The sequence below is a fragment of the Mustela nivalis genome, assembly GCF_964662115.1.
Source record: "Mustela nivalis genome assembly, chromosome: 3".
NCBI classification, from domain to species: Eukaryota; Metazoa; Chordata; class Mammalia; order Carnivora; family Mustelidae; genus Mustela; species Mustela nivalis.
Window position 1 is genome coordinate 24308969 of NC_139022.1, and position 72089 is coordinate 24381057.

Consider the following 72089-nt stretch of genomic DNA (forward strand, 5'->3'; position numbering starts at 1 on the left):
ATCTTCCAGGAAGTAGAGGAGTATCCTGATATCAGACCCAAGAATGGGCATATGACCTATCCTACAGAGCACACATGGAGTTTGGATCTGGAAATGGACTCCCTTAAAATGATCTGCACATAAGGATTCTTTATAGAGATTTTTCAACTACCCTTGGGGACACGGGACCCTACACCCACAGGTGTAGACAAATATTTTACAAGCTATGCTGGGAATGAGGTGGGGAGAGAAATATGGAGGTTGTTATAGGAAGGTCGAAGGTTAAAGGAAGTCTTTGTTTTGGGCTTTTACCTTTTGTTTTTAAGAAAAAGGTCATTTGTATTCTGACTGGAAGGATCCATTGGGACAAGAACTTGATATTGACCCTGGGAGTGGAGTCCTGGAGAGGGTTGGAGGGAACAAATCTCAGGCACAAGGAAGAACAAACCCCAGCTGGGGATGTCTGCTCTTCTCAATAAACCTGCTCTGTCTTCAACTCTTTCTGTGTTTCTTGTACATTTCTCCAATTACCATGTAAATTCCATGATGCCAGGGACTTTTCTGTGTCGTTCACCACAGATTTACAAACACTCAGGGCAGTGTGTAGCACACAGTAGGTACCGACTAAATATTTGTTGAGTAAATGTCTAAAAACAAATTAAAAATGGATACAAATGTAGGTATAGATTTGATTGGGTGGTGGTAAGATAAGGGAATTCCTGCACAAGGGGCTTTTATTTTCTTGAAGTGTGACACTAGTGATGAAGTTTTGGAACACAGGTGAGGTTTGGTGGGGTGAGGTCCAGAGCCGATGACCAAGAAAGGATTCTTGAGACGTCTTAGGTGCAAATGGTGGTTTTATTAAAACACAGGGACAGGACCCAGGGTCAGAAAGAGCTGCTCAGACAGAGGCATGGTTGACTGGGAGCTGAGGAAGGTGAGGACAAAGGGGGTGTCCAGAAGGACTGTCATATGCTAAAGAAGAATTTCAGGATAAGGGAGACCTGGTTATTGTCAAGTCAAGGCTGTTTTTGCCTCTAATGAGGGAAAGCATGAAGACAGCTGGGAGTTTCCTGGAGATATGTTACATTCCTCCTATCACACATCCTTGTCAGTGGGCTTTGGGCTTAGAAGAAATGCAGTTTTATTACACTTCCCTCCCCCTTAGCCTCCCTCAATTTTATGGAGGGGAGGGTGATGTTAGGGCTTCCGGAAACTGAGGTATGGGTGTCTGGAAGTCAGGCTATTGATGAGAAAGCTTCTTCCTTCCTTGTAAGTCGCTAGGACATTTGTAGATGGAGGGAAACTCCTGTCCTGCAAGACTGGGATCTCTATCAGTTAAGAATCGTTTTTCCTTTAGGGCAGCCGGGAGTGCATGAGGAATGTTACACATATGGCATGGGGAGAGGGTGTAGGGCGCCAGCTTCTGCTTTGTCCTCAGCTTGCCTTCTGCTCCCTCATCCTTAGGACAGGAGCTGGGAGTGAGGTGACATAGTTCAGAAGAGGTAGGGGTAGGGATTGTTGAGGCAAGTCTTGAAGGTGTGAAACGGTCATCCATTAGAGGGAAAGCAAACTCACCAGAGAGACAAGGGAGTTTGAAGCCAGAGTTGAGTATCCACTGTAGAATTGTGGTCAAGTGTTTTAAAGTACAGCAGGTTGGCTCAGCTGTATGATTCCTTCCTGGTTTCTGGTGCATGCCGCTGGCATTGGTAGAATCATTTCTAAAGAAACAAAACAAAAGAGGATAAGCCATTCTTTCAGAAATGACGATGAATCAAGTTTTGAACATGCTGGGTTTTGAGGCACAGGTGGGATATCAGTGAAATAGCATGAGTAGGTAGTCAGTTACACGGGCCTGGTGGGTAGGAAAGAAACAGATGGTCATGTATCAGTGGGAGAGATGTTGGCTAGGGAATGGGAGCTGAAACCAAGGGCACAGTTGATAGCACTACAAGAGAGGGTAGCTTGGAAGAGAAAGGTTAACTGAACCCCCGGGGAAACCCTGATGGGAAAGTCACATGCATTTCTCAGGCATGTCAATGTTGACACATATTATTGTAACTTCTGGAGGCCAGAAGCCATGGCTTTGAGACTCATTCATTCTCTGCCTCTGGCACAGCATGGGCCACATTAAAGGTAATTCTAAAATTCATTCCGATTTGATTTCATTGCACTTCTCATTTACTAGAATCTTGTCATGGTTTGCTAGTGTATCATTTTCTCGAAAAGATTAAATAAGGACCATTTTACAAATATGAGATGAATGCGTGAAGGGATTTTGTTTAATTCATTCATTAGCTCGGGAACCACTAAGATGTTACCACCATTTCAAGCAAAAATCTCCAGGCAGACACATATACAATCAGTAATACTTAAACGAATTTGCTTTGATATTTGCAAATAGATATGCAAATAGAATGCAAATGAATGCAAAACTGCCTTCTACCAAAGGAAAAGGGGTCAACTCTACTTCCAGTGGACAAAATTCATTTACATATAGCTAGACAAGATCATCTGCATCCACATCAATTATGTACAATCTATAGAGTTGCAAAATAGCTCAAAGACAAGAAAGGCACAGAATATCCCATAGAATTGGTCATCCCAGAAGGTTACATGAGACAACACGTGTTTTCCCTTGGAAGACACTATAATCTTTTAGGTTCATTTCAATGTCTTTCGTGATTTTGCCTATGCTTTAAAAAAAAAAAAGTTACCCTTATTCTTATTAGTTTGAAAAAAAATTAATAAAATACTAGTCTGTTATAAAATACACATGGAAGAATGTTCTGGCACTATCATACCCAATTTGGGGTACTAACTGATTAGGAAGATGAGGCAGAATTTGGGAGCCCCTAGAATGAGTTTGTTTCCGGTTGGAATGGGAAATATTTAAGAATCAAATTAAATGATCTCAAATCCACTCTGGAATGAAACAGGTTATAAGGAAAATACAGAAGATGTTGAAATGGACCTGTTGGCTCATTGTGAGCTTTCCTGGTCGAATGGAGACCTCTACCATGATGCTTGTCCTCCATGTCCCACCCGTCCCATACCTGCTATCCTGGCACCAAAGGGCCATCAGACTTTAGGCTCAGTCTGCAGTTCCAAATGGAAACCCTCTGTTCCCACAGTAGTGGACAGGATGACTCTGGTTGCTGGTGGAAGCGTCAGCTGCTTTAGTCCAACAGTTCAAGAGAGGATCAGAAGAGCATAAGGACGATATTGGAAAAAAATGCTCGGACGAATTTCCAGAACACAATATTTCTCTTTGCAATTTTTGAGTGTTCTGTAGCCAACCTGCCAAAAAAATGTGAAAACTATAAATAGAGAGGAGTGGGAAGGAGAAATGAGGACCTGTCACAGTGCCAGCGAAAATAGGGAACTGAGAATCTTCCAGAGATTCAGAGTCAAAGGGGGTTAATATTTACTTAGAAAAGAAGTCGTGGGCACAAGTTCTAGGATGAAATGAAGGCAAGAGAGGGAAGTTAGGGAATCGAGAGAGAGAGAGAGACTTGAAGATAAAAAAAAGTCAACTTAAAGTCTCATTCCTCATTAAGGAAAGTACGTATCAGAGAAGAGGGGAGAGACTGGGATATAGTTGATCGCCGATTGTGTCTGGCTCTGATTAGAAGCTTTGTATCCACTTTTTAATTTAATCTTCCAGCCTGTTTCCTGGATTCCAGCTTCTATTTCCTATGAAATAGGTACAATCACCAAAGACAAGAGTCAAACATGTAACAGTAGTCAAATCTTTAACAGCGCGGACAACTAACCAACCAAAAGCTGGCCCGGGGACCCCTGCAGAGTCAAGTGTTACACGCCCAGTGCCTGGATCACGAGGCCATGGTAGGGATCTTGGGAAGGGTTTAGGGTAGGGAGACACACAGCAGGTTCTGGCCAGAGGCTAGTCACCAAACTTTGTGTGGCTGAAGGGGTGTGTACCAGCTGAATGTCAGCTTCCAGATGAAACTGAGGGAAATGTACTTTGGGAAGGTTTCCGCTGACTCTCTGCCTTTCCTTCATCCTCCCCAGGGTGTTCCATTAGCATTTGGGGTCTGGGGTCTTGCCTGTTGCTCCTGGCTTTGGTGGGCCACGCCACTGCCACAGCCAGGGCTCCAAGTGGCAGTGCACTGTATGGGCTCTTGACTGTTCCCTCCTTACTCTTGGAAGGAGAACAGGCAGCAGGGATTTTCATTCTTTGTTGGCACCTACTCTCTTCAGCAACCCCAAGATCAGTACCCCAGGCTGCACAAGCTCAGGTTCATGTCTTTACCAAAGGCCGGCAATAATTTCAGAAAGGAATGACAATGAAGGTAAAAAACAGTTCAACTACTCGCTCATCTGGACTTCTAGGGCAGGTGGGGTTCCCAGACAACTTTATTCCATCGGTCTGGCACCCTTGCCCCCCCGTCTCGGTGCCTTGGTGATGAGTGTGGGCCTTGCTGTTTGCGCTGCCTGAATTTGCACTTGTCGCTTATTAGTACTGTGGCCCTGGGCAAAAAAGTCATGCCTCTCAGAGCCAATCGGAATAGCTTATTACACCTATTGATTCTGGCATAGTGGGCCTGTGCGGAAATCTCTCTTCTTCATCCCTCCTCCTTCTCAGTCTTCCCCTCCTCCACCTCTTCCTCCTCCTTCTTTGATGTGTAAACCAAGGTATTTGGGGAGCAGGGAATGATGTGATGTTTGGGATTTACTTTAAAATATATTCCAGACCTCCCCCCTCCCCAAAAACAAAAATACAGGTACTTCGGGGACAGTAGAAGGAGGAGGGCCTATGAAACAGTTGGGGAAGCAGAGTGATAAGTACTCGGAAGGGGCGGGATCCTTCTGCTCTACACATTTTGGTGTATGCTTGAGAATTTTCATAATAAGAGTAAACAAACAAAGACCAAATAATGAGGCTTTCATTCCCTATATCCAAATGACCACAACAGGGCATAGAATGCAATTTCATAGTTGTTCCCCTGGCAATTTATTCTGATTCTCCAAATAAGATTCCAGCTCTCATTCTACCTGTCATAGTCTCTGGATATTGACTGGGAACGTTTTCCTCAACAAGGCCTTGCCAGGCCCACTGCTAGGGAATGTATTGTTTCAGATTCTGTACTCAGGTTTTAAAGATTTTTTTTTATTTATTTATCAGAGGAGGGGGAGAGCGAGCACAGGCAGATAGAATGGCAGGCAGAGGCAGAGGGAGAAGCAGGCTCCCTGCCGAGCAAGGAGCCCTTGTGGGACTCCATCTGAAGACGCTGGGATCATGACCTGAGCCAAAGGCAGCTGCTTAACCAACTGAGCAACCCAGGCGTCCCTGTACTCACGTTTTTAAAAAAGTGACCAGTTTCCCGTTTGGAGTGACTCGAATGCAAGACTCACTGTAAGCCATTGTCTTGCTGTGTCCCATCCCTTTCTAAGGACTGCTTGTGCTATCTCTGGGAGATCACAGCATTGGGAGGGGCAGCCCAGGCCTGGGCTATTACAGCAAAGCTGCAGCCTGAAGGGCACGCGTGAGATCTGTGGTTTGAGCTGTCAGAGTCTTACGGAGAAAAAAAAGAGAAATGAATCATCATTTGACCATGACATTCCCACTAAAGGGGAGGACAGTGGGAGAAAGAGCAAGGGAAGAGGAAAGAAAAATCTCAAAATAAATGTGGGGTGGACGGCAGGAGGAGGGGGGGCAGGTGTGGCGATTGAACCAACGCTAGCCAAACACACGATTCCACCCATTCTAGAGCGGACTGGACATAAACATGCTCCCACATCTAATTGTCGGCTGCGTTTTGTCAGCCAGTAGCGAGGTGATTCTTTAAGAGCTCTGAGAACCCAGACTTGTGGCCTCCCAGCAGCTGAGCCGAAGTGGAGCTGGGAGCTACCCAGACGACCCGAGGCTGCCAGCTGACCACCTTCCTCCCTACTGATCGCTGGAGCCAAGCTTGGCGGGGGAGAAGCCACGCTCGCGGGTGGGTGCGGGGGCTAAGGGCGGAAGCCGGGTTCCCACAGAGGACTCCGCGCCCAGGCGGCTGCAGCGGCGGCGCAAGGGGACCGGAGGCCTGACACCGGGACGCGCCCCCCACTCTGGACAACCGGCCGCAGAAGTAAAGGGCCAGCATCCCGCCACAGCTATGCTTCCCACGGGACAATCTCGGGAGAAGGTCCTGGAAGAGGCTCGCAGGCCGATTTTCCGAGGGAAACGGCGAGGTGGGGAGGGAGCGCCCCTGACCCTACCCGCCCTCCCCTCTCCCGCTCACCCCGCATCACCAGCGGCGGGGCTGCTCCGCAGAAACTTACTCGAGGTTGTAGTGTCGCCCTCCGCCGCATGGGGGCCGCATCACCTGCTGGCTCGGCGTTAGCGGTCCGCACCCCTCTCTTGGCGGAGGCAGGCGGAGGCGGGCCTGCGGAGTCCTCTTTCATTGGCCGGGGCACAGACGCTGCCATGTTGGAGGAAGCAGTGCCTTCTGTTCGGTGGAAACGCCGTGGCTTCACCGGTAGCGTTGGTAGGAGCGCAGCCTCCTACCTTTCCTCCTCTCTCGAGTGTCGGTGCTGAGAGGCGGCGGCCGGCGGAATGGAGAGAAGTAGGATGAACCTGCCCAAGGGGCTGGACAGGCTCTGCTTCAACAAGGACGTGTTCATGAAGGTGCGCACCTGGGCTCTGCTCCCCGGAGCTGGGCTGTGGGTGGCCTGCCCTCCTTGGCCCTCCGGGGCCTCTCCTCGGGCTTCTCCTGCGGGCTTCCTGGGCCGTCCCCGCCCCGGACGGGTCCTCGGCAGGGACCTCACTGCACTTCGCAGTGAGTCTCTTGGCCTCGGGTGGGCTAGGTGCAACCTGGAGAAAGCACTCCTGTGAAATCATGCACATTGAATGAAAAAGCCTGAAAGTTCAGGGCAAGTGGTTTTGAGCTAAACATAAAAGCCCCGGACCCCTAGGACCCGCCTCTGGTACCGTGCGGCACAGTAAGACCGCCGCTCCCCCAGCCTGACAGAAGCCTCCCAGTGCCTTGTGCCTAGAAGCTCAGCGACTGTGAGTTGAACACATCTCTGAACACACGTACTTACCAGGAATCGGGTCAAAAAGGCACTTAAGCTAACGTTTATGCCTGACTTTCGTCTTAAGCTCAGAATGAGAAATCTGAAAGACTGTACTGTCCTTACTGGTTCTGGTCCAGTACTACAAAGCATACCAAGCTCCTTTTCTAATGTTGCCCTACTTCTCTTGGTGAAGTCAGCCTCAAGCTGGCAGCAGATAACTGTAGGACATAAACTTACAGAATAGAAATTTAAACTGAAAAGACTTTACTGACAGGAAAGGTTCATCAGACATAGCCTTGAAAATGTCCCAAGGTTTGAATCAGAGCCAGGAGGAGCTTTATCTGTTTTCTGTATCCCTCTGGGTCTGTACTTAAACTATCAAAACGTATATGTTTAATTTCTAAGGATTGGGATTTAGTAGCTGGTTTCAGTGTTAAAAAGTTTTGGCTCTGTAGGTACCTAAAATTCTGAAGAGTTTGAATTTCTTACTTTTTTATGGCTTCAAGTCATAATATGTTTTTTTCTTTTTTGGGTTAACCAGCTAGTTCCTTTTTGATACTTGCATTCAGATCACATCTCCCAAACTCTGGCTTTAAAAGTGCTTATGTCTGGATCCTCTGCGGTGTGGCCATATCATTTTTAATATGTAGGGATGTCTAGACGAAGGTATATTGTACTCTTGTTCTTGTATGGTGATGTTAAGCCACTGTAATAAAAGGTGTTAAAGTGAATGGAGTGTCTGAAGGAGAGCACAGAGTGAATTCTCTGATCCAGAAACCTTTTGTTAATGAAGGACACGTGATGAGGAGAGAGGTCATTGGAAGAAGAAAAGGCACACACATAGACTTAAAGAATCTCAAAGCACGGAAGTCTCTTTAGCTTGTCTGTCTTTGGACTTCGTCAGGCTTTCTTTGGGCCTAACACTAGCATTTTCTAACACTTCCTAGCCCTGCCGTCTTTCTCACTCTGAGCTGACAGAATGCCTTTGGTCAAAGCAGCTTCGGAAAACAGAAATCTCAAAATAGCAGTTCTAAAGTAGGACTTAGAGGTAGGAAGAGAGCAAACTGGGAAAGTGGCTAGAATGCCAGCAATTCCATATTCTTTCAAAGCTCTGAAATTTCTGAATATAATGTACAATTTGTAGTGTTAATGAACATGACCCCTTCATACATAGAAGGAAAATACATGGAACAGCTGTTCTGTGTAAAGTGGTATTGATCTTCTATGTGGGAGCTGGAGATAAAGGTTATTTGCAATTTCTGTTTCCATCAGAGAGATGTTTTGTTAAGTTACAGTTCCGAGGCAGAAATGAGCGGAGAGCTTGCTGTCGGGGTTGTATTTCTACATAGGTGTCTTGTTTGGCACATTTTGGAATGAGACTGGGATGGTAGAAAGGGAGATGGGGTGGGGCTGCGGGTTGCACCTTGGACACTGCATACATTGAGGGGTCCACGTTGATGCAGTCTTCATGGTAGAGCTGCAGTCAGGTTTACAGCAGGAAGTTGCATGGTCATATCTGTTGAGTTCGAGCTGACTGGTGGCAGGAGACTACTTAAAAAGTCATGTTTATGAGATCTAATAAGAAATAGAAGGGGAAAGGTATGCAAAAGAGGTAGGTGATCAAAGTGCAGGAATGGCAGATGGGGAAGGGTCACCTGGGGCAGAGGCACTGGCAACATCATACTTTGTCGGCTTAGAAATCCGAAAATCCTTTGGGTTGACATCCAACTAATAGATGAGCAGGACATAAGGTATTGGTAGTAGGGGGAGAAAGTGGCATAACAGATAAATTAGACCATTTACATGGGTGTGCTATTGACACCACAAGTAGCCTTCCTCTTTCATCTCCAGTCGTACAGAAAAATTAGCAGCCATCCCACGGGACCTCTTCCATCCTGCTGATCATGATCCCATTCTTGTATTTGTCCCCTTCTCCTCTTCGCCTGGTACGGGGAGGGGCTCTCCTTCCTCCTCGGGTTCAGTCTCCACTCTGGCGAAGTCCATGCCCTCCCGCCCTTCCAGGAGCCTGCAAGGATCCTCTCCCCTGCACTCCTTCCCATCACGCGCTCCTGTTTGATCCTCTCCCACTTGACTGCCCCACCTCTAGGTATTGCCCTGTCACTGTCGCGACTGCCCCACCTCTAGGTATTGCCCTGTCACTGTCGTGCATCACAGCCAGTGCTCAGGGGTTGACTTGACTTTCCCACCTTCCACCCTTCAGGCCCTGTCATTCCACTAAAGAGTTCTTACCAAAACTGTTTCTAAGTCAGCGCACCTGACCTTTCTCTGTCTCCTTACTCGACATCGCAGTAGACCAAATGCTCTGCATTGCTTCCTGTCTTTCTTCTACCTCTCTGATGTGTCTCCTGTGCAAAGTCATGCTCCTGGTAGCCACTGAATGCTGATTATGGGCTCAGCCCCGTGTTCCTTTCTTTCCCTAGATGACCTTTTGTGCAGCTTCATGACCACCTATCAGCAGGTAAGGCAGATTCCTGTCTCTGGTCCACACGCCTCCTGAGCACCATTTCTGTGTATCGGACTTGCTGACCTTTCTTCTCGGATGTGTCTGTGGCCCCTCAGACTCATCAGGTTCAAGACGGAATTCATGAGCACCTCCTCCACGGAAAACCACCTTTCTTATTCTATTGCCTCTCTCGGTAAACACTTCATCCGTTTAGCCTGGAGTCGGGAAACCAGAAGTCAACTCCTACTCTGTCACCTTTCCAAAATCTAGTCTGTTACACCAAGTCCTGTGGATTTTGCTTACTAAACCTTTTGAGTCCATATACTTCTTTCCATCTCTTCTCGTACCTTTGCAGTGCGCCCTTGCCATCACACCGTAGAAGCTTCTCACCCAGTCTCCATGTGCCTTCCTTGTCTTTCTGGCCCCTGGTCTACACTGCAGGCAAGCCACTCTTGTCAGAATGCGGATGTGATCTTGTATGTACCAGGTGACTGGTCAGTCCACCAGCTCTTGAAAAACCATTTTCCCACACACTCGAACGTATTTCAAAGAGAATCAGTCCCCCATGGGGTAGTTTTCCTTGGTAGACAGTTTGTTTCTGCAATTAGCCATCTGCCTCCTTCGAACTTCTCTGTGTCAGTTCCTCTCTGGAACCTGTGGCTTCGTTGGCACCCTGGGTAGGCACATGATGACCTTTTCCATGAGAAGTGAAGGCAGGAGCCCTCTGGACGGTGAATGTATGTACCCTCATGTTCCATAGGTAAAAGAACCGTGTGTGGGGGTGGGGGGGTAAGTCCTTGAGGCTCCTCCCTGTTCTAATTGGGTGAACTGGGAATTTTGAGGCAGGAAGCAGGTCCTGTGTGTCCTTGTTTGCAGGGAGCATGCATTCTGATGGACAAAACGGAAAAGGGGAAGAATGAGCAGCTGCTCAGATCTGTTTGTACTGTGCTGGCTGATTAGCTGTGACCTGCAGATGTGGGTCCCATCCTCGGCTCTGCTCTCTGCCTGCTTATGTCTGACTTGGGGCAAATCACTCGCCTCCGGCCTTCTGTTTGCTTGTTAGTATAATGAGGTGGTGCTTATCTATGTGATCTTTGCCGGCTCCTCTGAAAAGACTCTAGTCCATCCTGGCTTGCAGATAAGGAAACTGAGGCCTGAGGTGTGATGACTTCCTTTAAAGCCACACAGCTAGTTGGGGCCAATCACAGGCCAGATCTCCTGACCCCCACGCATCAGTCCTTGGAAATCCTACTGTAATATGTTCCTTTCCAGAGGCCACAGGTGGGAACTGAGGGAAGTGGGACAATCAGAACATTAAGAATAGCGCAGAAGATGGCACAATGTCCGCATGCCTTGGCACCTGCATTTCACCAATAGGGCCACCTCTTACCTTAGAAGAAGTTCCCACAGAGCTGGTGATCTGGATGCCTGGCCTGGAGCTTAGCTATGGTAAATGGGACCAGAGGGAAGTGATGGCTGTTTGAGGGGGACTTTGTTGACAGCAGCTGGAGATAGCAGCTGACAGAGGAGGAACAAGGAAGAGTGACAGACGGCAGATAGCCGCAGGCCCGCAGGTCAGCCACTGTTGCCCAGGGTTGCCCATCCCCAGGAGCCGACTTCGTATCACAGGATCTGAGTGCTTACCCTGTGGGTTCTTAGTTCGATGTCACGTCTTGATGACAAGATTCCATTCTCTTCCGCATCAGTGTGAGACAGACATCGTAATGAAATTCTAATTAGCCAAATATGGAATGTAAGCCTGGGACTCATTTTATAGAGAAATTTTCTTATGTGAACTACTTTCCCTGATGATAGAGGAGTTGTGACGATGTAACATCAGATAAAGTTTATCTGATTGGCACTTGTAAGAAGGGTTCCCGGCAAAAAAGAACTGTTTTTTTGTTGTTGTTGTCCTCCCTTTTGATCTTTCCTTTCCATTACTTTTTTTTTTTTTTTGTCTTGTGAGTGGTCATCTGATTTATAAAAAGATGCAACAAAAAGTAAAATGGTACAAGATAATCAGTTTCAAAACATAAAAAAGTGAGTGTCTTTAGCCATAGCTCAGAACAGAGGAACTGGGTAAGGAGAATTGCTTGTATGAACTGGCAACAGGAAAAGTTGGTAAAGGAGAGCTGAGGAACTCTATTAAGACATAGGAGTGAGGGGCTCCATCATCATCTGGCATTTGCTCAGTGTCGTCTATATGGTTAGAGATGTCCATGATGGGAACTCCAGCAATCTTCTGGGTCTGGGTCAGCTGATGCCACAGTGTAACACTCTGAAGTACTTCCATACTGAGCAGTCATCTGCATAGTTTGTCTTGTGTGTACGTGGTAATCATTTGAATCTTGGCTCTTTCGCAATCTTTAGAGCCTCTTGATACTTTCACCCCGGTTTCTCAGGTTCAGCCATTACACCGTCAGCTGTACAACTGGTAAACTTGGCACACAGCCCATCCATCATTGACCGGTCAAGTTTGGCTTAAATAGAAAAGTTGATAAAGTCGGTACCAACCAGGATGTGGTAAGTCGGCCCAGCTGTGTGTTTATATTGGAAAAAGCAGGAGGGATGTTGGGGGACTTCTCTTTCCTTGAGTGCATGGGATCCTTCTTTTCTTTCTTTTTAGGTTTTAATCTGTCCTTCTCTCAGAGAAGGATCTCAGAGCTAAGCATTCGCTTCCCGGTCACATACTTTCTTGCTTTCTCTTGCTTCCCCATGTTTACATCATGCCCATTTCTCCTTGCTTTTGATTTTCTAATTCACTCTTTGTAGTACCATAAAACTTATTTAAATAAAATGTTGGCCTACTAAGTCATTGATTATTAGTAAGTTCTTTGTTCAAAATTTGAGAGCAAGAAGTATTATGTAAATATATCTTTTTGTTATTTAACTAGTCTTACAACATTTAGCATCAAATTTCTTGAAACATTTAAACAAATTAATCACAAACTGGGGCTTGGGCTCTTTCTTTCTTTTTTTTTTTTTAAGTAATCTCTATACCCAACATGGGACTTGAACTCACAACCCTGAGATCAAGACCTGCATGCTCCAGTGACTGAACAAGCCAGGTGCCCTTTGGGCTTTTTGTTTTTAAGTTCCTCAGGTGAGGGGGTGCCTTAGTGGCTCAGAGGTTTAAGCTTCTGCCTTCAGCTCAGGTCATGGTCTCAGGGTCCTGGGGTCGAGCCCTGCATGGGACACTCTGCTCAGCATGGAGCATGATTCCCTCCCTCTCTGCCTACTTGTGATCTCTCTCTCTGTGTCAAATAAATAAATAAAATCTTAAAAAAAAAAGTTCCTTAAGTGATTCTAATGTGTGACCAGTGTTGAGAACTCTAGCACTGGATAGTTCCTTTAAATAGCTCAAGAAATTAATTTTGAAAAGCGAACTAAAAGCCTACATAGATTATGATTGGTGTTAAATTGAGGGGAAAAAAGAGATAAAGAGAAGAAATCAGCTGGAACAGAGTGTAATTAGGTACTCAAATATTTGTTAGATGGATAAATACATTACGGAATGTAGGGTTTGTTGTTTTTTTTTTGTCTCTTCATAAATATGTCAAATGGGTCTATAAATTCAAGAAAGGAGTTTGATATAAAATTGATTAAAATGTTAGAACAGAAGTTTTTTAGAATTTTAGTGTTACTATTTCATGATGCTTTTAAGATGATCTCTCTGTAGATGGTGGGAAGATCTTGTTAGCATATGTTTTTAATTTCTCAAGCTTGAATAATTTAGTCACCGAACAAAGATTTAGAATGAGTTTTGGGAGACACAAGTCCTAGATTATGTCCCCACCTAGCTGTGTCAGAGATTTGAGAGCAGGGGAAGGAGGGAAGAGCTTCAAGGACACTTTTGTATACATGCTGATACCTTGGGTGGGAACACTCTTCCCACACTTCCGGTGGCTAGCTCTTTTGTGTCATTTGGATCTCAACTCATTGTTCTATATTTCCTGGTTCATCCAAGTTAAAATACATCCCATTTGTCACTCAACCTTTACTGTGTCCTGTTTTCTTTTTAGCTGTGATCACTATTCATTAATCACTATTTGATCACTGTTCATTAATATAATGTTTGTTTACATATATATTTTCTCATTTCTGCATTAGAATATCTGCTCCTTAAAAGCAGAGACCTTGTCTTTTCTTTTCATGACTGTGTCCCCAGGTCTTAGAGCAGAGCTGGAGTTGCATGATAAATATTTGAGGAATATTTATGGGATATACAGGGACATTTATTCATCTCTGTTGTCCATTGTTTTCAAGAATGGTTGGAAACACACACATACGTGAGCTCACACAAACTTTCTATGTCTTTCAACCCCTATGTAGTGTGCAGATTAGTGCTTAACTATTTTGGTTTTTTGTCTCGATGAAATGGGACATGTTTCATAAATTTCATATGCCCTCTTAGTACTTCTCATCATTACAGAGTGATGGTTCTTGGGGATTCTGCTTCTCGTGGAGATAGTATATAGTGATTTTATAAGTCCATGTATCTGGGAAGGAGTGTTTTACTTCTTGGCAGCTTAGAGAACTTCAATCTTTCCAAATTCTATGTAATTTTCATAGCATTAAAGCTACTAATTTCAGATTATTGGTAAGTTTTAAATGATTAATTCCCAGGTTACTTTGAATTAGTCTTTGTTTGCCATCCCTGATTGCAGCTAGTTAGTAAAGTAGCTAAACTTTTAAACTCTACTTGGTTTTAATTTTGAGTGATGTCACTGCTTCTCTCATGGTTAATGGTTCTTAATTACCTGCAGCTTGTCTGGTTTGCTCATTTATTTTTCTGTGTTCCAACACCTCTTGTGATCTCCCAACTTCTGGCCTTTTGGGGGATTTGTACTTTAACTGGGTTCAGATAGGAAATACCCCTGAGTACAGATATTTTTCTTCTAACTTCACTATCTCCTATTATTAATGTATTACATTGTTGTGGTACATGTGTTACAACTGATGAACCAGCATTGATACAGTATTAATTAAAATCCATGGTTTACATTAGGGTTCACTCCTCTTTCTATAGTTCTGTGGGTCTTGACAAATGTATAATGTTATTTACCTACTGTTGGTATCTTTCAGCCTAGTTTCATTGCCTTGAAAAACCCTGTACCTCATCTATTTGTTTCTTCTCCTCTCTCTGCACCCTCCTTGCTCACCCCTCAGCCCGGGATCTTTTTACTGTCTAGAGTTTTACCTTTTTAGAGGCACCTGGCTGGCTTAGTTGCTAGGGAATCTGACTCTTGATCTCAGGGTTGTGAGTTCTAGCCACCACATTGGGTATAGAGATGACCTAAAAAATAAATAAAAATTAAAATGTTGGTTAATTTTTACCTTTTCCAGAATGCCATAGAGTTGGAATCATATAGTATTTAGCCTTTGAGACTGGTCCTTCACTTAGCAATATGCATTTAAGGTTCTTCGAAGTCTTGTGGCTTAATAATTCATCTTTTAATTGTCGAATAATCCGTTGTGTGGGTGTGGCACAGTGTACCTGTTCACCTACTGAAGGAGATTGGATTGCTTCAAAGTTTTGGCACTTCAGAGAATAAAGCTGCTGTAAATATCCGTGTGCAGGTTTTTGTGTGGACACTAGTTTTAAGCTCTTTTGGGTAAATACAAAGGAGCACAATTACTGATCTTATAGTGAGAATGTGTTTAGTTCTGTGAGAAACTGCCAAGCTGTCTCACACAGTGCCTCCCATTTTGCATTCTGACCAAACAGTGAATGAGAGTTCAGTTGTCCCACATCCTTGCTAGCATTTGGTATTACTAGTGCTTTGGATTTTTTATATTCTACGTGATATGTAATAGTACCTTGTTTAAATTTGCAATTTCTTAATGACATACAAAGTTGAGCATCTTTTCAGATCCTTTTTTTTTTTCGTTTTTAAAGATTCTATTTATTTATTAACAGCACAAGCATACGGAGAGGTAGCAGCAGGCAGCAGGAGAGGGAAAAAAGCAGGCTCCTCGCTGAGCCGGGGGCCCAGTGTGGATTTCAGTCCCAGGACCTGAGCTAAAGGCAGATGCTTAACTGACTGGGTTTCCCAGCCACCGCTCTTTTCACATTTTTAAATTAGGTTTGATTTCTTGTTGCTACTAAGACATCTTTATATTATATTTCTTATTTTAAGTCCTTTACCATGGCTGTGTTTTGCAGATATTTTCTCTACTCTGTGACTGGTCTTTTCATTCTCTCTCTCTCTTTTTTTTTTTAAGATTTTATTTATTTATTTGTCAGAGAAAGAGCGAGCGAGAGTGAGCACAGGCAGACAGAGTGGAAGGCAGAGTCAGAGGGTGAAGCAGGCTCCCTGCGGAGCAAGGATCCCAATGTGGGACTCGATCCCAGGACGCTGGGATCATGACCTGAGCCAAAGGCAGCTGCTTAACCAACTGAGCCACCCAGTTGTCCTGTCTTTTCATTCTCTTAACAGTGTCTTTTACAGAGAAGTTTAATTTTAACAAAATCCCTCTCATCAATTTTTTTCTTTCGTAGATCATGCTTTTGGTTTTATATCTGAAAAGTCATTGCCAAATCCAAGGATCCCTACATTTTTTCTTATGTCATCTTTAAGAAGTTTTGCATTTTACGTTTAGGTTTTGTGAAAGGTGTGAAAAGTTTGTTTTTATTCTTTTCATTTGTTTGTTTTTTCTTATCAATGTCCCATTGTTCGGTTCCATTTGTTGAAGACTGTCCTTGCCATTGAGTTGCCTTTGCCTGTGTGTGTGGATGTTGTTCTGGGCTCTCCACTCTGTTCCAAGCACCTGTCTCTTTTGCCAGGCACCTTCTGTCTTAATCACTATAGCTTTAATAGTAAGTCTTGAGATTGGGTGGTGGCAATCCTCAATTTCCTTTTTTTCCCCGCTCTTTAATATTTTGTTGACTACTCTGGGACTCTTGGTTTTCCAGTTTTCCATCCAAATTTTAGAGTCAACATGTTGGTATCCACAGAATAACTTCCTGGCATTTTGATTGGGATTGCATTGAGTCTGTCGATCAGTTTGGGAAGAACTGACCTCTTAACAGTATTGAGTGTTCTTACCCAAGATTATGGACTTTCTTTCCACTTCACATCTTACCTTGCTTGTTATCTTTCATCAGAATTTTATACTTTTTCTCATATAGATCTTGTGCATATTTCGTTAGATTTGCACCTAAGTATTAATTTTTTTGGTATGCTAATGTAAATGGTCTTGTGTTTTTAACTTCAAATTCCACTTGTACATTGCTGGTATATATGAAAGCAATTGACTTTTTAAATTTTTTAATTAAAATTCAATCTCGTTAACATACAGTGTACTTTTAGTTTCATGGTTAGAATTTCGTGATTCATTGGTTGCATACAACACCCAACAAGTGCCCTCCTTAATACCCCTAACCCAGTTACCCCAACTTTCCCCTCTCCAGTAACCCTCAGTTTGTTTCCTGTAGTTAAGTCTCTTGTGATTTGCCTCCCTGTCTGTTTCTATTTTTCCTTCCCTTCTCCTATATTCATCTGTTGTTTCTTAAGTTCCACATGTGACTGAAACTATATGGTATTTGTCTTCCTCTAGTTCCATCCATGTCCTTGCAAATGGCAAGATTTTGTTCTTTTTGATGGCTGAGTAATGTGTGTGTGTGTGTGTGTGTGTGTGTGTGTGTATGTATACCACATCTTTATCCATTCATCTGTTGATGGACATCTGGGCTCTTTCAATGGTTTGACTATAAACATCGGGGTGCTTTTGCCCCTTCAAATCACTTTGTGTACTTTGGATAAACATCTAATAGGGCAATTGCTAAGTCATTGGGTTGTTACATTTTTAACTTTTTGAGGAGCCTCCATACTGTTTTCCAGAGTTGCATTCCCACCAACAGTGTAGGAGGATTCCCCTTTCTCCACATCTTCGCCAACATCTGTTGTTTCCTGACTTGTTAATTTTAGCCATTTTGACTGATATAAGGTGGTGTCTCATTGTGGTTTTGATTTGTATTTCCCTGATGCTGAGTGATGTGGAGCCCTTTTTCATGTGTCTGTTGGCCATTTGGATATCTTCTTTGGTCTGTTCATGTCTTCTGTCCATTTCTTGACTGGATTTTTTTGTTTTTTGGATGTTGAGTTTGATAAATTCTTTATAAATTTTGAATACTGGCCCTTTGTCTGATACATCATTGGAAAGCAATTGACTTCTGTATTTTAACTGTGTATTGTGCAGACTTGCTATAATCACTTGACTAGTTTCAGGAGGGTGTGGGGTGTGAAGTCTTTGTATTTTCTGTAGACAGTCATGTCATCTGTGAACAAAGTTTTATTCTTTCCCAGGTTGTATACCTTTTGTTTCCTTTTCTTACCTTATTTCATTAGTTTGGCCTTCCAGTATAGTATTGAATAGTAGTAGTAGAAGGGACATCCTTGCCTTGATTCCCTGTCTTCTATTTTCTCAGTATTAATATCATGTTAGCTGTGAATTTTTGGAAACATTCTTTATCAAGTTGAGGAAGTCCTCCTATTCTTAGTTTCCTGAGGGTTAATAATGAAGAGGTGTGGATTTTGTTAAATGTTTTTTTTCCTCCCTTCATTGATATGATCATGTGATTTTCTTTCTGTTGATATGATGAATCACATTGATTTTCTAATGTTGAACATTTTCTAATGTTGCATACCTGGAATAAATCCTACATGACCCTGGTGTATAATTTTTTAATATAGTGTTTGCTTTTATTTGCTAATTTTTGTTGAAGATTTTTGTGTCTGTGTTCATGAGAGATACTAGTTTGTAGTTTCTTTTCTTGTAGTATTGGTTTTGGTGTCAGGGTAATAATGATCTCCTAGAATGATTTAGGAATGATTTAGGAAGTACTCCTTCTAGTTTTACTTTCTGGAAGAGATTTTAGAGAATTGTGTAGTATTCCATAAATGTTTGGTTGAATTTACAGTGATTGGGATTGTTAGCAGTAGCCCTCCCTTCTTTCATCTGATATTAGTAATTTATGTCTTCTACCTTTTTTTCTTTGTTTGACTGGCTAAGGGTCTGTCTGTTTTATTGATGTTTTCAAAGAAACAGACTTGGGGTTTATTGATTTAAAAAAAAAATTCCTGGTTTTAATTACATTGATTTCTGCTCTAATTTTTATTCTTTTCTACTTCCTTTAGGGTTTTTTTTAATGATTTTATTTGACACAGAGAGAGTCAGTGAGAGAGGGAATACAGGCAGGAGGAATGGGAGATGGAGAAGCAGCCTCCCTGAGCAGGAAGGACCCTAGGACCATGTCCTGAGCCAAAGGCAGATGATTAACCAACTGAACCACCCAGGAGCCCCTCCTTACTTTAGATTTGATTTTGTTGTTGTTGCCTAAAATGGAAGCTTAGATTATTGACTTTAATCCTTTTTTTTCTAATATTTGCATTCAGTACTGTATTTTCCCTTTAAGCAGCATTCCACACATTTTGCTACATTGTATTTTGTTGAGACTGGTCTCCTGTCATTTAGAAGTGTGTCATTTAATCTCCATGTATTTTGGACTTCTTCAACTATCTTCTGTTACTGATTTTTAATTCCATTGCGGTCTGAGAACATACTTGGTATAATTTTTATTTTTAAAAATGTGTTGTGTTTTGTGGCCCAGAATTATTCTGTCTTGATGAGTGTTCCATATGAGCTTAAGAAGAATGTGTGTTGCACTATTACTGGGCGAAATAGTCTGTGTACATCTGTTGTACGGTAATTGATGGTGGTGTTAAGTGTGCCATGTCTGGACTGAATCCTTGTTGCCCTGCTGCTGGATCGGCCCATTAATGATGGAGAAGTGTTGAAGTCACCAGCTGTGATAATGGAGTTGTTTATTTCTCCCTGCAGTTCTGCTAGGTTGTGTCTCACCTGTGTTGATCAGGCACACATACCTTAAGGATAATTGTGTCTTCTTGGTCAGTCGATTTCTTTATCATTATGTAATGCTGCTCTTTATGCCTGATAATTTTCCTTCTCTGAAATCTGCTTTGTCTGAAATTCATGTAGCTACGCCATTGTTCCTGTGATTAGTGTTACTTTGGATTGTTTTTAATGTATCCTAGCATTTAGCTACATTAGTTGATATTTAAGTTGTTTCATTTTTCATCAAAATATAATTCACAAAGCATAATAGTTGCCATTTTAAAGTGTACTCTTCTCTGGTTTTTAGTATATTTACTGTGTATATGGTACATACGTCACTTCTGTCTAATTCCAGAATGCTTCAATCACCCGAAAAATAAACCTCTTACTTCCAATTCTCCCCTCCCCTTATTCCCTGGCAATCATGAATCTACTTTTTGTTTTTATGGATTTGCCTTTTCTGGAACATCTCATATCAGTGGAATTGTATAACACGTGACCTTTTGTGTCTGGCTTCCTTTAACCTGAGAGTAGAATGTTTTCAGACTTCACTCGTGTTGTAGCATGTAACAGTTTATTCCTTTTTATGGTTGTGTAAGAGGCTCTTCCACATTTTATGTATCCATTCATCAGTTGATGGACGTTGTGTATATACTCTTTTCGCTGTTACGAGCAGCGCTGCTGTACACATTCATGTACAGGTTGTGGCAGGAACATCTGTTGTCAGTTCTGTCGGTGTCATACCCCTAGACGTAGAACTGCTGGGTAATTGTACGTGTGTAACTTCTTGAGGAGCTACCGAGCTGTTTACTGCCTTAGCCACACTGTTTTACATTCTCACCGACAATACAGGAGGGTTCCAGCTTCTCCGCCTTCTTGCCAGCACTTTTCTTCTTCTTCTTTTTTCTTTTTCTTTTTCTTATTTTACCATAGTTGTCCTAGTGGGTGTGACGTGGCATCTGCATGTGCTTTTGATTTGCATTTCCCCAATGACTAAGGATGTCGAACATCCCGACATGTGCTCTTGACCGTCTGTGTATCATCTTTGGAGAAATGTCTATTCAAAAGTCTTTGGCTTGTTTTTAAATTAGGTTATTTGTCTTTTTGTTGTTGAGTTCTAAGAGTATATTTGCATATACTGGTTATTAGACCCTTGTCAGACAAATGATTTGCAGATACTCTCTCCCATTCTGTGGGTTGTCTTTTCACATTCTCCGTAGTGTCCTTTGACACACGAAAGTTTTTATTTTGATCAAGTTCAGCTTATCTAATATTTCTTATTGCTTTGTGTATCATGTCTAAGAAAGCTTTTCCCGATCCAAAGTCATACAGATTTTCACCTGTTTTCTCTGAGTGTTACAGTTTTGACTCTTACATTTAAATCTTTGATCCATTTTGAGTTATATTTTTGTGTATGTGTGACGTTGCTGTTCCAAGTTCATTCCTTTGCATGTAGATATTCACTTGTCCCAGTAGTAGGCACTCGAAAAGACTGTTCCCCCCCCCATTAAATGGTCTTGGCATCCTTGTGAAAAATCAGTTGACCATAAATGTATGGGTTGTAAATACTTTCTTTTTGAATACTTGGGGAATCTACACTATAAAGTAAAACCATTTCTAAAGTAGTAAAACCATTCTTGGTTAAGTGAAATGGGTCTCTATTATGGCACTGTGAGTTTGGGTTTGCTTTTCACAGCAAACGCTGCCTAACCCAGTATTCACAGATGTTCCGAGTTATTTAGTCATGTGTTATGCAACTTTTGTTTATCTGAGAACAAATGCATAAATGGTAAGTTGAGTACTAATATTACCTAATAGCATTTGTTCACTGAGGCTAAGTTATATGATTTACTTATTTATTTATTTATTTAAGATTTTATTTGAGAGTGAGAGAGTGCAGGAGCAGGAGGAAGGGACAGAGGGAGAAGCAGGCTCCTTGCTCAGCAGAGCGCCTGATGTGGAACTCAAACCCAAGAGACTGGGATCATGACCTGAGCCAAAGGCAGATGCTTAACCACATAGGCACCCCAGTTATACAATTTAGAATGCCATCATGAAGTTCAAGAACTTCAACAATGTGTAACTGAGGCAGGGAAAGTGATCGACCTAAAGGTATACAGTTGATGAGTAGGATGGCAAGGATTATGAACCGAGACCCCCTCCCGTGATGTACTACATAACTATGATGTAAGGTCTGAAATTGTCTCCGGAGAGAAAGGTCCAGGCTAATTTGGTCACCAGTGTAAGGAGCAGGTGGCTTTCTGTAGATGACTGTGAAATTACGGTTTTAAATGAAGTCCTTCTCTCTGACACTAGCAGGGTCAGTCTTTGGTTGATTAACTAAAAAAGTCAGTTTAAACAAGTACTCTTAGGGAATGGTACATACAGTTTTTAGCATTTTATTTGGAAAAAATATGTACATTTATTCTCCATTGAAACAGTGCCAGGTCTTTTCTCTGGAAACTGGCCTGCAGATTAGATTTCTGAGTTATCACAGCACTTGGGTCGCTCAATACCATTCCTACCTTCGGTTCAGGTCATGACCTCGGGGTCCTGGGATGGAGTCCCACATTGGGCTCCCTGTTCAGCAGGGAATCTCCTCCCATTGCCCCTTTCCCTGCTCATACTGTCTGTCTGTGTCTCAAATAAATAAAAAGAATCTTTAAAAAAAGCTTTCTATGTTGTCTTTTTTTGCATTCAGTTTCAGTTTCTTTAACTGAATTGAGTGAGAATCCTGTGATCACTCCCTCCCTGCCAGGTACTTGGTCATCTCACCCATACCTAACTTAACAAAAATTTTCTTATTGATTTCTTTGTATCAAATCTTTCCAAAGTAGCTGTGTTGGTTTTCAAAAGAACAGTGATTTTTTTTGCAGTCATATTTTGTTGGTTTACATATTGTTTAATGAAAAGTAAGTGTAGGTGTCCTTAACTAGTTTGAGAATCATCACATTTGATTCTTGCTGACTAAACAGGTCATGGAGTAGCAGAGTCACAGGGGAATTAGATAGTAATTTATTGCCTCTAAGCATATAAGCCTACCAGGGTATCACAGTATTGTAAAGGGGAAACACAGGATAGCTAATCCTGTGAGACCAATACTTGGAAATAGGTTATGAAAGATTTGGAACATCTGTTCAATGGGACACTCAGCATGCACATAAAATATTAATAGAAATGTATGTGTTTTATGTAAAGACATTCAAGTTATATTTTTAGATGGGAAATTTTTTTTAATAGAATGGGTTTTTAGTTTTTATTTTTTTATTCTTTTTTTAAGATTTTATTTATTTATTTGACAGAGAGAGAGAGAGAGAGGTCACAAGGAGGCAGAGAGACAGGCAGAGAGAGGGGGGAAAGTAGGCTCCCGGCTGAGCAGAGAGCCTGATGTGAGGCTTGATCTCAGGACCCTGAGATATGACCTTAGCCGAAGGCAGAGGCTTAACCCACTGAGCCACCCAGGTGCCCCTAGATGGGAAATAGTTTAGAAGAGCATGAATATTGTGTGTGTGTGTGTGTGTGTGTGTGTGTGTGTGTGTGTGTGTACACATATGTGTGTGTACACACATACATAGAGAAGGTCTGGGGTTTCCATTCAAGATGGTGGCATAGGAGGATCTTGAACTCATCTCTTCTATGAAATACACACTGAATCTATAGCTCCATATGGAAAAATTTCCTGTGGAAAAAACCCTACAACTAGCTGAGTGACTCCTACACATTAGGTGAGTAAGGAAAAAAAACCTATGTTGAAGTAAGAATCAGTCTTGCCATAAACCCCACCCCTGGTACAGCGACCTGGGATTGGGAGGGTACTCAAAACCCCAGGCTTCTCCCTGAGGAGCAAAGGGTTTGAGCCCCACTTCTGGCACCCCAACTTCCAAGACGTACATCTAAGAGACAAGACCCCAAAACATCCAGCTTTGAAAGCCATCAGAGCTTGCACCTATGAGACCCACAAGGCTATAGCAAACTGAGAAACAGTTCTTAAAGCAGTCCTGCGAGTAGACTGACCCACCCTGGAACTCAGCACAGAAGCAGCAGACTGAAATGGGATCAGATTTCTGTGAAAGAGGCTCATTTGCTTATCTTAAAGCCCTGAGGGGCAGGCATCTAATTTAACGTGGATCTGGGAGCCTAGTAAGGTATTCTCCAAAGATGGAGCTGATGGGTACCATCTTTGCGCTGTCCCTCTACCTCACTTCTGCTTTCTGGTATCTCCTGGAAAGGAGCTTGAATGCTCGTATGATGCCCCGAGGTTTGCAGTTGCTACCCAGGTATACCTCTAGATCACCTGGCTCTAGCGGCTAGCAAGACTCACACTCACGGTAGTGAGTATCACAGTATTTACAACAACCAAGACTTGGAAATAACTAAAGTGTCCACCAATGGGGTGAATGGATAAAGACAATGTGTGTGTATACGATGGAATATTAACCATAAAAAGAAGGAAGTCTTGCCATTTGCAACAACATGGATGGACCTTGAGGATATTGTGCTGAGTGAAATAAGTCAGACAGAGAAAGAGAAATACTGTATGATCTCCCTCACATGTGGAATCTAAAAAACAAAACAAAATGAAGTCATAGAGAACAGATTGGTGGTTGCCAGAGGCGAGGTTGTAGAGGAAAAAGATGAAGGGGTCCAGTGGTATAAACTTCCAGTTAATAAGATAAGCCTTGGGGATGTAATGTACATCATAGTGACTGTAGTAAATAATACTGTGTATTATTGTATATTAATTTTATTATTTTTTATTAGAAATATGTATTATTAGCCCCAGGGTTACAGGTCTGTGAATTGTCAGGCTTACACACTTCCCAGCACTCACCGTAGTACATACCTTCCCCAATGTCCACAACCCCACAACCCTCTCCCTGCACCCCTCCCCCCAGCAACCCTCAGTTTGTTTTGTGAGATTAAGAGTCTCTTATGGTTTGTCTCCCTCCCAATCCAATATTTTTTTTTTAAGATTTAATTTATTTATTGGACAGACAGAAATCAAAAGTAGGCAGAGAGGTAGGCAGAGAGAGAGGAGGAAGCAGGATCCCCGTTGAGCAGAGAGCCCGATGTGGCCTCGATTCCAGGACCCTGTGATCATGACCTGAGCTGAAGGCAGAGGCTTTAACCCACTGAGCTACCCAGGTGCCCCCCTCCGAATCCAATCTTGTTTCATTTTTCCTTCCCTACCCCCACACCCCCCACTTTGCCTCTCAAATTCCTCATATCAGGGAGATTGTATGATAATTGTCTTTCTCTGATTATTTCACTCAGCATACCCTCTAGTTCCATCCACGTCATTGCACATGGCAAGATTTCATTTCTTTTGATGGCTGCATAGTATATTATATATATATATATATTTTTTTAAGATTTTATTTATTTATTTGACAGAGATCACAAGTAGGAAGAGAGGCAGGCAGAGAGAGAGGAGGAAACAGGCTCCCTGCTGAGGAGAGACCTGATGTGGGGCTCGATCCAAGGTCCCTGGAATCATGACCTGAGCCGAAGGCAGAGGCCTTAACTCACTGAGCTACCCAGGTGCCGTATATTATTATATATTTAAAGTTGCTAAAGCTTAATAGTTCTTAGCACAAGAAAAAAATGTGTATGTTTGGTGATGGATTTTAACTAGTCTTAGGGTGATCATTTCACAACAGATAAAAATATGGAATTTTCATGTTGTACGCCTGAAACTAACATGTGTCCATTATATGACAGTTTCTTTAAAAAGTAATTGATATTTTGTTTTTTTAAAAATTATTTATTTATTAGACAGAGATCACAATTAGGCAGAGAGGCAGGCAGAGAGAGAGACAGGGAAGCAGGCTCCCTGCTGAGCAGAAAGCCCAATGTGGGCTTGAACCCATAACCACTGAACCAGCCAGGCACCCCAAAAGTAATTTATATTTTAAAGAGAAAGACTATGGCACCTGGGTGGCTCAGTCAGTTAAGCGTCTGCCTTCGGTTGAGATCTTGATTTCAGGGTCTTGGAATGAACCCTGGCATCAGGCTCCCAGCTCAGCAGAGAGACAGCTTCTCCCTCTGCCCCTCCTCCCACTTGTTCTCTCTGTCTCTCTCTCTCAAATAAATAAAATCTTAAAAAAAAAAAAGTAAAGAGACCAAAACAAAGTCTGGAAGGATGTGAATCGCTGTGTTAAAATTAAGAAGAAAAAGCTGTTTCTATTTTGAGAAGAGCCTCTTTGAAATGTATAATTAAAAGAAATAAAATGCCTGTAGAGTTAGGCAACAGGAGAGAATGGTCTTGGTGAGGGGCCCCCTTTCCCATAATCTTAGGAAGTGAGCAGACCCCCTGATGTCCTGTGTGTGTTCCCCTGCAGTAATACAGCCTCTTATTCTTTCTCTGATCTTATTTTTCTATGTAAAATGTGGTATCAGTGCAATCATTTTTTCTTTCTGGTTTGATTTTCAGGAAGATTTCGACGTCGATCACTTTGTGTCTGACTGTAGGAAGCGTGTCCAGCTGGAGGAACTAAGAGGAGATCTGGAACTCTACTATAAACTTCTTAAAATAGCCATGGTCGAGATCATCAACAAGGATTATGCAGATTTTGTCAACCTTTCCACAAACTTGGTAAACCTGAAATTCACAAGTCCTACACACACACACACACACACACACACACACACACACTTTCTCTCTCCTTCATATTTATTAAAAGGGCAGAGTTTTTAGAAACCTTTCAGTTGATTACCCCACCAACCCCACCAGAAACTTGAAGAAATTACCAATTTCATTAATAAAAGAACTAAACTTTTTGGAATACATTTTTTTGTTTTAGTTTTTATTCATTTAAGGTTGCTCTAGTTTGATTGTTTCAAATTCATTAGTCAACAGTGAAAAGTAAAGGATAATAATACCCAAGAGGTTGTTTTATTAGTTGCTAAGTGATTACCCTGAAGTCTTCCTTGATTTAGACTAATTTGTAGGAGCAAATGTCCACCACTCTTACAATGTTTAATTTACTCCCAGGTATATCTGTTAGCCAGAGCTAGGTTGAGGGAACATTGGCCAATATTGATATTTAAAAAGTTTGGTTTTATAAAAATATAAGAATGATTTGCAGTGAGCTTATCAATTGTTTGTAAAAGCCATTTAGAAATGTTGAATTTTGTTACTTGGCAGAAAAGTCTCCTTGTTGATGCTTCATTTTGTTTTAAATCTGTTTGTCCAGAGAAGCACAGAAAGTTGCAGCTCCATGGGAATTTCAAGAAGCATTAAAATTAATGATGCACATTTGCTTTTGGGAAATATACCACTAAGATAAATATCCCAATAGGATTAAAAACCTAGAAAATTTTACTTCTGTTTAATTTCTATTTTTCTCAAGGCTTATAATAATGTTTAAGAGAGACATAGCCCGTCAGACTTTCACATCAGCTGGCTGAGTATCATCAATTACAGACAGAGAACTGTTCACCTTCTGTGAAAATTTTTCACATTCATTTAAAATGTCATCTAAAGGCAAATTGTTCTTAAGGAAGCTTTCGTTTCTCCTGACTTCCCTTATTTTTATAGTTTCATGTATTTCAACAGATTTTTTTCATATTCTATGAACAACATTAATGCCCAAATAACACTTCTGTTGTTTAGCTAGTTATGTAGCAAAATACAGTTGTGCCAAAAAAATAACTTAAATCTGGTACTGCTTTGATCGTTAAATAGATACGTCACTATTACTCCTTATCGTGATGTGTTTGTGCCAACCTGGTTTTGCCTTTAGGTTGGCATGGACAAAGCCCTCAATCAACTTTCTGTGCCTTTGGGACAGTTACAAGAAGTTCTGGTAAGTCCCCAATTAATGAAAACAGTCTGCTGTGATGCCTGTTGTCCTCGTTGGCTTTTCTCTAAGAATTCTTTTCATCTGTTAGTTTGGTGGTACTGGTGGTTGTATTTTAATGGTTCATGATTATAATATTCACCTTCAGAAGAGTTGTAAATGATTTTGTTTTTGCATATGCTAAAAACCTAAAAAAACATGTTCGATTTGAAGAAGACATATTCTCAGAGTAGACAACCTTAAAATGTCAGGGGAGAGGAAGCATATTTCCAAATTCAACTTATTAATGCCACTTTGGTCATATGTAAGTGGTTTCTAACTTACGAATGACTTGTATTTTAACAGTTTGTAATCTTGTAAATATCCCCCCCCACCCCACGTAATCTACGTGTGGTTAGGTTCCTGGGCTGATCTACAAAAACTGTGTAATCCCTAATGGAACTGAAGGATAATATAAATAAAATGTAATACTTAATAAATGTTACATTTGCATGTTCTCTCAGAAAAATCTCTGTTGTGGGAATGGGACTCCCCACCTCTAAGCCATTGGGAATAGGAACTCCACCTGGGTGAACAGTGGAGGGGCAGTTGTGGCATCACTTCTTACAGAAAACTGTGCTGCCCTGTCTCCCCTCCCGCCCCCCCCCCCGTCTGTGTCTGGTGCCCTGACTTACGGCCTCTGTCCATTTTGATGCCCTGTCGTAAACTTGTCATAAACGACACCATCCTTCCTTGTGTGTCTCCTCTAGCTTGAGTGGCCTCTTACGTCCCTCCCCTAAGACAGTGCCTGCATCCTAGAGAGAATATAAGGAGAACATAATTTAAGGGAAGACACAGTACATGATTAGAACCAAGAAAAATGCGGAGTGATGGAAATATCAGTACTGAGAAGCCTAGGGGAGGGGCAGGCAGGAAAGAGTTTGTGAAACAGGTAAAAATCTTGAGTTGTGCCTTGAGGTAGCCAATACTTTCCATGGTTTATGTCTCATTTGAATTTTACAAAATCTTGTTAAAGATACTTTTCCTTGGAATGGAAGGAATTTTCATGGTCCGCTGTTGGATTCCACACCAGCCGCTGTGGGGCTCTCCCACTGCCTCCTTGGTGTGCCTCTTCCTCCCAGGGCCTCATAGTGGTGTTGTTTCCCAAGCCTAGCCTTCCTTTGGCCTCCCACTCTTCTCTCGAACCCCCTCCCTGGAGGCAGATTTGCTCTACTCACACAGGCTCCTGTCCCGCCTCACCCCCTGCCATCACCGTATCCCCTCCCTTTTCCATGGCCTGTTTTTATGGCCACTTTGGTCCTGCTCAGCCACAGGCCTGACCTGCTTTTCTGGTCCCAACTCTGAAGCTGTTCTGTGAGATTCTCAGACCACTGAGGGATACGACTATATCTGTCTTCATTGCATCCCTGTAGGCTGCCACAATACTGACGTCCAGGAGGTGTTTCATAATGTTGATGGAGTGAATTAATTCACCTTCCTGTGGAATTTTTGTGATATGCCTACTTCATTCTAGTTGTTTCTTTTAACCTTTGTTTTGGCCCTAATTCCTAATTATCTCTTTATTCATTAGCTTCTGGACATGTTTCTCTACCTCTGTGCTCTGCCTGTTTCTGGTCTTCTGTTCTTCATTCTTGATTCCTGGTATTTCCATACCCACATTTCATCATCATGCATCAGTGCTTTGACATTCTTTCGTTCTCCAAAATATGCAGAATCTAAAGACTTCATCTCAGTGAAGTTGGCCCTCCATTCCTATTTCTGCTTCTCTCCAGAAGGAAGCCTGCAGTGCACATGGCTGTGTGCCTGTCTGACCCTGCCCCTGAGTGTGTGTGCACTTACATCTGCTCCCCATCCCCTCCCCACCTCGGCAGCTGTGTACACATGGCTTTCAGAGTCCGATTCGAGCCCCGTCGCATTTCCAGACTCTCCTGTACTTTGCTTCATATTATCTGTTCTCCATTCTAAGCCCCCTCATCCCCATAACTTTCACTGTATATGTCATTCTTCTTTTGGCCATGCGACCCTGCCTTCGTGTCATTATGCCCCCAGGTCATGAGTCCCCTCAACAGTAACTGTATCTGGTATATCATGTTTTTTTTTTTTTTTTTTTTTTTGGTCAATATCTGCATAGTACAGGTGCACAGGTATTAATTTCTGTGGAATTGAATGAGATGTAGGAAATTGATAATGTGACAAAACAATGTCTGTAATACATTTTCTTTATTATTCTTTTAAAGAGTCTCAGGTCATCAGTCAGTGAAGGAATTCGGGCAGTAGATGAACGAATGTGTAAACAAGAGGACATAAGGAAGAAAAAGGTACCCTCCAGTAGATTTCTTTTTTTTTTTTTAAAGATTTCATTTATTTATTTGACAGAGAGAAATCACAAGTAGATGGAGAGGCAGGCAGAGAGAGAGAGAGAGGGAAACAGGCTCTCCGCTGAGCAGAGAGCTTGATGTGGGACTCGATCCCAGGACCCTGAGACCATGACCTGAGCCGAAGGCAGTGGCTTAACCCACTGAGCCACTCAGGCGCCCCCTCCAGTAGATTTCTTATGCTGCATGCCAGTTGAAGCCCTCTCCTCTTGTCTCCGTGAACTTGTCAGCACTATTCAGCTTTTTTCTTTTTTTTTTTAAATTTAGCTTTTTTTCAAAGCTCTCACGCATGTGCATTTTATGCATTATGTCACGTTATCTACCTGAAATAAGAAGACAGAATTTCAGAGGTACCCACACGATCTCAAGTCACCCACTTTTTCCAGAACAAGAAACAGTGATAACTGTTGTCGGTGCAGCGCTTGACAGTTAACGACTGTATAAATTGTCAGTGGCCCTGTAAGGAAAATAGGCCTATATTAGAGACTAGGGGAGAAGTGGGCTTTCCAAAGCAAACTCAGGATTCTGCCGTAGGTTTGCTGTTATTTTCTGATCCTGTGTTCTTTATGTTCTGGTGTTCACTTTAATTTTTTCAATTCCCGTAGTTAGCATGCGGTGTTGGCTTAGTTTCAGGTGTGTGAGACAGGCAACGGCTCTGTACATCTGAGGGCTCACCCCGGGAGTGTGCCCCTTAGTGCTATCTCCAGTTCCAAGTGTCCCCGATATCATTCATGATCATAACGATGTAGGGGCACCAGCGGGCATTGGGTGTCTGGGCTTCTGACTCTCGCCTGCTGCTCTGTACAATGTTTTCTATGTGTATTATTAGCATATTTGTTAAAATCTCAGTGGGGAGAAGCCTGTTTGAGGGACAGGCTTCTGTTTAATTCGCCTCTGGATCTCCTCACAGCTTTTGTCCAAAGAATGCTTGTCGTGCGCTTCCAGACAAAACAGTAAGCTTTGTGAGAGCAGGGTGTATTTCTTGCTTTATTTTCTCGTGCCTCCCCCACCCCCCGTCAGAATGAATATCGAGCTCCCAGGGGTGTTCATTATTATTATTATTTATTGAATGGATGACTTTGTATTTTTTTGTTCTTTAAGGATGAGAGTTTTCATAATGTCCCTCAACCTCTTTGATAATATTTGTAGTGTAAAAGGTCTTTAATGATTTGGTGCTTGGGCATATAGGTATATGCACATGTAAACTGAGAGGGCCAGTACAATCAGAAGCCAAAGTTAAAACATGAATAAAGGGCCATAAGAAAACAAATGGAGGGGCGCCTGGTGGCTCAGTTGGTTAAACGTCCGACTCTTGATTTTGGCTCAGGTCATGATCTCAGGATCATGAGATTGAGCCCCGCATTGAGCTCTGTGCTCAGCAGGATGTCTGCTCGAGATTCTCTCTCTCCCTCTGCCCTCCCCTGCACGCGCACATGCAGTCTCTCTCTCTCTCAAATAAACAAATCTTTTTTAAAAAAATAGGAAAGAAATGCCCATAGAAAGATTCAGGATGGGAAAAAAAAAGAAATAAGAGTATAGAATATGAGAAAGCAAAGTCTAGGGTTTTTTTTTTTTCCTCTATAAACTTGCAATAGAATATGGAAGTATGCTTATTCTAGAACTAAGATTTGCATTCTTGAGAATTCTGAGTTTCATAGAAATATTCAAAATATAGCATGCCCTATATATTTGAAGCTAACTTTTGGTCTTATATTTTCCTGCATTTAGCATGGGAAATAAAGATGATTAAGAGTAAAGATGGTGACGTTTTTTGTTTGCTTAATTTTTATTTTTATAGATGTGTGTGTTGAGGCTTATACAAGTTATTTGATCAGTGGAAAAGATTGAAAAAATCTTAAATTCACAAAGTTCGAAAGAAACCTCTGCACTAGAAGCAAGCAGGTAAGCATTTTTTTTAACTAAGTAGCACATAAATTAATACTTCACATTCAATCTAATTAGGCGGGGATGGCTTAGTTAGAATTCATTTCTGAACAAGAAGAAAATCCAGGTTTGTGGCTAGAATGTAGCTCCAAGAGAGTGGAGAGCATGAAATGGTGAAATCTATAACACGTTCCTATAAACGCTTTGGTTATAGACCACAGTTCCAACACGTCATTATGCTTGCAGTGTAAAAGTATATTTGGAATCACCTTCCCTGAGGACTAGCAAAGTCCGGTTGATCTTTAAGGCATACCTACCATTCATCTTGGTTTTTCTCCATCTCATTTTTTTTCCTAGACATGCCCAGAGTATTACCATTGATGTATTTTGCACCAGCATTATATTATTATGAAACAGTATAGGACATATCCAGTTGAAATTTACAAACAGGAAAGGAAAAACTTATGAAATAGGAAAAAAGATGATGGCTCTCTTTGTTATACTGTGATTGTCTTGTTCCCTTCCTGGTGTGAATTTTCAATCAGCCAGGGTAGATGAGTGACTCAGAAAATGAGTAGTTAGGTCCTGTCAGCACTGTGAGACGCACAGTGGTGCAGTGGGAGTAGCCGGGGCTGGTCCTACACATACCAGCTGGGCTGCCTGCGTCAAGGTCGCCTGGTGCCCTGAGTGCTCTGTTGTGTGACGCTAACAGTCCCTCCCCTTGCAGGCGGAGTTAGGTTTCTAAATTTTAGGAATTAAGGTTTTAGATTTGGAAGGAACTTGAGAGACCATATGCTCCACATGTCTCATGATGGAGATTAAGAACGGACACATCCCAAAGGAAGCGATTCTCTGGTCCTAGGTCTCTGTCCCCTTTCACATCAAGGCATTCAACTAAGTGGTCAGCCTCCACTGTGCTTGTGTCTCTAGCCCGTTGCACTCGTGCTTCTGCCCCGTTCGTCCACACTTAGCAGACAGTCTGCACACGGCCCTTCTGCAGCCCGTGTGTCTCCAGTGGCTCTGCTTCACTGCGGCCCTTGGCAGTGCCTGCAGCCCCTCCAGCCATGTCCACGTTCGGCCCTTGGGGAACTGGCCCTCCAGTGTTCTTCCCGTCTTTGCTGTTGCTGCTGTGCTCATCGGATAGAAACACCTCAGTGAGCTCTGTGTCTACAATCCTGTCCCTTTGCAACACTGTCCTTGATAAACAGACATTGTGCGCTTTCTTGCTCAGAATTACCTTGGAGGACTTTTTTCTCCAGAAGAGCAGCTCTGAGCTCTAGAGTCAGGAAAGCCAGAGCAGCGTCAGCGCACAGTAAATCCATCATGCTCTGCCAGGCCCAGAAATGCCGAGAAAAGGATAAATAGGAAATGCGCATGGGATCAGTCAGTAGAGGTTGGGATTAGGCTTCGGCACTGTTCCTGCCAAGCGCTTGCCTTCCCTCCACACCAGTTCTGATGCTCTGGGACGGGGCACACCATTGCAGGTCTCCAGAGATTTTGGGTTTTCTTACAGTGTGTTTCCTCACTACCTGACTGCCCATCCTCAGATGTGGGATGCCTCATAGAGCCCAGCAGGGGCTTTGGGGCCTTTGTTGTGTGTTTTTTTTTTTCTTTCACTGTTCGACTTCCTTTTGAATGGGGTTGACGCTTTCTAATGTGGGGGGCAAGAGGGAAGTGTATCCAGTCCACTTGATGGCAGATGCACTGTGAGTGATTTCTCACCAGCTCCCGGAGCACCGAGCTTGCTCTTTCTGCCGTTGGGTAAATTTAAACTTGGAGTCCGCTGCTCTGAGCGATTTCCCAGGTTGCTGCTAGGCGGTCAGTTTTAGCTGATTGAGGAGACAGCAGTAGTTGGTACTGGGGAGGTACTTGGGAGGGAGAATGAGGCAGGCAGAGAAGAAGAGGGGGCTTCGGGTATGAACGGTAGGACAGGGCAAGAGAGAGGAGGGGGTTAGAGAATGGGAGAAGAAGGGAGAAGAAGGGCACGAATGGGAGAGCCCGAGGAACGTGGAGGAATCATGCAGTTGTACCCACACTGACCTAAAATAGCTCCATCCCCTTGCCTGGGCCCTGTGGCCTGGGCCAGGCTGCGTCAGTGGCTTCTACAACCTCCCCGCTCCTCACCCCTTGCACTGGGGCCTGCTGCACAGACAGTTTGTCATAAAAATTGATGGCGTTCAGGTGCAGGTGCCTGAGCGCTGTAAGGCATGTGGGGCGGTGGGGGTGGCAGGTTTTTAACTTTGGGAATTACATTTCTCTAATTGTCTCTACTAGCCCTCTCTGGACTAGACAGATTTTGGAGAGAATTGCCACAGAATTTAACCAGTTACACTTTCATGCTGTTCAGAGCAAAGGCATGCCTCTTCTGGACAAAGTAAGACCAGCAAGTGTTGGTTTCGATTTTCAATTTGCTGTTTGCGAATTTCCTGAATGATTTTGGTTTGACTTAGCATTGCCCCTGATAATTGCTACTCTACAGGATTTTGAAGCTAGCTTTGAATTTTTTTTTTTCAGTGTCTCCTGCTTGGGACCCTGCTTCCATTATGTCACACTAGATAGATTTTGTGTAAAGACACAAGCGTAGTCTCCAAACTATGCAAGTAAAATTAATTCTGAATTTCATGTAACTTGACACATCATATGATGTAGTCAGAGTTCATTTATCCAAAGCCCTTGACTGGGTTTAAATGCACGTTTGTCAAATTTACTCCGTAGCTTAAGAGGCAAATAACTTTTTGTCATTCCGTAATTGTCTAAACTTCACTTTGATGAAGCCAACTTACTTTCAAAGAAATCATAGGGAGGGGACACCTCAGTGGCTCAGTCAGTTAAGCCACTGCCTCTGGCTTAGGTCATGATCCCAGGGTCCTGGGATTGAGTCCCACCTTGGGCTCCTTGCTTGGCAGGAAGCCTGCTTCTCTTTCTGCCTGTGTCTCCTTGTGTGCTTGTGCTCTCTCTCGACAAATAAATAAATAAAAACCTTTAAAAAAAAAAGAAAGAAAGCAATCATGGGGAGAAGAGATTCATTGTTATTCTCTAGGAAATGTTGGGATTTTAATCTTACATATATTCTGGTAGAATTAGAGGCTCGCTTTATATATATAACACATATGTATATAAATTATACACATATATTTGAGCTTTTAGAAACTGTGGTACCTGGACCTTCTTTCCTGGTCTCTCTGTTCTTGCAGTGTATAGCCCACATTACGGCCATGCTGCAGCAGTCCCTGGGAGGCCTGCTGCTAGAAGGGCTTCAGACTTCCAATGTGGACATCATATGGCACTGCCTCCAGACTTACGCTACAATTGACAAGACACGGGATGCAGAGGCGTTAGTCGGTCAAGTACTGGTGAAACCATACATGGATGAGGTTTGTGCCCCCATGCACCTCATTCCACAAACACAGAGCATCTAATCTGGCTTCGTTTCTTGACTGGGTGCGAGAGAGCTCAGGGCTCTTCCTTGAAGATGCTCTTAGTTCCTGCTCTTCTGGTTGTAAGAAAAGGTTGGTCCCGCTTGGTGCCCATCAGCATGGCAGGAATCAGGCATGCGCTCTGGTCTCTTCCAGTGATGCCATAACTCAGGGATCATCTTAATTTAGTAGGGGTGAGGGACTTGCCTAGGAAGAAGGTACGGATCAGAACATTTTCAGGTCAATTTCCATTTCCATAAGTTATACGTTAATGAAGTTGCCGAAAAGCGTGACCCCACCAAGGCGCCCGTGCCCACTGGAGGAGCTGGAAGACAGCTCTGTGTGCAGGGAAAGTCTGTGAGGGGAAGCGTATTCGCAGACTTGATGTGGCCTAAGTCTTGAAGACCATGGGGGAGTTTGCCAGGCTAGGAAGGTGGGAGGGAGGGAATATTCAAAGATAAAGGGCTTTGAAGGGCGAGTTAGCGGGGTAGTACCTTAAGTCCAGAACTTGGTTACCCAGTGTTCTTGACCTATAAGGATACAGTAAAATACAGGGAGTCAGTGTATCCTGCCTCTGAGCGGCCGGAGTATGGGCTGCACCATGTGAGGCCGCCAGCAATCAGCAGCTTCCAACTTAGAGAGCGTCGGTTTCATCTAGTTCAAGCTGACAGAAGTCATGAATCCAGTCTCAGCATTTGAGGGCTTTCTTCCAGTCACCTGCCAGTGCGAGTGTTCTTTCTGTCTGGTAAGTATAAAGCTACCCACCATGATTTCAGGATGAAAGGCTTCCAGTTTTAAAACGAGACAGTATCCCAGTGATAGAAGTGAAATTGAAGGATTAATTTCAGTAATCTTCTCAGCTTCATTAAGACTACTAAAAGTAAATGATCTGTCAGTTCTTTGTATGTATCCTATTATAGTTCATAGCTCTCTCTGTGGGGGTGAAAAAGATCACATTATTCTTTGTCACTAAATGAAAATATTTTAGTTATTTAATTTATGCCCTTTTCATTGAACTGAATCTAATATGCTAAATTAGGGAAGTACTTTACGTTTCCGTGTCATTAAATGAACTGTGGCCACGTTTGCATTTTAAGTTTGTATGCTTGTCATTCACCTCCTGCAACTCAGCCTCACCAAAAAAAATTAAATACTAAAGCAAAATAAGATGTGTTTTCTTCCATCACTTTCCATCTCAGCCCTTTCCCTGTTCTGGAGACGGTAGAGGATAAGGCCAGGGTGAAGATGATACAGAGCTGTTGTCTGCAGATACAGTATTTTGCTTTTAAGCTCAGAAGGGAAGCAGATGAGTGTGTGTGATGTTTTAGCTTCAGGCCAGTCTCTGTCCCTCAGCCTCTGTGTCCCCTAGGGTTGGAGTAGTATTCCCAATTCCCGGGACCTAGATTTTTATGCCATTGTTACTTACCTCCTGTTTAGAAAGCATACTGAGTGGGGAGGAGGAAGGACGAAGTGCATTTTTAAGGTTTACACGATTCTTTTCTCTGTAGTGTATAGTTCATACTTCTCTTTTAGGTGCTTTAAAAACAAACAAAAACACAAACAAACAAACAAATAAATAAATAAAAATAAAACGCTCTTCCTTCTGCTAGGTGATTGTAGAGCAGATCGTTGAGTCTCATCCAGACGGCCTGAAGATCATGTATGCTAATAAGCTCCTGGAGTTTGTTCCTCACCACTGCCACCTTCTTCGAGAGGTCACAAGAGGAGCCATCTCAAGGTGACGTAAAATGCTGTGTATGCACCTGAGCTCAGTTTAGTGACCACCTGTCACCTCCTCATGTGCCGCTGATCCCTGGCTGTCCTGTCTGACCTGGGAACGTGGGAACGTGTGCTCTTCCCTATTTGTTACCAGTGCTGTGAGGCAGGTGTCACTTGCCTGGGTTTACAGGGAAGGGAATGAAGAGTGGGGATGAATCTCAATGGTGACATTTGTGTGACTCCAGAGCCTCTGCTTTTCTCTTGTCTATACTGTCTCCTTAACCAGGCTCAAAATCAAAATTGGTTTCCTTCCATTATTGTGATGTCATCATCGGTCTAGAAATACCAATTCATTTTAATTCAACATGTTTTATACTGATGGCAATTAAAGTCATGAACGGTTTTCCCTCCCTCTCTTATTTCATTTCCATGGCTTTCCAGTTCTGTTTCATGAATATCCCATTACCTTCCACCATCTCCGTCATCCCAGTCCAGACCTTTGTTGCCTTTTGTTCGAGGGTAGCAGGCTCTCCCCACCTGGTCTCCCAGCTCCACCTGTCCCTCTTCATTGCAGCCCTCAGCTGTCCCACCTGCCCAGAGCTCTTCAGCCTTCCTGAGTCGCTCGTGGCTTCTCATCGCCCACAAAAGAGCATCCAGTCTTCCTGGTGTAACCTGTGACCGTTGGTGCTTGAGTCCTAGTGTTTCTCCGCTGTAGAACTTTCTACTGTGGAACTTTCCCCCATACCACTATGGTTCCTGGCCAGACAGGAGCACTTGACCTTCCCTAACAAACCTGGTACAGAAGATCCCTGACTTCACCTTGGTTCAGTTTATGGTTATTTTGGCTTTTTATAATAGTGCAGAAGTGATATGCATTTAGTTTGGATCTTTTTCCAGGCTGGAGATCTACAGTAGGGTCCTCTTTTGTAATGCTGGGCAGGGGCAGCGAGCACAGCCCCCAGGCAAACCACGTGATCACGAGGGTCAGCAACCAACACACTTGAACCGTCCTGTTCTGGCTTTCAGTGCAGTGTTCAGTAAGTTACATGAGATACCAGACACTTTATTGTGAAATAGGCTTTGTGTTAGAGGATTTTGCCCAACTGTGCAATACTGTAAGTGTTCTCAAGACATTTAAGTTTGGCGGGGCTAAGCTCTGATGTTCAGTCGCTTAGGTGTTTTCCATGCATTTTCAACTAAAGAGATTTCCAGCTGAACAATGGGTTTATTAGAAGCCGAGGCCGTCATAAGCCGAGGAACATCTGTCTATACTGTGCGCCTCTGTGTTTTCCTTCATTGCTTCCTGTCTTTGTCTTTCTGTTGTCTTTCTGTTGATCTGTCACTCCACATGAAGCTCCAGTCAAATACAACTTCTTTTTTTTTAGGTTATTTATTTATTTACTTATTAGAGAAAGCATAAGCAGAGGGGGAGGCAAAGAGTGAAGCAGGCTCCCCACTGAGCAGGGAGCCCGATGTGGGACTCAATCCCAGGACCCTGAGATCATGGCCTGAGCCACCCAAGCGCCCCCAGGCTATGGTTATTTCAAGAAAAAGTCCTATTTGTGAATTCTTCATCTAGTGAAGATGAATTAAAATCAGAAAGTCAACTCTGCCACCTTTAAAAACCCAGGAACAGAAAAAAATTCCACGAGCAGGTATAACCCTATCCACAATAAATCACTTTCAATCCAGTCCTGAAAACTAATACAGAGTAGGAAGAAAGCATTACAGAAAAATTTTGTTTTCATTAATCAAGCTGGAAAATAACGGGCCTTACATGAATGCCCTTTAGGAAGACAGTTCTTATAGTTTTATGTTGATAGAAACTCACATTACATTCGAAATGCATGTTAAAACCATGACTGTAGGGCGCCTGGGTGGCTCAGTGGGTTAAGCCACTGCCTTCGGCTCAGGTCATGATCTCAGGGTCCTGGGATCGAGTCCCGCATCGGGCTCTCTGCTCAGCAGGGAGCCTGCTTCCTCCTCTCTCTATCTCTGCCTGCCTCTCTGCCTACTCGTGATCTCTGTCTGTCAAATAAATAAATAAAATCTTTAAAAAAAAAAAAAAACCATGACTGTAGATTAACTACCACTTTCAGTCGTCAGAAGATGAAAAATGGTCAAGAGTCACCCAAACTGAATCCTGGTTCCTCCTGGAAAATGTGTTCCTAAATATTTCCCCCCTGAACTACTGTGCTCTTTCTGTATCTTACATAGCAGACACTGTGATGCACAAACACATCCAGAAGGCCTTTGAGGGCTGACAGCCTGCTGGAACAATGAGGAATTCACCTGGGTTTCTGCCTTTCTGCCGGGCCCAGAAAGTTCTGGGTAACCCAGGTGACGTGTCATGAGAATACATGTGTAGCTCACACCATATGTATTATCTCCTCAGGGTAGACACCAAAATCCATGTTCATATATGAAAATCCGAGATGCGTACAGAAATCAAGAGTGATTCTGTCATCTTGAAAGAAAAACACACTGTTGCGCTGCCACATGCCTCGTTTCTCCTTGAGTGACTGCAGGAAGTAGCGATTGCAGTCAGAAATCTCAGAAAGAAAAATTAGAGTAAGGGCAACACCTGAAGTTTATTCCTGAAAATACTTGGAGAACGACTGTGACCAATAAACCAGGGCTTAGTTCATGAGACTATGTCAATGAGCTTATACCATCCCATGTCCTGGTCAAACCCTCATGTCTGGGAGATGGAGGGACGTCTTCATCTTCCAGAGCTACTATTAGGGAAAAAGGGGGAGACCATACTGACTGAGTCCCTACTTCAGCAGGAGAGCCAAAAACACCTTGCCCCTCCATAATCCCAAATGAAAATAAACATCTCGGGGCGCCTGGGTGGTTTAAGCTTCTGCCTTTGGCTGGGATCGAGCCCCACGTCGGGCTCTTTGCTCAGCGGGGAGCCCACTTCCCTCCTTTTCTCTCTGCCTGCCTCTCTGCCTACTTGTAATCTCTGTCTGTCAAATAAATAAAATAAATAAAATCTTTAAAAAAGAAAAGAAAAGAAACATCTCATTTTACTAGTGTTCAGCAGTGACTATGCAGGAGAAATTATTATTATTTTATTATTAGATGATATATAATTATTATTATTATTATTGTACTATACTGTTAACCTTTTGAATTCGGACACCTAAAATTTTTAATAAAATATGAAGGCCTTTTTTTTTTAAAGATTTTATTTATTTGAAAGACAGAGATCACAAGTATGCAGAGAGGCAGGCAGAGAGGGGGAAGCAGGCTCCCCACTGAACAGAGAATCCGATGCAGGACTTGATCCCAGGACCCTGGGATCATGACCTGGGCTGAAGGCAATAGGCTTTAGCCCACTGAGCCACCCAGGCGCCCCATGAAGGCTTTTTTTGTTTTTTTTTTTTTTTTTAAAGATTTTACCTATTTATTTGACAGAGAGATCACAAGTAGGCAGAGAGGCAGGCAGAGAGAGAGAGAGAGGAGGAAGCAGGCTCCCCGCTGAGCAGAGAGCCCGACATGGGACTTGATCCCAGGACCCTGAGATCATGACCTGAGCCGAAGGTCATGAAGGCTTTTTTTAAAGAACAAAACTTCAGACTATATCTTTATCCTATCAGTTCCCACTACAACTGGCTTCTGTCTTGGCCAACATTTAGCCATTCAGATAAAGTCCGTATTTAGTGCTTCGTGTGTATGCATGTGTAAAATAAGCGGACAGTCATAAATCTTTAAGATTGTGTATAATAACCGTGAAATAAGGATTCTTGATACACAAGGTTTCGTCTGGGGAAAACAGCTGGAGAACAGTATGCAGTTTTCAAATGACGAAGGGGAAATACGCATTTGGTTATGAGAAAGGGAAGGAGAACAAGACCAAATATTAATAAAAGGGAAAAAAGCTTTTTCTGCCATCTTTCCGTGCCGCAGTAACAGTGTGAACAAATGTCCCACAGATGCCCTCAAGAACATTAACACTGCTGAAAGGGGGGGCGAAGGCCAGGCTCTTAGGAGGCTCTGCACCAAAGTCATCGTCCCGTTTCCTCACTGTGATGACGAAGCATGAGTACATTGGCAAATTTGAAATTATTGATGACCACAGAGCTGGGAAAACTGCTGTGAACCTCAAGGGCAAGTTAAACAAGTGTGGCATGACCAGCCCTAGACTTGTATAACTGAAAGATCTAGAAAAGTGGCAGAAGATTTCCATCCCCTCAGTTTGGTTTCACTGCATGGAAAAATTCTTCTGGCATCATGCACCATGAAGAAGGAAGAATCCAGGCAGGAGGGAAAATCCTGGGATTCCTTTTTCCTAGAAATATAATATACATGGCACGTGAAATGCCTCAATGGGGAAAAAAAAAAAGGAAAATAAATTACAGTCAACTAATGTTTGACAAGACTGCCAAACAATTCAATGGGGGTAAGAACAGTATTTTACTCCCAAGCAGCCACATGCAAATAATGAAACAGGAGTCCTGCCTCACACCATACAGAGAAAATAACCCCAAATGCATCAAAGACATAAGTGTAAGCATTAAAATGATAAAGTTCGGGATGCCTCGGTAGCTCAGTTGGTTGGACGGCTGCCTTCTGCTCAGGTCATGATCCCAGAGTTCCCGGATTGAGTCCTGCATCAGGCTCCAAGCTCCACAGAGCTTGCCTCTCCCTCTGACCTTCTCCTCGCTCATGCTCTCTCTCATTGTCTCTTTCTCAAATAAATAAAATCTTTTAAAAAATAAAAATAAAGTAAAATGATAAAGTTTTCAGAAGAAAACACAAAGGTAAATGTTAATGGTCTTGAATCTAACAACGGCTCCTCAGCCAAACACCAAAGTACAAGCAACTTAAAAAAAATAATAAACAAATAAATGGGACTCAACCAAAATATTCCAGTTTTGTGCTTCCAAGGACCCCATTGACAAAGTCAAAAGACAAGCCACTAAATGGGAGAAAATATTTGCAGGTCATATATAAGGAACATGCATTCAGACTGTGTGAAGAATTCTTACAACTCAAATAAAAAGACAACCAAGTTAAGAAATGAGCAAAGAGGGGCGCCTGGGTGGCTCAGCGGGTTAAGCTGCTGCCTTCCGCTCAGGTCTTGAACTCAGAGTCCTGGGATCGAGCCCCGTGCTTTCTGCTCAGCAGGGAGCCTGCTTCTTCCTCTCTCTCTGCCTGCCTCTCTGCCTGCTTGTGATCTCTCTCAATAAATCTCTCTCAAATAAATAAATAAAATCTCTTAAAAAATGAGCAAAGAACTTGAATATACATTTCTCTAATATTCAAATGTATACATTAATATATAAATGTATATATAAATATATTTTACATGATCATATATTTATATAAACATATTTATGTAAATATATTTACATTCTTAAATATGTATTTAAATATAAATAAAATATGAAATATATAATATATATTTAAAGATACATATAAGGTATATATAAAATATATGGGACAATAAGCACGTGAAAATATGCTCAACATCACTAATCATTCGGGAAATGCAAATCAAAACCATGGTGAGATAACACCTCCCACCCACGTGGATGGCTACTATCAAAAACCCCAAAAGCAGGTGTCGGAAGGATGTGAAGAGCTGGAACCTGTAAATTGCTGGTGGGCTTGGAAAATGGCGCAGCCACATTAGAAATGGTTTAGTAGCTCCTCAAAATGCAGAACACAGAGTTGCCATATGACACACCAATATCACTCCTGTGTATAGAGCCAAGAAAAAAACTATGCCCACACAAAAACTTGTGCATGAAGGTTTAGGGTTTATTCGTAATAGCGAAAAGGTGAGAACAACCCTGATGTTCATCAACTGATGAAGAGATAAATAAAATGTGATCCATCCAGCCTGTGGAATATTATTCAGCCTTGAAAAGGAATAGAATGTTGATATGTGCCACGACACAGAGGAGCCTTGAAAACATTCTGCTGATTGAGAGAAGTCAGTCACAGAAGACCACGTATTGCATAATTTGATTTATATGGAATTTCCAGAATAGCTAAATCTACAGAGACCGAAAGTAGATGAGCGGTTGCCTAAGACTGGTGGTGATGGCTAAAGTTTTCTTTTGAGGATGATGAAAATGTGTAGGTAGTTCAGTATAGTATAGTTAAATATAGTGAAAGCCATTAAATTGTCCACATTAGATGGTGAGTGGTATGGTCTGTGAATTATATCTCAATTAAGCTGTCATCGAAAAATGCAAAGAACTTCTCTATTTATCAAGTACAAAAAGAATGAACTTGATTAAAAACATCAAAAATGGGGAAAATAAAAACAAAATAAGATGGGAGGAATAAAATTATAACTGTTTATCATTAATTTAAATGTGTACAGACTGACTTTTTCTATTAAAGCGCCTATCAGGAGGTTACAGATCCACGCTGTTCAAGAAACATACTTAAAATGCAAAAGGGATTGAGAATGTATCAGGTGAGGAGATACCATGCAAAAGAGAAAGCCGGAATGGCAAAATTTATCGCAGACAAGTTGGGTCTAAAATTATAGGTACTAAGATGAAGAGGGACATTTTTAAAGGCAGTGTTTGGAAAGAAGATGTAAAAGGTATAAGCAGGTATACATCTAACAACATAATACCTGAAGACTCTAAAAATGCAATAACAAGGTAAAATTTTAGCTTTTCAAAAGGGAGTATCTACTAGAAGGAGGGAAAAACAAGGACACACAGAAAATAGACATCCTGGGGCGCCTGGGTGGCTCAGTGGGTTAAAGCCTCTGCCTTCGGCTCAGGTCATGATCCCAGGGTCCTAGGATCGAGCCCCACATCGGTCTCTCTGCTCCGCGGGGAGCCTGCTTTCTCCTCTCTCTCACTCTCTGCCTGCCTCTCTGCCTACTTGTGATCTCTGTCTGTCAAATAAATAGATAAAATCTTTAAAAAAAAAAAGAAAATAGACATCCTTATTTCCCTCGGAAAACATTTCTTTCTTACACCTAAGGAAAGCCATATTTGTAAAGATTAATTGCATACTAGGCAACAAAGGAAACCTTTACAAGCCTTCCACATTAAAGATTTAAAGAACAGTTCTTTGATCACAATCCGGTAGAATCAGAATTAGATAACCTGGTAACAAAAAATTGAAACTACATAAAAGTTAAGAAATACAGTCTTCAGTCAAAGAAGAAATCATAAGACGACTGAAGAAAATCTTGAAAGCAATGGAAAGGAGACAATTTCATACCAAAACTTACAGAAGACACCAGAAGTTATACTCTAAGGAGACTTTAGTGTCAAATGTCTTCAATTTCAAACATTTTTTTAAATAAAAGAAAGTACTCATTTAAACCCATCAGAAAAGGGCAGCTCAATCCAAAGAAAGGAAGTAGTTATAATAAAGATAAATTTTTAAACTAAAAAAAATTTCAGGGGCAAATAAACTCAAAGTTGTTTCTATGAAAGACTAATGAAATAATAATAAAAAAAACTTCACATGCCCTATTAAGGATAAGAGAGGGGGAAGATGGGGTGTGGGAAGAGGTGGGGAGAGGGAAGAGGAATGGGGAAAGGGGGGTTTCAGGGAGGAGGGGACAGAGAGAGGGAGAGAGTTGCAAAACAGATAAGGATTGCGAACAGAGATATAAAAGCAAATGCATAATATAAAAGAATCACTAAACTGCAAGGCACTTTATACTAATCAATTTGATAACCTAGAAGAAACGATGATTTCCTAGGAAAACAAAATCATCCAAATGATTCAAGAATGGAAAATTAAGAAGATGAGTTCCAAGATCAGACAGGTTTGCAGCTGGATAACTGTCATTCTACTGTTAAATGGCAACAGGCAATTAAACAATAATAAGTCAATTCACTTGATGAAGCTGAGCACAATTTTAATACCCAAACCTGAGAGGGAGGAACGGGGAAGCTATTAACAAATCTGGCTTAGGACAGATTAGTTAACAGAAACTGAACTAATGTTAGCAAATAACAGAAGTCAGGCATCTATCAAAGGACTATATCCTGAGACCAACTTGGATTCATTCCAGGAAAATAAAGGGAGCTCAAGACCAGAAAATCAATAAGATTTACCTCATCACTAAATTAACTGTGAAAAAACTCTTAAGACCATAGCAATAAATGCATTTGATAAAAAAATAAAGGCACCTGATAAAAGGTGAGCAGCCATTCTTTATAAAAATGAAGATAAAAACAGAAGGACGCTATGCAGGAGGGATTATTAACTGGGAAGCACTAGATCAAGAGGTAGATAAAATGAGCCCATATTTGTTAAACAGTGACAGAGCCCCATGCGTGCGTGGATAGAGGCGAATGAGCTCATAGATGAGCACCAGGCTGTCAACAGGTATTATAGGGACAAAGGCAGCGGTGAGGAGAGGAGAGTCTTAACAACAGGGAAGAAGGTAAAAGGAGGATTGCAGTTAAAAATTGTGCATGATACAAACACATGCAAATAAGACCGGATATTTTCCGGTATATAGTTTTTTAAAACCCTGCACACACTACTGGAACTACCAACTCTTGCTTTCAGCTCCGCAGCCCTCGCGTGCTTTCCCAGTACCAGGATGCAGGGGTAGATCCTCCGTTGGTGACATCCTATGTCATTGTACTCCTAAAGGGACAGGTGAAATAGCGCAGGGGCTTGAGGTCGGAACTTAGGCATCGCTGTGCCCACCCCAGCTCCCTGCTCGCCCAGCCCCCACTCTGAAGCGGCGGGCACTTGGAGCTGTTAAGAAGCAGGGATCTGAGCAGTTCTCTGGTTTCCCCTGGAGCCATCTGCATCCATCATATTTCCCACAGCTCTCCCCGAGTGTTGGTGCTGGCTCCCCCTGAGTATTCCTTTAACTCCAGGCATACCCTTCTTATGACAGCACCTAGTACTCCCCGTCACAGTGCTCTGTCTGTCACATGCATCATTGATCAACTTTGTGCTGGTTGAGGGCTGGAGCCCCCTCCTGTTAACTTCTCAAGTCTGTTTCTAATGCAGCAGCACCTGGCACTTAAGCACCCTGTCAGTACCTGCCAAATGAATGAAATGTACTCAAAACATAGTATGAAGTCTGCGTTCTGAAACTCCTTTTTCGAGCTGTTTGCTATCATTTTCCCAGGCAATTAAAAAAATTTCCAGCCTTGCTGCCAATAACCTGAAGGGGTAAAGGAATGCCGGCATGCCCCATGGGACATGTCACTCTGGATGGTCCTTAGGCAGCATGGACTTAGATAGCGCTCTTCCAAACCCAGCAGGATGGTGGAATGGGTACGTGGCTGAGTGCCTCCCGGGTCTGACCCTGTGTGACGCCACCCGGTGCCTGCAGCTGCCCTCTGGAAGGTGTTGCTTTTGCGGCAGAGCCGGAGGGCACCAAGCATGTGTCTGTCTCCAAAGTCCTGGGCACCACATCACAATGCCTTTCTGAGAAGCAGAATCAAGGACAGTTGCTGATCTTCATTCCTTCCCACCAAAGGTATCTCATACACCATCTTTGGAAGTTGGAGCCAGGGGGTGCCTGGGTGGCTCAGTCAGTTAAGTGTCTGCCTTCAGCTCAGGTCATGATCCCAGGGTCCTGGGATCGAGTCCCACACATTTGCCTCCCTGCTCAGCGGGGAGCGTGCTTCCCCTTCTCCCTCTGCCATTCCCCCCACTTGTGCTTTCTGGCTCTCTGTGTGTCAAATAAGTGAATAAAATTTTTTTAAAAAGTTTGGGCCATACTCTTTAGCCATTCTACTTTCCCTGGGGTAATTTGCCACCTCCCTGAATTTACCTGAATCTTTCCCAAAATCTACTTATCTTCCAGCCTTCTTGACCATAATGAGTCTATAAATTTTCAATAGACAGTGTGAACTTACACTTGCTAATATTTGCATAACATGCACCTCTTTCGATCTCAAAGAAAAGCTTTGCACCGCAATGGTCTCTAATCTCCAATTAGGTTCTGTTCCGGGATCCCACTGGAATTCTACGCGCCTGTCCCCTAAGATCCCATAAATTGTGGTCCAGTTTCCCAGCCAGCCAAGGAAAGCACATGGGAAATCTTGCTGAAGTATGAGTAAGAGCCAACGAAAGGGAACATATTTATCTGCCTCGAATGCTGGGACCTGAGGAAAGCAAGTTTCATTACAGACAAATCAGGAAGGAGGTGCAGATTGCTTTTTATGTCACTCTGGAGTGGAGGTCTGCCATTGATCATTAAGGCCATTTCCTGCAATGCACTCACCAAAGTGATACTCACTTCGGAGTGGACAAAACTTAGGAAATGGCCAAGGGGAGCTCTGCTTACACTTTACACTCTCAGCATTTATTTGTATTATTTTCTTTGTAGGGCAGTATAGAGACTTGAGACCACATTGAAAAAGCAAAGCTTGTCATCCTGTGGCCTTGGGTCAAGAATAGAGATAGTGCTGCTCATGTCAGTTTCAACCTCCAGTGGCCAAGGGTTTGATCTGATGCTCTTTCAAGTTTTCACCATAGCCTTTCTCAAGCTCAATGGCCAATAATCCCACAGGAGGAGATTTTAGGGCCCTCTCAAACTTCTGTTTTGCTATCTCTCCCCAGCCTGCTTCCTCTGCAAAAGTCACCACTTTGCCTGTGCATCTACCACCTCTTAGAGCCTTTGGAATCAGCCACGAATTGCAGTGCTGATTCCTTCCATGACCACATATTGTTTACAGGAAAACTCTTCTTCGTTATGCCTTGCCAGTTAGAGTGACGGTTTCATCCGCAATCTGGACCAGGTTCGGGAATGTTCTACACATAAATGTGAGCAAATGTCTTCTGTATTGAGAGACATGTACAATCTGTAAATGGAATCTATTGAAAAACCAATACATAGGGTACACTTATGTCCTGACCCAGCTGGAAGGAGGCAATTCATTTCTATCTTTCAGAAAATTGGTGTAACACATTGATTTTCATAACAAAGAAAGCAGTTTTGTGTCCTCTACCAAAAGACTGTCATAGTAAGCAATAAATTGCCTCTTTGGGGTGAACAAATTAATAAGATATTTTCTAAATTTCAAAATAACAAAGACAGAACGATGTCTGTAATGCTAAGTGCATCCCCTTAGTTGCAGGGCACTGTGTCATGGACCACCTGAGCAATGACACATGGCGGCCGGTAGTCTGATTTGTACATCAATTCACCTGGCAACCTGTTAAAAGAAAGTCTTGCACATGACAAGCTTTCAATAAGACACTGACAAGATGGCCAGGAAGCCCCCTTAGCTGGCTTTTTCAGGTGTCCAGACATCTAGTCAACCTACCTCACCAACTCATCACCATGCTTACTGGAGTAAACCCAATCTCTTCCTTCCCCCCTGGAGATGGGAGAAGAGCCACTCACACGTTTGTATGGAATTCTCATTCCCCCTCGCTCTGTCCCCACATGGCGCTGTCCGTGTAATAAATAAACAAATCTTTATGTCACCCGGAAGTTTCTGGGTCAAATTACACAACTCGGACAATTTTGGGTCACTACAGCCTTTTGTTTTTCTCTCCACCTTAAGCCTTCTGGGTGACCAACAACTATCTAAAACTCATGTTGCTGCCATATGCTGTTGTTCTGCTTCATCTTCCCAGTAAAGTTCAGTATTTTTCCCTAAAGTTTGGTTTATCAGTATCTCCAGCGTCTATCTCCAGCTAGGGTCCTGATCCCAGGTCCTGGGATCAAGTCCCACTCTGGACTTCCTGCTCTGCGGGAAACCTGCTTCTGCCTCTGCCTCCCATCTCTTATGAATAAATAAAAAAAATCTTTAAAAAAAATTTAAAAAACCATTTCTATCTTCCCACTTTTAAAGATTAATTCAAGGAATTATTGCTATAAATCCAGTGTCCTATCTCTTTCTTAAAAAGTCTTCTCCAGGGCACCTGGGTGTCTCAGTTGATTAAATGTCTGACTCAAAATTTTGGCTCAAGTCATGATCTCAGGGTCATGGGATTGAGCCCTTAGTGAGGCCTCTGTGCTCAATGGGGAGTCTGCTTCTCTCCTTTTCCCTTTGCCCCACCCCCCTACTCACATGTGCACACACGTGTTGTCTCTCTCTCTCTCAATAAATAAATAAACAAATCTTTAAAAAGTCTTCTCCAAAGGGAGTTTGACAAATAGTCCAGTAAGGGGCTGGAAGAAAATATTATAAGTTTTATTCATATTTCATGTCATCCATTTAACTGCTTAGCTTTTGCATGCCTTTTATAATAATTTAGTAGAGTAGTAGAGTTTATAATTTATCAAAAATTTGCTTAAATTTGTGCTATGTCCGCAAATATTTTTTGTATGTATGTATGTATGTATTTATGTATTTATTTATTTTTGTGAAAGAGAGGTGCACAGTAATAAAAGGAGATCACTGCTCCAGGGACCCAGATATATCCCCAAGTCCTGTTTCCTTCCATTCCCTCTGGGCTTCATTAGACCCTCTTAACACCAATCTTGTCCCTAAAACACGCCCTCTGCAGCACCAAGTTCAAATGCTTAACTCGGGCCATCACTGCAGGCTGTACCGGGATGACCTTAGGGAAAAGGGTGGTGGGTCTCACGGGTAGCTGTGTCACCTCCATGAACAGTCCTTTGTTCTGAACAGCTAGAGCAGCCCACGTTTGCAATCACAGGCTCTGGCACCAGAGTGAGCGTAGATCCCAGCTGGCCCCTCAGTAGCAATATGGCTTTGGGAAAGTTGTGTCATTTTTGGTCCCGACTTAAGGCTCATCCATAACGTGGAGGAGAAGACAGTGTGACCCTCAGTGGGCTGTTGAAAAGATCACGAGATGGTTCGACTCAGGTGCTCCGAGGTACCCAGCACACAGTAGGCCCACAGTAGAACAAAAAGTTGTTCTATTGATCTTATAGTTACTATTACTCATACTAACAAAACTAACTGATCATTTGAGATGATTTTCAAGCGAAGTGTCTTTGCCTGGATTTCTAAGATTAACCTACTTCAAAATGAATTCTGCTCTACTGTGAAAAACGAGCTAACCAGCAGGTTTCTTCTGCATCTTTTCTGAACTTTTTAGGATCCTCTCTAGAGAAAGGTTCTAAAGGAAGGCAAAGTGCAGAAATACTCTTGCTTCAAAGGATGTGTAGGAAATGATTAATTTTGCCAAAAAACAGTGCCTTGAACATAAAAGATATTTGACGAAGCTCACTGTAGACAGTGTATCCCTCCAGGATTCATAAGTTGAAAACTCAATGTCCAAAGGGACATAACTAGGAGATGGGGTCCTTGGGAGATGTTTAGGTCATGAGGGTGGAGTCCTCATGGGCGAGATTAGTGTCTCCATAAGAGAGACCCCAAAGAGATCCCTCGCCTCCTCCACCTTGGAGGTTATAGGGAGAAGATGGTCATCTGTGACCCAGGAAGTGGGCACTTGAACAGACACGGAATCTTCCAGGGTCTTGATCGTAGACTTCCCAGCTTCCAGAATTGAGAGAAATAAGTATGTCTTTAAAGCACCTAGTTTATGGTGCTCTTGTTACATCAGCCCAAACTAAGATAAAGCTTGTCTCTTATACTGAAAAATAACACAAATGTTAACAACAATTTAAAAAAGGAACATTGTGGCCAATGACATGTAATGAACATCATCTCTCCTCTACAGAGCCAAGAGCTTAATTAGTTTCGGGCAACTCAGTAGAGTATGATTAAACCAAAGAGCAGCAAGATGTCTAAATGCTCAAGTCCTCGGCCTCCTACATTTCTGCCAAAACAAAAGAAAAGCCCTAGGCTGGTTTTGGTTACCACCAAGCACAAAACAGCCAAATTCCAAATTATAAAGCTCTGGGGTTTACTTGTGGATGTATGGAATTACATAGAAGCTCTCTTTGATCATTCCAAAGGATGTTTCCCTCAAAGGTTACAAATACATCTCAGCCTACCAACCATCTCAGGCCTACCACAAAAATTATATATATACACTTTTAGCATTTTATTTTTTTTTATTTTTTTTAAAGATTTTATTTATTTATTGTCAGAGAGAAATCATAAGTAGATGGAGAGGCAGGCAGAGAGAGAGAGAGAGGGAAGCAGGCTCCCTGCTGAGCAGAGAGCCTGATGCGGGACTCGATCCCGGGACCCCGAGATCATGACCTGAGCCGAAGGCAGCGGCTTAACCCACTGAGCCACCCAGGCGCCCCACTTTTAGCATTTTAAAATGTGTCTAAATTTCAGTTTCGGATCCAGTTTTGACTATTGTTATGGGCTTAGTTGGATGCCCCCAGATTCCTACGTTGACGTCCTAACACCCAGCATCTCAGAATGTGGCAATATTCAGAGACAGGATTTTTAAAGAGGTGATAAAGGGAAAACGAGCTCACTGGGGGTGGGCACCAAGCCAACAGGACTGGTGTGCTTACAGGAAGAAGAGATTAGGACACAGACAGTACAGACTGAAGGACAATCGTTTGAAGACAGAGTGGAGAACACAGCTATCTGCAAGCCAAGGAGAGACGTTTGAAGAATCGAACCCTACTGCCCCCTTGATCTTGGACTTCCAGCGCCCAGAACCATGAGAAAATAAATTGTATGTTGCCTAAGCCACCCGGCTGTTATTTTGTTTACGACAGCCCATGACTCAGAAATTTGAGGACCTCCCCCCCAGACTTTATCCTGAAGTTCTGTTTCAGCTTCAGGGGCTTGTGTAATACTACTGTATCAAGGAGGGAGGCTCCTGCCATTCCCTGCACTGGGTCATTGAGACACTGCACAGCTGTCCCCAGGGCTGGCTACATAATTTACAAGCCCCATGCAAAATGAAGATATAGGGCCCTTTGGGCAAAAACAGGGAGGAAGTGTTTGTTAAAGGTACTAAAATAGAAAGCTCATTTCCTCCATCATCTGTCTTCTGAAGGGGCATGGCTGCTGTTTTCTATTTGCATTTAATGTCATTCCAAGCAAATAAAAATTTTATAATGTGATTATGGGCATGATTTATGCCATTCATCTTCGCAGGGTGCAATGTCAGTGTTAAATAATTCACGCAGGGATTCCACAGCTGGGGCACACCCACGTGCCCTCTTCTTATCAGAACCGTAGAAATCCTGCACAAGACCAGCTCTGCCATCTTTACCTCACCTGGGGACTCACACCTGTTCCACCAACCCTGCTGCCCTCGGCTTCCTGATGAGTACGGAACTTGACAGGATCAGGAGCCAGGGGCTGCCTTTCTTTCCCTTCCCTCCTAAGTCACCACTTCCAAGGCTTGGCTAACACAGGGAGGTGACATGAGTGAGAAAGGACAAGACAGGGTTCTGGGCTGCTCACAAGAGGCCACCGCCTCCTGCCGGTGCTCAGAGCAAGCTCTGGTCTGTAGGGAAGGTGAGCTCCGGTTGACTCGGTCATAGACATCACGTGGTCAGCGAGTCTCGTTGACCACCACTCACGAGGAGTCCATTTCCATGCTGTGCTCACCGGGCAGGGCGAGCAGTACATGCAAATGAGCAGTACAGGCAAGGAATGGTGGATACCCACAGTGGGCTGTCCCCTCCACTATGTACGTGCTCCACTATCCCACCTGTTACGCCCCAATAATGGGTCCATGATTAAAAGAGTGAGACTGATACAAAGCGAAGGTCAAACAAAGCTTTATTTTGCACCAAGCATCAAGAATCAAACTGACCAGCCAGGGCCGCTTTTCTTACAGAGAAGTCAACCCCTCTCTCCTTTACAGACTAGCTTTTAAGGACATAGGCCATGTGGTTGGGCCTGGTCATGCACAGGTGGCCAATGAAATTGTAACACACAGAGAAAGCTGCACAGTGATGCTAGGTGACCAATTGAATTACAACTTACCTTTTAGTAGATATTTGACCTAGCCTATCACCTTGGTTAGGATTTTCGCCCAAAAGACTCACAAAGGGCGGGACCCATACTCCTTGGTAGCTAGGGAGACAGTATGCAGCCCTCCACTGATCAGATGTCTTACCTGGCCTGACCCACCCTTGTATTTGGGCTTTGTTACCTGAGGTTGATTTCCGGGACTTGTTTTTAAGTAAGTCCCCTGGGAGAAGGGGAGCAGGGACAGCTTAAGGGTTAAACAACAAGGTTATTGTGTAACCTCAATGGAAGCCTCTGGCTAAAATATAAAAATATAAAGTAGGTCCTTACACCACCCACTTCGCTCAAAAAACACAAAGTCAAAAATAAAACTGAGTAATTCCTAGACATTGAGAGAGAAGCACACTGACTTCACCTTAGAACCCTTATGAGGGCGGTGCTTGGCAGGGTAGGGGGGTGTGAGGGGGTTGGGGGTGGATAATGGGACCTCTGAGGGTGTGGCCAAAGGTCAGGGCCATTTGGGAAGTGGCTTTCTGGGGGAGGGGCCCTTCTGGGAGCAAAGCCCTGGATGGGGGCATTCCCTCTGGGGGCAGGGCTGGGAGCAACCCCAGAAACCTGGCCCACAGAGAAGCTGGTCCTTTCTCTCCCTCTGCCCCCTTTCCCCAGGGACCCCTAGGCTTTGGAGACTAAAGTCAAAATTAAAGCCATATGTCTAAATGGTTCATACTGTGGTTGGGTAGTGTTTTTAACATATTAATTGACTGGTTTTTCTCAGTATTTGTCAAACCTTTCCCAACTCAAGGCTTTCTCTTAAGCAGCAGCGCAAGGCAGGCCGTTCAGTTGGGTCAAGCTGTTTGGTGATTCTTTGTAAAAACGCACCCTCTTGCGCTGCTCAGGAGGGCAGTGTTGCGTCCTAGGATAAACATAAATATATATCAAATGTGTTTACAAGTTATATTTATATGTATACATTCAATTCTCTGTTTACATATATATGTATAAAATAAAAATAAAAATATTGTTTAAAAGGCTGTTTTCCGGGGTGCCTGGTGGCTCGGTGGGTTAAAGCCTCTGCCTTCAGCTCAGGTCATGATCCCAGGGTCCTGGGATGGAGCCCCTCATCGGGCTCTCTGCTCAGTGGGGAGCCTGCTTCTCCCTCTCTCTCTGCCTGCTTCTCTGCCTACTTGTGATCTCTGTCGGTCAAATTAATAAATAAAATCTTTTAAAAAAATGCTCTGTTGCAGGGAACCTGGGTGGCTCAGTCCTTAAAGCGTCGTTTTTCCACTCAGATCATAATCTTAGCGTCTTGGGATGGAGGCCCACATTGGGCTCCCTGCTCAGCAGGAAGACTTCTTCTCCCTCTCCCACTCCCCTGCTTGTATTCCTGCTCTGTCTCTCTGTCAAATAAATAATTTTTTAAAAAGAAATACTTTATTAAAAAAATATATGTAAAATGCTATTTTGCCCTCTATCCTGGTAAGATTGAACACATTCCTAACAAGAGATCTTTCTTGACTCCGTGATAAAAATATAACATTGTCTTAATGAATCCTCACAACATCCGCCTCCCCAACCCTTCTCAGATGTTATAATTAAGGTTCAGTGAAGTCCAAACACTGGGCCTGAGGTAATATATCCAGTATGTGGCCTCTTGGCATAGTCTAGCAGCCCAAATTGGGGGCGAGGGTGTTTGAGTGTCGTTGGCCAGGATGAAAAAGCTGAAAGATGAAAAGAAGGGTAGTCTTGCTTTTTGTCCCAAAAAAAGAAGATTTAGAAAGAAAGAGACCTGTCGCCCAAAGGAGGAGGCACCCCACTGATCCCGGCTGGGCAGGAGTCAGAGCAGAAGGAAAACTCCCATCACCAAGGAGAATGGGCTTCTCCTTCATACAAAAGCATAGGATCCCTCTCACCTGATATGTTTCTGTCCCATAGTCATCCCCCTGTGCCTGCCCCATAATAGCATTCACAGGAAATGGCTGAGAGATACATTCAACTTGCAGAATTATAGCAATTAAAGTAATCTTTGACCCATCCTGGGAGCTTCTGATTACTGGGAGGGGCCAAGCCATCCTAGGGCAAGTGCACTCATTTCAAGAACCAGTAAAATGACTCCAAGAGTATCATAAGGGCTAGTGATCATGACTGGTCCAGAAATATTTCTGGGAGTCCCTTTTAACATCCCTCCCATCATTTCTTCTCATCTCCAAGGGAATGGTACTTAGGTATTCTGAAAGAAATATGCATGACTAGTAAACTGTGTGTGACCCCTGCCGCCTAATTCATCCCTCACCAGCAATTAACACTGATGGTTTGAAGGATGGCTACTCCCCTGGCAGGGCAAGAGCTGAAGCAGAACGTATGGGGCGAGGCAGCTCTTCCCCCTGGATATAAATAATTAAACCCAGTAGCCACCCTTCCTGCCTGGCCACTGTCATTTAGGTATGGCTGATTATCCCTAAATGGGAATGAGATGGGGGCGGGGGTGGGGGAGGGTAGCAGGTGAAGGTCAAAAAAACTACAGTAGCTGCCACTGAGGGTCCAACCTGGCATTAGACTAAGCTCAAGTCCTGATTCCATCATATACGAGCTGTATGAACTTGGAAAACTGAGTTCAACTCTCGAAGCATCTGCTTTGCCCCCCCTTGGAGTGAGAATAGTCAGTAGTATTGACTTCACAGGGCTTGTTAGGAGGATTAAATTAGATACTGTTCATTTAGCACAGTTCCTGGCCTATAGAAGGCACACATAAAAGTTGATTATCATTTTTATGGACCTCCAACTTTAAGCCTTCTATAAAGAACCAAATGATATCTCTAAAAAATACCAACTGCCTACAAGGTTGTAGGGAAAGTGGTATCTATGTTGACCTGATTAGAAAAAAGTGGAAAATCTCTCTTGTTTAAGCCTTGTTGAAATTTTTCTAAACTCTGTCCACTCTTCTGCTTTAGTAATTAGAACAAACGTTGGAGACTCGTGATTTTCTGATAATTGAGTTGCTTGTTGTAACGCAGGGCAATTCGACATTAGTGTTTATTTTAAAAATTACTGCAAATGAAGATAAATGGTGAGACGTGCACTAAATTTGATGAAAATCCTGACGTGAGTGTTTCTTCTTGGGATTCTCTCTCTCTCTTTTTTCTCCTATGATCTGAGAGCGGATTACATTCTACTTGGGTGATGGCTCAGGTCAAATGTGTGGTTTTGCAGGTGCCTAGCCTTTCACAGACAATCTTGGAAGAACCATCATTGTCTCTGTAAGAAAACGGAGGGAAAGATGTGATTTTAACACTCAGCCTACAACAGTTCAACAATCTACCAATGTGAATTTAGAAACGCTGAGCAAGTCCCCATTCTAGTAACGAATATCTCTCCCGTTTTCTTATAATACCTGAGTTTCTACAACTGAGCAATCTACTCTTTTGTGTAAAACAGCTTCCCAGGATTGTTTCTCCTTTAAACGCAAGTGAACTTTGGGGATGGCACTCAGATCCCTTTCTTTTACTGGACAACTGTGGAGCAGGGGTTGGGTGTGTTTCAAGAGGGAAAATATCCACAAGGGGACAGAAAAAGGACATAAATGTACAAAATCCCATTTTCCAAGAATGTAAAAAGCTAACTTCCAGGGGAGCCTGGGTAGCTCAATTGTTAAGCATCTGCTCTTTGGCTCAGGTCATGATCCCAGGGGCCTGAGAATCCAGCCCCGCATCGGGCTCCCTTCTCAGAGGAAAAACCTGCTTCTCCCTCTCCCACTGCTTGTATTCCCTATCTCATTGTGTCTCTGTCAAATAAATAAATAAAATCTTAAAAAAAATGCGAACTTCCAATATTTATTTTTTTTCCTTTGCTCTAAATATCTCAATGTTCACTTGTTGAAAGCAATTGATTGAAGCCCTGGGAAGAAGTGGTAGATTGAAGCACTCATCAGAGTTGTTTGTGCTGCTTTGCAGGGGTCTGGCTGCACTAAATTATTTCAAGAAGTATTATCTAAGTCACTCAGAAGAATCCATTTACCTATTTCATTTTCTTTTTTTGAAGAGAATCTTTTTTTTTTAAAGATTTTATTTATTTGTCAGAGAGAGAGAGGGAGCAAGAGCGAGCACAGGCAGACAGAGTGGCAGGCAGAGACTGAGGGAGAAGCAGGCTCCCTGCCGAGCAAGGAGCCTGATGTGGGACTTGATCCCAGGACGCTGGGATCATGGCCTGAGCCGAAGGCAGCTGCTTAACCAACTGAGCCATCCAGGCGTCCCCCTATTTCATTTTCTGTGGTTTTTGATCCTTACCCCAAATTCTCACAGGCCTCCGCAGCTGGCACAGAGTCCACTCCCATAACTATAATCCCTGTACCATACTCTCACCTCCATCATACATCATACATACCTGATAAAACCCCACCCTGGTAAAAACCCAACCTTCTGTCCACCCTATGTCTGCCCCTGGCAGCTGAAGGTGGTTGGTGAGAAAAGCAACAATGCTGGAAGCTTTCACATTAAATTCTTTTTTTTTTTTTAAGATTTTATTTATTTATTTGACAGAGAGAGATCACAGTAGGAGAGAGGAAGGGAAGAGATCACAGAAAGTGGAAGGGAAGCAGGCGCCCTGCTGAGCAGAGAGCCCAATGTGGGACTGGATCCCAGGACCCTGAGATCATGACCTGAGCCGAAGGCAGCGGCTTAACCCACTGAGCCTACCAGGCGCCCCTTTTACATTAAATTCTCAGCCACAAATCCAAGTATGTTTCTCTGACCGACAGAATCTCCATTCTTCTCGTGAAATATTTTGACTATTTCACATCTTCTTTCCTCCAACCTTAAGCCAGGGCTTCTCAGCACTGGCCACACTTTTGAATCACCTGGAAGACTTTAAAACACAGGAGTGCCCACCTCCAAATGACCTGATCTAATTGGTGTAGAACCAATTAGATTAATATCCAATTGGGGTCTGGATATAAGTGTGCTTTTAAAATTCTCCCAGTGATTCTAATGTACAGCCATTTTGTTCAGAGTGAGAATTGAACACCTTCCATCAGATACAGCTGATGACCGACCATTCTGATGACTTCTCTGAGAAAAGTAAATTGAGGGCACCTGGGTGGCTTCAGCTCAGATCATGGTCTCAGGGTCTCGGGCTCTCGCATCAGGCTCTCTGCTCAGCAGGAAACCTGCTTCTCCCTCTTCCTCTGCCTGCCTCTCTGCCTACTTGTGATCTCTCTCTCTCTTTTCTCTCTGTGTCAAATAAATAAATGAATAAAATATTTTAAAAAAAGAATGAAAAACAAACTGGGTGTGTGTCTAGTTGGCTAAGTGGTTAAGCGTATGAATCTTGGCTCAGGTCATGAGCTCAGGGTTATGGAGTCGAGCCCCACGTCAGGCTCCATGCTCAGTGGGGAATCTGATTGAGATTCTCTCCCTCTCCTTCTGTCTCTTCCCCCTGCATGTGTGTGCTCCTGCTCTCTCTCTCTCTCTCTCAAATAAATCTTGAAAAGAAAAATCGGTAAGGAAAGAAGACCCACAGAATCCCACTAAGTTTACCTGGGTGGAACCCTTACTCCAATCCCTTATGAGTGAGGACAAGCCCCTCCACTTGGGGTTTATTCTCATTTCCCTGATCTCTGAGTATGAATGTGCTCCAGGACCCAACCTCAGACTTCTCCTCTGTCTACACTGAGTCCTTGGTGACTGTCCCTCTTCTACCATCTATCTCCTAATGACTCCACATCTCCACCTCCAGTCCAGACCTGGATTTTGAGCTTTCTTCCACTGCCTGCTTTCCAGATCTACCTAGATGAGTTAAACCCAACATGTTCAAAACCAAGCTCTTATTCTTCTCGAGCTCTGCTGGTCTTGCAATAGCTCAAACAGGAAACTGTAGAGTCATTCTTGATTCATCTCTTTCTTTCACTGCCCACGTTTAATTCTTTGGTAGAAGCTGTGGATTCTATCTTCAAAATATATTCTAAATCTGACCAGTTCTCCACATTTCAGTTACTCCCACTGTGGTCCAAAACACCGTCTTCTATGAGTTATTGTAATAGTCTTCTATCTGGTCTTCTGGATTCCATCTTTGCTCTGTTCTAGTTTATTTTCCACTCAGCAGTTAAAGCAATCCGTTTAAGACAAAAGTCAGACCTTGTTATTTCTCTGCTCTAAGATCTCCAATGGCTCCCCACTTCACTCAATACAAAATTCAGTCTTACAAAATTTAACACTCAACTTCCTTCTCAATGCATCTCCTACCTCTTCACTCAGCTGTCTCTGCCTCCGCTCACCAGCCTCCTTAGTGTTTAACAGAGTACAGCAAGTGCGTGCCTTTCTTGGGGCGTTGTACTTGTTTCCTCTTCTTAAATGTACCCATCTTGTTCTCTGAATCCACTCAAGGATCTGCCAATGTCTTATCAGAGTAATCTCCCCTAACTGCACACACAGCCAGCACCAGCACCATCACAATCAATATAGTTTCTGTCCCTCTCTACTTTTGACTTCTTATCAACAGCTGACATATTATATATTTATTTATTTACTGTCTGTTCTCTCTCTTCTATTTGAATGCATGTGCTATAAAAATGGTATTTGTGGGTTTTTTTTCCTTATTTATTCTGTGTTCAGAAGAGGATTTGATACATAATACTCAGTACATAATTGTTGAACGAATGAATGAATGAATGAATGAATCAATGGAAATATCAGGTTATCTCAACCATAAGAGAGATTTCTCTCAAGCATTTTCTATAGTATTGCCCTATTTCATTCTCTGCATCTCTGGGTTGATTAGTAGATAAAATCATCATGTAAAATCAGTTTGAGCAAGGTTGGATCCTTAAGCTTCTATGTCACCTAGGACTCCAAATGTCACGGTGTACCATGCACATTTGCCTCCAGCCTTCTCCCCCATATTTTGGTCATGGTTCAGCAGCTGTGGCATCGTTCAGCTTTCTTTTCCCCTCCCCTGTCTCAGTTCCAGGAGGTCCTCCTTGGCTTTGGGCCCCCTCCCTGTGGGTGATGAAGGCAATGTAGGGAGAAGCAGCAGCTTCCCTGACTCACCCCTGCTTTCTCCATTCATACTGATCCAGTAACGCATAGCCTGTGCAGTACAGGGCTGGCCAGGTCAGTCTCTGCCACCTTAGGACCTCATTTTTGTTCCCTGCGGCAGCTTGGCCATTTGCAAAATCAGAAATTGTAAAAGTACAAACAGGAGACAATATGCCATATTTTATGGATTTTAAGATGCCCCTCCCCTCCCATTTTTTTTCACATCTCCAATGTCAGGAATTGTCTTATAGTTGGGGCTGAGCAGGTGGAAGTCCCTATAAAGTTACCACAGCTTGACCCTGGGCCATGTGGTTATTGCTCCTAGGGCACAACTGATCATCTACATCCCTTGGCATGCCAAGCCACAGGCCTTTTGAGGACCATTTAAAGAAAGAAAATAAACTGGTTATTATATGAAAATCTCAGATAAGGAAAAAAAAAGAAAAAAGAAAAAGAGAAACCCTACCAGCATCAAACCAAGCAGAATGGATGACCTCAGAATACTTTTATAAGAAGTGTAGCATGCAAAACAATCTTGAGAAAGGAGAACAAAGCTGGAGGTATCAGTTTCTTGGATTTCAAGATATACTACAAAGTTATAGTAATCAAAACAGTAGGGTACTGGGATAAAATATACGCATAAATCAATGGAAACAGGATAGAGAGCCCAGAAATAAATCCACAATTATATGGTCAATTAATCTTTGACAAAGGAGGCAAGTATATGTAACAGAAGAAAGTCTCCTCAAAAACAGTGTTGGGAAAACTGGAGAGCCATTTGCAAAAGAATGAAACTAGACCACATTCTTTTACCATACACGTAAAGAAACTCAAAATGGATCAAAGATCTAAATGTGAAGTGTGAGGTGTGCCTGTCTTGCTCAGCCTTTACAGCATGTGACTCTTATTCTTGAGGCTGTGAGTTTAGGTCCCACATTCAGTGTAAAGCTTACTTAAAAAAAAAAATTAAATGAATAAATGAGAGCCCTGAAACCATAAAACTCCTAAAAGACAATAAGCAGTAATCACTTGGAGATTGGTTTTAGCAACATTATTTGTGGGTATGTCTGCTTAGGCAAGGGAAACAAGAACAAAAATAAATTATTAAGACTACAACAAAATAAAAAGCTTTTGCACAGTAAGGGAAACCCGCAACAAAACCAAAAGGGAACCTACAGAATGGGAGAATACAGTGGTGAATGATAAATAAAATAAAGAATTAATAACCAAAATATGTAAAGAACACACACACACACACACACACACACCAAACCCCAAAAAAACCCAAACCCCAACATATAATCCAATTGAAAAATGGGCAGAGGACTTAATAGACATTTTTCTAAAAAATACATACAGACACCCAATAGACATGTGAAAAGATGCTCAATATCACTCATCATCAGGAAAATAAAATCAAAACCACAGGGAGATGTATCACCTTATACTTGTCAGAATTGCTAGTATTAAAAAGACAAGAAAGAACAAGTGTTGGCCAGGATGTGGAGAAAAAGGAACCTCTGTACATTTTTAGTGGGAATGTAAATTGGTGCAACAACTGTGGAAAACAGTATGGAGGTTCCTCAAAAAATTAAAAATAGATTTACCATATGCTTTAGTAATTCTAGTACTTGATATTTACCCAAAGGAAATAAAAACACTTGATTCAAAAAGATATATGCCCTCCTAGGTTTTCTGCAGCACTATTTATAATAGCCAGTATATGGAAGCAGTTCAGGTGTTTATCAGTAGATGAATGGGTAAAGATATGGTGTATATAGATATATAATGGAATATTATCCAGCTATAAAAAAGAATGAGATCTTGCTATTTGTGACAATATGGCTGGATCTAGAAGGTATTAGGTTAAGAGAAATAAGTCAGACCGAGAAAGGCAAATACCATATGATTTCACTTCCTTTTTTTTTTTCTTTTTAAGATTTTATTTATTTATTTGAAAGAGAGAGAGATCACAAGTAGGCAGAGAGACAGGCAGAGAGGCAGGTGAAGCAGGGTCCCCACCGAGCAGAGAGCCCGACTTGGGCCTCGCTTCCAGGAACATGGTATCATGACCTGAGCCAAAGGCAGAGGCTTTAACCCACTAAGCCACCCAGGGGCCCCTGTAATTTCACGTCTATATGGAATATAAAAAAAGAAACAAGTGAACAGACAAAAAAAACCAAAACAAAACAAAAATAGACTCTTAAATACAAAGAACAAACTGGTGGTTATGGGAGGGAAGGTGGATGGGGGATGGGTGAAATAGGTGAAGGGGATTAAGAGGTACAAATTTCCTGTTATAAAATAAATAAAATAATTTCCTGTTCTCATCTGGAGATGAAAAGTACAGCATTGGGAATACATCCAATGATATTATAATAAGTTTATATGGTGACGTGATGATATACTTATTGTGGTGATCACTGAGTAATGTATAGAATTGTCAAATTACTATGTTGTACACCTGAAACTAATTTAACATTGAATGTCAGGTATATGTCTAATAATAATTTTTTAAGTGCAGCATGACGAAAGCTCTGGGTGGCTCAGAGGAACATATTGTGAGAAAAATCTGGGCACTGAAATCTCTCAGTTAGAAAGTAAATAAAAGTAATGAGATTGTTAATGTGAGGTTTGGAAAAACGTTAACCAAAATTTTTAACTTTTATTTTATGTATGCATTAAGGCCATATGTAATAAAAATCTGTCTAAATACTTACCAAAGAGCTTTTTGAATACATTTAAATTAAAATATTAATGAAAAGAAAACATTGTATCATAGTTTGAATGGTAGCATTTTTTGTTTCTTTTTAAACTATACCAGGAAAGGAGGCCAAGACTCAATGAAATATGGCTATTATCCCCAGTTTCACAAGAGCATGAACCTCTCTGGCTTAACAAAGCCTAAGGAATCTACTACAGAAATGGGTTGTTCTTACTACCCTGGAGCCTTTTGTGCAGACTATGAACCAAAAGCTCAATATTAATCTTAAAATTAATTATATTACAAAGTTGTATTATTTGGAAGACTCAAAGTTAAAAGATCTCAGTATAATGCTGGTTCTATAATTATCCTCCCAGAAAACATTACTTGTAAAACTTAATGATGTAGAACCATAATCATAGCATCGAGTAGGAGGTTGCCAAGCAGATGGGAAAGTTTTTTGGTTTTTGTTTTCCAGTTGTTTTCTTCCCTTTCCTCCCCTCCTTTCACAAGGAGAATCAGCCACCTGTTTTTTTTTTTAAGATTTTATTTATTTATTTGACAGAGAGAAATCACAAGTAGATGGAGATGCAGGCAGAGAGAGAGAGAGGAAAGCAGGCTCTCTGCTGAGCAGAGAGCCCGATGCGGGACTCGATCCCAGGACTCTGAGATCATGACCTGAGCCGAAGGCAGCGGCTTAACCCACTGAGCCACCCAGGCGCCCCCAGCCACCTGTTTTTAAAGGCTGAAGTATTTTTACTGTTCTTGGTCGGAAACATTTGTTTAAACAAAGTAGCACTTGGTTGCTAAACCCTTGATTCTAAATGGACATAGCCATCTCATTTTTGTTGGGCCAGGGTTTGGATAACAATTTGATTTCCCAGTCTGTTTCTTTTGTGACCATATAATCCTCTCCCAGTGTTGCATGCTCTGTGAGCTACAAGCACTTGAGAGCTCATAAGCACAAAGACTCTAAGGTTTCTTTGGGATTAGCACCATACAAATGCAGATTTGGCACAATGGAAGACTGATTCCATCCTTGTAACTGTTACTACTCTACTTCCTGCTTCCTCTGGGTAGCAAAGCAAGCCACTGTTTTTAAAATACACACTTTAGCTGCTGACTTTTCATTGGCTGCCTGGAGAAAAGAAGGAGTTCTTGCCTATGTATTTCAGTGTTTTGATCCCTTTCAATTATTTTTTAAAATATATGTCATTAAATTTTACAGGAGTATTACAGAATTCCTAATTGCAGAATTTGAACTTGAGCTACACAATCTTACTTTTCATCTTTAATCTATGTGTCAGTGACCTTTTTAAGTCTGATTACCTGTATGAACTCTCTTCAGAATCTTTCCCTGGTTAACACAGTATAGAGAAGTGCTGGAAACCAGTTCTTTTCTGTGACACAATTCTTCCAACGGAGTTGAAATGCTTTGCAAACAATTTCACGTATATCAGCCAATTCATATACAAAGCAATGTCATGTGAATCCTTTCCTTTTTATATATCATCTTTCAGTGATGATCAGGAATTCATGCTGGTACAGAGACTCTGGTTTGGGAGGAGGAAACAGGAACTTGCGAGGGGAGGGCGAGAGCAGAAGCTGCTCACCTGCTGTTAGAACGACCTTAGCTGGTGGTACCAACATCTTCACCCTTTATGCATCTGCATCCTTTATGCATGAAATAGCAATATGCCTTTCCCTTTCGTGTCATCCTTATTTAGTTAATACCCAGTAGGATTTGCAAGCCCTTCACATCTCTGTGGATTTATTTTATTTCAGAGTGCAAGTGACTTTATGGCCCAATTACCATCATTGTGACTTATTGCATTAGTGTGGGAGGGAGAGAGGAGCAAGAAACGCCTGATCACGTGTATCGTCATCAATGGAATGAGTGCCACGCACTCCTGGCCAAGGCAGAGGGATGGATGAAACCTTTCTGATCTATTGTTTATCAGAACACTGAAGCCTGGGTGATTGTGCCGTACTTTAACAGACAAGTGTGTCAAATGTATGGGTGAAGATGTTGCAGGGGTGGTGTTAGAGTAATTAATATTTGGAAGGTAATGAATATTTTGATTTTAAAGATGTCAAAGGTCAAAGACGGAAGGAATGACTAAGATCAGATGTTGACCCCCTCAAATTACAGGGTATTGAAGCGAGACTGAGTCACCACCTGACCCCAGGAATGAACCAGCGAGGAGGGCTCCTTATTAGAGCAAGGCTCCCGGAAGCCAGATAGCCCTTGTGCTTGCAAGAGCTCAAGGTACAGCCGGCTGTGGAGCATCGAAGCAGCAGCAGCCACAGCAGCCACGGGAATCGCCCGGCGCCTACTTGGAATTTCCGCAGCGCCTGGTTCAGAACCACCGGGGCGGACAGCTCCCCGCCGCCGCCGGCGCCGACTGCGGAAGGGACCGAGAGCGCGGGCTTCACGCTCCGTGAGCCGGCTGGGGCAGCGGGAAGACCGGCTGCGTCCCCCCCAACCCCCGACACCCACTGGGTTCCTCCCTTCCCCCTGCGGGGCCGCGCGGGGCCTGCGGGTGGCCGACCCGGGCCACACGTCCCGCAGGCGAGGAAGCCACCGGCCGCCCTCCCCCCTGCCGCCAACGCCGCCGCAGCTGCTCTCCTCGCCCCGCTCGGCCAAGGGGTGTGGGGCGTGCCACGTGCGGGCCCCGCCCCGGCCTGCTCCCCATTGGCCGGCGGGCGGGCCGCAGGTGCGAGGAGGCGGGTCCGTCTCTGGCGGCTCGCGCCCCGGAAGGTCGGCCAGGGAGCGCGGGGTGCGGCGGGAGGGCGCGGGGGGGACGCAGCGGGCGCCGAGGAGACGCAGCGGCGGCGGTAGCGGCGGCACCTGGGCCCGGCCGCAGCCCCTGCCTCCCGCCCTCGCGCCCTCGCGCCCTGCGTCCCTCCGCGGCCTGCAGCCTGTGGCGCCCGAGCTCCGAGGGCGCTTCCTCGGGCGCTGGGCCCTAGGCGGCCAAGATGGCGGTCCGGCCGGGCTTGGGGCGGCAGGCGCTGTGCTGCGGGCTGCGCTGGTGGGGGGCGGCGGGCCGCGGCGCGGGCCTGGTGCCCGGCGCGTGCGGCTGGGAGGCGCTCTGGGGGCGGGCGCGCGGGCGGCGGCCGGGGCCATGACCCAGGTCGGCGGGAGCGCGCGGAGGAGGGCGCCGGCGCTGCTCGAGGCGGCCCTCGCGGGCCAAGAGAGCCTGCACATCTGGGACGAAGTGTTCGGCGAGTCCGGCCCGGACAGCGGCGGGAACGCCTTCTACAGCACGTCCGCCGCCTCGCGCTCCTCCTCGGACGCCGAACACGAGCGCCCCGGCCCCCCCGCTGCCTCCCGACGCCCCCGAAGGGCCGGAGTCCGACGAGGACGAGGCCAGCGCGGGTTGGAGTGCCACGCTGCGGGACCGCCCGCCCCCGCGCTTCGTGGACACTGGCGGTAAGGCGAGGCCCGCGGGGGAGGGGGCGGCCTGGGGAGGCGTGAGTGCGGGGCTGGGAGAACTCCAGACGCTCCGCGGGCCAGCTGCTTGAGGGCGGCTTTTCGGTCAGCACCCAGATGGGACCCTGGCAGCGGGGATTTGAAGTGGGAGAATCAATCTGGTTGTGTGGTGGTGGTTGGTGGGGGCCGCTCCGAATTCCCCGCGGATGTAGAGGATGAGGCGGAGGCCCAGGTGGCACCCTGCCGCTGGCAAGGACCCAAGGGGGGGGCCTTCCCTCCCTTGCTGGGAGTGTCCAACCCAGTCACACCTGTGGGGTTGCTCGTTAGGGGTGCATTTGAGTTAGGTTCCTAAAGCCCGATGCAGCTTGTGTGTGTATGTGTGTGTGTGTGTGTCTGTGTGTCTGTGTCTGTGTGTGTTTGTTGCGGGTGGGGGGTACGTAAATCGTTTTGTGTGGATGGCCCCAGAGCAGCGTTACCCAGGTGTCAGGGGTGGGGCAGCCACCCTTTGGAAGGAGGCCTAGTGCGAGCCCGGACGTCTTCACTGGCTCGTGTTTTCTCCAGTGAATCTGACCAACTTTGTCCATCCCTTTCAGGATCACTTGCTGAGAGCAGAGAAGAGTGAGAGGACCAGTTATCAGCGTTAAGCTGTCTTCTCTCGCTCCAGAAGGCACTTGTGTGTTCTGCTTACCGACACGGTCATGGTCAAGCCCCTGATATCTGGAGGTCGCAGGCCTGCTGGTGGTTGTGGCTGCTTGAAATCCTCCTTTACTGCCTACTTTTTGGGAAGGTAATTCTGACACGTCTCTGCTTAGCCTGCAGAAGCTCTGCAGCCTCTGCCCTCTGGGAGAGGTGGAGACCAGCCAGCAGTCCCACCTGTCCCCTGATGCTTTCTGTTCCTTGCTCGACAGCCTACTGTGGCAGGCCCTTGATTCTGCACACCATTTTCTTGTGTTGAAGAGTGTGCAACCAGTGTATTGGAGGACCAGGGAGTGGCCATACTGGACCCAATGCCGCTCTCCCTGTGGCTCTCCATGATTGTTGTTCAACCATAAGAGGGCAGGCCAAAGGGAACCCTGGCTGGTGCCTGGGCTAGGATCTGGACCTTGTGCCACAGCCTGCTGGTAGGCTGATTGGGTTGGTTGGACTCTCTCAGCAGGGAGTGGTCTGCAGACCTCCCACAGCCAGGCTGCAGTGTGGACACCCTGAGCTACAGCTGGGCTCTAGGGTCCGAGTCAACTGTGCTGTGTTTTGGAATGGGTGAATTTAACATATTCTCATTTAGGCTTCCGTTCAGAGCTTGGGAATTTTGAAAGTCACATCACCCTGCATAATCCTTTTAAAGCCCATACATTTCCCAGAATGTCATAAGGGTTTCCAGCCCCAGATGGCTGTTTTCCATTCAATTAGCTCTTTAAGAATTGTACATACCCAGAGCTCTGGTTTGGCAGACTTGATGCTGTGAGTGCTGTGATCCAGTTTTTGATCTTGGAACATGAGAGACATGTCCTCTTGTTTCCCTCCCTCTCTGGGGAAAATAGGGGAATCGTGTTAGCTTAAGCCTGGTTATGACTAAGAGCCCATGAGTGTTGGTCTGAGAAGGATGAGCGCACCTAAATACATTTTCAAGCAATATTATGTTTCTCAGTAACCTCTACTTGGGAGAAATTCTGCATCAGAGCAATTTAGTCTAGCCACTGTGGCACTTAAATGGTCATGAAGTTCAGGATCATTTGTCATTTAGCATCAGGTTCAAATTCTGCTTCCTTTGGATGTGCACTGAGCTCACATCTGGACCTGAGAATCACAGGCAGGCAGGTGCTTTAACCAAAGACATTTAGTGGTTATTGGATGGTATTTATACCCAATTTTGTTTTCTGGTTTTTTGTGGAAGCTTGCTTTTAAAATCCAGCCCTAATGAAGAATTTCCTTTTCTTCTTGAAACAGTCTTTCCCTGTGGGAAATTCGGGGTGGTGGCGGAAGGGTGAGGTGGATGGTTTATTAAGCATGAGTTCAGATGGCCTGGAACAATGGGATATGATTTATGGGGCCTGGAAATAGATGCCGGGCAGAGAAAACCCTTGTGCCCCATGGTGGGGGGAGGAGAGATGGACGGGTTTGGTAAGAGTGAGAGCTGCACCCTGGCCAGTCTGAGAGCAGAGAGGCTCAGGCTCTGAGGTTTATTAAAGTGTCAAATATAACCCCACTTTAGGAAGGCAGCTTGGGCCTGTCTTCCATCTTTGTTCCATGGTTCACTGACAGACGTCAGCGGGCCGGTGGGGTAGGAAAGGGTGGCAAACAGGATGGTGGCATTTGGATCTGTGATCAACCCTCGAATAGGAAAATCCGTAGCAGAAATGGCTGTTGCTGCTAGAAGCAGATGAGGAAAGCAAAGGACTTAGGGAACAGGTTTCATGCCTGCCTTCTGCTGCAAAAGCGTGTGTCTGTGTGTGTGTGTGTGTAGATAAGTGAATGTGTATGTGTGCATAGGTGTCTTACACATAAATATGTATTGCTTGTGCTGGATTGGGCTGGTTGGGGATTTTGGTTTTGGTTTTAAATTAGAGATCACAGGTGCTGTCTAGGAGTCCCGCTGATGCCCTAGAGTCCCTGCGCCGGAGAGAGGCATCGGCACTGGGCACCCCTGAGCTTGGATCTGCATCTGGAGTGCAGTAGGGAGGCACCTGGTGCCCAGCCGAGGGGAGGAGGGCAGGGAGGCAGAGGTGTTTCTGTGGTTCAGGTTGAGACTAGTCCACGAACAGCTCTTCTAGTCTTCCAGTCTTCCCAGATTCTTCCTTCTGTTCTGTCCACACATTTAGCTTCCTGGATCAGGCGCTCCAGAAGTGCAGCCAGCAGATAGGAGTGGAGGTACCCTCTCCCTCTCCCCCTTCCCTCTCCTCCCTGGCTTCTGGTTGTGCCTGGAGATATGGGCCCCCTTGAGGTGATTTAAATACAAAGACCATGCTTGCCCTGCTGCCTCTTAAACCCTGTCTGAAGGGAGGGTCAGCTTGGAAGCTGGAGATGCGTGCTGGGACCCCAGGGTCCAGAACCTTCTCCTGATCAGACTTACAGCTCTCCCTCTAAAATAACCCCTTCAAGCTGTCAGCCTCACCTGCCCACTGTGTAAATAACTGACACAGCAGCACAGCAGGCGGGCTCACTCCTTGGAAGCAGCACGAAATTCAGGACGCGCTGCTTTCCGGGCTTCTGCCCTTCTCATTTCCCATTCTGAGCAGTCTTGTGACTCGTTTCCTCTGAGGAGGCAAAGGAACAGGCAGATTCCCAGATGCTCAGGGGCCCCTCTGTGTTTGGCTTTGTCGGTGGTTCCTTTGCCGTGGCTGGCTGCATTCTGAGCTGTTTGCTTTTTCTCTTAGAGGCTGGACATCCTAAGATTTTTTTTTTTCTGTGTACCGTGTCAGCAACCCTCGGTAATCATTCAGCAGGGAGGTGTGACCTTGAGAAGCTGAAGACGACCGTAGGCCTTAGGAAATTAACACGGTTAAATGTTTTATCTTAGGGTTTGTTGTTGATTTACTCAGCTTAAAGTCTTTTTTGACTGAGAAGTAAGAGGAGAAACATCTTAAAGCTAGAGTTAAATGTATATGCTTGTAATGGGTTTGTGAGCTGAGGTACCTGATCCCTCATCATTGGTGTCCACGGTGAGCCACTGCTCCCAGCTTTAGCTCTGTATGGCATTCGGTGGCTCCGGGAGGAGCTGGGCATCTGGGCAAGCGACAGGGTACGCCTTATGCAGTGCTCCTACCACACAGAATTCAGAGAAGGGAGCTTCCTGGAGGGAGGTGGTGTTCAGGCTGTGGGCATGACGGTGACCACAACCAGCGGGCCCCGGTCATAGTGTTCCGTTTCATAATTATGCCAAACCTTTGCGAGTACTCCGAGAGAGCTGCGATCACCTCCACTTCACAGAGAAACATGGTTTCGTCTGAGGCGATGAGATTACCTGGGGAAGTGGTAGCCTTCTCTGGAGGGAGACTTGATTAATCAGGGAAGGTCATGCCTTTTTAGTTTTTTTTTTCTTTACAGCATCTGAAAACTTTTGCTGTCAGAAATACTTTTGTATTTTTACAGGGAATTGCTTTACAGGGTCTTTTTCTCAGGGCGTACGCAGTTCAGTGAGATCTAATGCATGTATGGATTTGGATTTGTGTAACCAATCTGCACAGTCGGATAAGAGACAGGAAATCTGCAATGTTATCTCTTTATTTAATCTGTCTCAGCCACTGTGATGAGCGTCGATAGAGCGCTTCTGCAGGCAGCAGGGCTCTGAATCCATGGGGAATCTGGGAGTTGTGTGGGGTCTGGTACTCAGTTTTATTTTATTTATTTAAAGATTTTATTTATTTTATTTGACAGATAGAGATCACAAGTAGGCAGAGAGGCAGGCAGAGAGAGGGACGAGGAAGCAGACTCCCTGCTGAGCAGAGAACCCGATGCGGGGCTCGATCCCAGGACCCTGAGATCATGACCTGAGCCGAAGGCAGAGGCTTTAACCCACTGAACCACCCAGGCGCCCCTGGTACTCAGTTTTAGAGTTGAAAACTCACCTTTATTTTTAAGAAGTGTGATTGTGTATTTTTTCTTATTAATAAGTAATATATGTACATTTTAGGGAAAAATGATAAAATTTTAAGAAATCCCATAACTCCTCATGACCTTAGCTAATCATAGTTAATCATATTGAGTATATTCTTCATATATCTTAGGTGTCAGCTTGTTGGGTGCCCTGCTCTTTAATTGTAATTAATATATTGTAGTCGTTTTCCATTTACATTTTTAAATGTCGATTTAATGAGTCCGCGGTATCACACAGTTTCCTCTGGGTCCATGTTGTTGCTGCCTCCCTCTTGTATTTGTTCTGCTGTGATAAGTATTCTTGAAACCTAAGTCTGTGTGCACATCTGTAGCACAATCCTTAGCAGAAAATGACCGAAGCAGAATTGAATCAAGGACCCACTGTAAGGTTTTTGGTGTCTGTGGTGAAATAGGTCTCCATAAACATATCTACAATGCTCCTGCCAGCTGTGCACCGAAATCCTTAGAAAGTCATGCTCGGAGGACCTGCTCCAGTGTGTGATTCCTGCCCGCCGGGGCTCTTAGAGGACCGTTGCCTTTGGTAAAGCTTGCTGAGGTGTAATACACACATACAGCACATGAGTCCTAGCATGCAGCACGCTGTGTGTAACTACTACCCAGATGAGGATCAGGAACATTCTGAGCACACCAGAGGTTCGCTCCTGCTCCTTCCCAGTCAGTCACTCCGTGCCCCCTGCTTCTCTTCCATCACCAGCGATCAAGTTTGCCTGTTACCTTGCTCTGGTGGTTCGGTTCCTCAGGACATCTGTGGATTCCTTCTTGTTGTCACGTATGTGGCATCTTAAATTTCGTTATCGTCTGTTGTCTTCCATCACGTAGGTACTGTAGTCGGTTATCCGTTCTCCTGTTAATGGTCTTTTACATGGCATCCAGTTTGGGGCTTCCGAGGATAAGCTGCTTTAGACATTCTTGTGGTTTTGATGGACAGATACATTTCCCTTGATCATGTAAACCTAGGAAAAGGTTTTCCAGTTCCTAGATTAGATGCGGGTCTCCCCTGTCGACCTCGTGTACTGGGTGATGTTTTGCTGAGGCCTGTCTTGTGCATGGCCAGATGTTGGCCACCTCCAATTTGGCCTCTCCCCACCAAATGCCCAGTGGCGCCCTTTCCTCCAATTACATCAACCAAACGTTTCTCCAGGCATTGCCATATGTCCCCTGGGGAGCCAAATCACCTGCAGCTGAGAACAACTGCTTAATTTTTTTAAAATTTATTTTAAATTTATTTTTTGAAAAGATTTTATGTATTTATTTGAGAGGGAGGGGAGAAGCAGAGGGAGAGGGAGAAGCCAACTCCCTGTTGAGTAGGGATCCCGGTGCAGGCCTGGATCCCAGGACCTTAGGATCATGACCTGAGCCGAAGGCAGATGCTTCACAGACTGAATCCCCTGGTGCTCTGAGAACCCCTGCTTCAGTACATGCTGCCACACTGTGTTCCAGTTCATCCAGCTGCCAGCGATGTGCGGGACATGCCATGTGTTAATTCAGCAACATACTGAACCCTGCTGGGATATAATGATGAGTGAGACCTGTCTCCTGGGGTCCAGCAGGAGAGACAAAGTAAAGACAAGGAGAAAGAGCCTCTGGGAAGCAGTGGGATCAACGTTAACAGGGATTTATATGGAATTCTGGGGAGGGTCACCTGGTCCAGCGGGGTTGGGGAGGAGGTGGCCCCTCGGATGGAGGTGGCCCCCTGAGCTGCTTCTGGAAGCAGATATAATGATTACTCAGGTGAAGAGGAAGGAACAGGGCATCTCCAACTCGGGCAAAGGCCAGGAGGAGAGAGAAGGTATGCCACTCTGCCCAGGGGCGAACCCACCCTTTTCCTACCCTGAGCATCCCGACCCGAGGCCTTATATACGAAAATGTCCTGAAACGCGACATGATGTCCTTGTTACCACAGCACAAGTAACTGTAGCTGGGATCCAAGGTCCCATGTTCAGGTGCAGATACAGATGTTTCCGGCGTTTCCTGGCGCCCACAGGGAGGGGAATGTGGTCGGCTCGGTGAGATCTATGAACTTAGGATGGAATCTCTGGAGAAG

General features: G+C 43.8%; 1 protein-coding gene across 1 annotated transcript; it reads left to right on the top strand.

Annotated features, from left to right (window-relative positions):
* Positions 1 to 6457: 6457 nt before the first annotated feature.
* Positions 6458 to 36546, top strand: LOC309861978 (conserved oligomeric Golgi complex subunit 2-like; the record flags this gene model as incomplete). The annotated part of the gene is made up of 5 exons (XM_082725236.1): positions 6458 to 6616; positions 25761 to 25922; positions 27073 to 27135; positions 29367 to 29447; positions 36415 to 36546. The coding sequence occupies exons 1-5, from the start codon at positions 6545 to 6547 to the stop codon at positions 36544 to 36546; spliced, it is 510 nt and encodes a 169-aa protein (XP_082581362.1). The 5' UTR covers positions 6458 to 6544.
* Between the last annotated feature and the right edge of the window lie 35543 nt (positions 36547 to 72089).